At 37.4% G+C, this 56,887-nt stretch overlaps 1 pseudogene; it reads right to left on the reverse strand.

Annotated features, from left to right (window-relative positions):
* Positions 1-28,467: 28,467 nt before the first annotated feature.
* On the reverse strand, positions 28,468-48,766 carry LOC113296400 (annotated as a pseudogene).
* Positions 48,767-56,887: the final 8,121 nt, after the last annotated feature.

The raw sequence follows: 56,887 nt of genomic DNA on the forward strand, positions 1-56,887 counted from the left end.
TTTTTTTTTTTTTTTTTGAAAAAGAAAATAAAATTTGGTTTTTTGAATGGGAGCAAGCCCACTGTGCAAGCCTTTTGTGTTTGCTTTGGCTCCGCTTGGTTGAAAACTTTTGGTGGAACTGAGTCCAAAATCTCGGCCTAGAATTTGGGTACTCGGCCCACTAACGAGTTCAACTAGCGTGGTCGGTTACAAGCTCAGCTGGGTTTAAAAACCCAGAATACAAAATACAAGTCCAAATTAAACAAGCTCACAAAAATTAAATACAAGCCCACAAATTAAACAAACAAGCCCACAAATAAATTATTACAAACCCAACAGTAAATAAGAGAAGCCCAAAAATTGGCTTTAATATTACATGCCCACAATTAAAAAATTGGAAGCCCACAATTCGGGTTCTCTTAAATGGGTTACCTTTTAAGCACAGCCCAGCTGCTCTGATATTGTTGCAAAAACCCAGTTGGGTTTTGGTTCTTTTCCTTGGTGGCGTCCCAGCAGAGGAAAACAGGTTCAGAATAGCAGGTCCAACATCAAATGAAGTGAAGCAGATGCAGATGCAAATGCTATGAAGTGAAATGCAAAAATAGCTAATAAAACAACAAGAAAAACACAGCACCAATCCCCGGCAGCGGCGCCAAAAACTTGGTAGTCCCCGGCAGCGGCGCCAAAAACTTGATAGGCCTCAAAGAGGCGCCAAAAACTTGGCAGGCCTCTAAAAGGGTATTAGAAATTATCCCCGGCAGCGGCGCCAAAAACTTGGCAGGCCTCGAAAAGGGTATAGAAATTAAGCGCAATAAAAACGGGGGCCTACAGTAATACCGCAAGTGCACGTTCGTCAGCTGTAGCTCGTGCAAGTACGGGTCGATCCACAGAGATCGGGTGTGTTTTGGAGTGTTTAGCTATTTTGGGTTCTAGTTGCTATTGGGCTATGAAGCCTTTTGGCTTAGCTTGGGCTTTGAGTACTAATGGGTTTGTTCACAATAAAATGAACTGAGCTTGGGCTCAGTTGGTCTCTGAAGTGTAAATGGGCTTTGGCCTTACAGTGAGTTCAGGCTTTTGGGTTAAGCCCACAATTTATTGAATTGGGCTTTAGCTTTAACCTATCAATACACTAGGCTTTGGCCTTAAACTTAGGCTTGGGCTGAACTGGGCCTCAATGAACTAAACCTTGAGCTTTGGTTTCAGTCAAGGATCTGGGCCTTTGGGCCTTTGAGGAACTGAACTTGACTTGGGCTTTGTACTGGACTGATGGGCTTTTGCTTGGCTGCAGGCTTGGCAGCAACAACAGCAGAGGCTTGACAGCAGGAACTGGGCTTGGCAGGAGGAGAGGAAGCAACAGCAGTGCTGCACAAAAGCAGCAGCAGCAGCTGCAAGGGAAGGAAAGCAGCAGCACTGCAGCTGCACAAGCAGTGCACAGCAGCACAAGGCCAAGAGGAAAAAAAAAAGCAGTTAACAGGAAAAGAAGTAGCAGCAGGGGAAGCAAACAATGCAAAGCAGCAGTGCAATGCAGTGAAAGAAAACAGCAGCAGCAACAGAGTTGCAGCAGCAGCTGCAACTGCTCAAGCAGTGAAGAAAATGCACAACAGGAGAAAATAGCAAACAAAAGCAACACAGGGCAAAAACAATGGAAAAACTAAACAGCAACAAAACAGTGAACAAAACAAAATGGAGCAAAGTGAAAATGACACAAAGGCAATTAGCCTAAGGCAGGGGAAGATGGTTAAGCTAACATGGAGCAAAACTAAGGCACTCTTTTAGAGTGGGAAGAGAACTAGCTTGCTCATTGTCACTAGTGAGCACTAGTTTCTCCCCACTACTCAATTAACACTATGCAGCAAAGTTTTAATCTAACACTCCATTACTTAACATGTATCACAAACTTAACACTAAACTAGACATGGCACTAACAGTGACAAAGCAATGAGGATAACTATCAACAGGAACATCACACATTAACAGTGAACAACACTAACAGGAACTGAAAACAAGAAATTAACATTAACTTTAACAACACTAACAGGAACTGAAAGTCTAACATTAACTTTAACAAAATTGAACTGAACATGGAAATTAGCAGAACTTGAAAGTCCTGGATGCAGGCTAATCCAAACATATTAACAGGAGAATAACAAATTTAACATATGCAGTGAAATTAGAATTGAAACATAACAGGGAATTAAAATTGAAACCCTAAAATTAAACAGTTGAAATTGAAGTTAAAAATTAAACCTAAACTAACCCAATTTTGGGGGAATCTCGGCTAGCCCAAGAACACCCTCAAATTGCTCTACACACTCTCTATTTATAGCATACAATTACCCAAATTTTTCAAACCCTAAAATTAGAAATTAGGTATTTTTCAATTCCGAAATTTCTCACCAAATTCGCTGAATTGGTGGTGACCCATGCCTCTTTTCTTCCCTCTCGGTCCTTCTCTGCCTCCAATTGCGTCAATTTCTAGCTATCAACCTAGTTCCTCGAGTTCACATGCCATCAGTGAGAGGCGTGAAATGGATGAACTAACTTGACAGTTAGGAGAGATGGTGGCGTCTGTGATGTCGGGGAAGTGGGTGGTTTGGCAGTGGAAATGGGGGTGAAGTGAAGGCTGGTACGGTGGAGGCAGGAGATGGTGTTTGGTGGTGGCAGGACATGGTGTCTCTGCAGAGGTGAGGGGGGGAAGAGGAAAGAAAGAGGAGAAGAATGGGTCGAGTTTAGGGTATAGGTATAGGTTGCTAGTGTGTGAGGCGGATCCATCGAGTCTTGATGTTCTGTGACTCTGAGCTGCGAGATGCGAAGATGGTAGGTAGATCGGATGGTGATGCGGAGGCAAGCGAGGAGCGACCGTCAGATTTTTTGATACAACGAAGTTAACGGCTCTAGATGGGGTTAGGTGTTGTAGTGTAAGGCGGAGATATCAAACGTTGATGAACAGCAAGGGAGCGACCGTTGGATTCAACTACCATCTAATCTGAAGGCTTGGAATTTCAGCGCTGTGGTGCTTGGTAGAGACTTCAGATTTTGATGCTCTATGAAGGAGCGACCATCGGATGCTTCTGAGAACTGATCTGATGGCTGAGAACGGAGGCGTTTTTGTGTGTAGAAAATGAGGTTGTGCGCACCATTCTTCGCGGTTTCCTTGCGTGATTTCTCCCGGCTTTTCACTACTTTTCTGCTCTTTTCGCTCCGCGACTCATCCGAACTTTATTTATTACCTAAAAATGCAAAATTAATTAATAAAAATATTTATTCTTGAAAACAATGAAAATACAGAATATGGGATAAAATGTAGAATTAATGCATAAAAGATGAGTTAAATGCCAACAAAAAGGGATAAATATATACAATATTTGGCACTCATCATTAGCTTAGACGGGAATACTCAAAATAATGTCAGTAGTCAAAATAAGATTAAATGCAGCATATAGATAAGCCAAACGTAGAGAACAAACCTGAGGGATATGCTTCCGCACTGATCGCGGCTGGTGGACTACCTGCTCCCTTAGAGCCAATCAACACTCCTAACTATCTACTCCATGAGAAAAGAAAGGGCCTAGTGTAGACAAAATCGCTTTGTGAATACAAGTCAGTTTCAAAAATAGTTTTGAATATTTGTATTAAAGATAAGTTAGAGGCGCTACTGAAGGAGAATAATCTTGAACTGTCTATCCTACCGCCCACTCTCGGTAAAACGTTAAGGTGTAAAACTTTGACTCACCAATTATTTTCTATAAGTTCGAGATCCTTTTATTTAGAATGAAATGATTGAGCAAATGAGGTGCTCCATCTGTCCAAATAGAAATATCATCATCAATTCCAGTTTTGAGGAAGAGGCAAAGGAAAAGGATCAAAAAAAAAAGAAGAAATGAGAGTGTAATACATTGCATCAACCTGGTAGCATTAGCCAATCTGGTACATCAATCCATGTATTTATGCTCATTCCAATAGACCAAGGCACGTTATGACTAATCAAAGCTTGAACCCATCAATATACGACTACACCCCCACTGCACATCCCATTCCATTGGAAAAATATCTAGGAAAAGCTATCCTGAAACTTTCGGCCAAATCCATTTTTGGATCACTTCTTTCGGGGTTAATTCGACCTTCTTTCCAATTCCTCCAATCTTTCTAGAGAGGGATCAAAATTCAATCTTTTGGAACTTAAGGAATTAAAGGAGATGATGGTAATAAGGGGGGATACATACTAGGCGTAACCACTCCATTGGGGGCTGTACCTCCCTGCCTATCGATTGACACATAGTTGTAGAGGCCGATCATGAATGTTACAAGTGTGTGAGAGATCCTGGTCAGGGAAGGATAAGAAGACGCCTCACATATGGGTAGCAAGAGTGAAGGCTAAGACGACGATGGGTCCTTACAGGGAAGGTCCCAATAAGGACATCACACCCCTCACTTTCAAGCGCACCTCTGTATCGACTGAGAATATGTTCTAGTCGGTGGGACCATTGAATAATGCAAGTCATGTTCACGCCCCTAATCCTTGAATATGGATTTTCACCCAGGAATGAGTCACCTCACTTGAGGTTCGATCTGGTCCGCTGATATCTATGAATCTCTTCCAAGGTACCATTTTGTAGTATGTAGGAATTGGTTTTCATGTCTTTTCTTCACCTCAGACCATTTGAGGAGGCATTTATGTAAACACAAAATTGCAAGTTGTGATGTGATTTTGATATTTTTGTAGATATTATGTTCAAACTCTCGGACTTGTGAAGATCAGAATTTCTAATTCTAATAAAATTATATACAAAAATATTAACAAAGTGGGCAAGAGGTAACCAAGACACTAGATTTTACTATTACCGAAAAATCGAATGATAAATATTTCGAAACTCTATTTAATTCTTAAGTCCTCTTTTATCTTTAGTTCACTATCAATCATACAAATTCTCAAACAATATTCGTAAACCTTAAGCATCGATTATCAAAAGATTTAACCAAGCATAACCTATCAAACTGAATGAAAAATAATTAAGAAAATCATTCAAACAATTTAAAACTTTACAAAAGCAGCGATTAAGTGAATTATATAATAAAATAAGAGAAAATGAAATAGTTACCTATTTACTTTGAGTGAATAGCTTCCTCCATTGCATTGGTTACGAGGGAATTAGCTCATCATAGTAAACACGCTCTCAGAATATTTAGTTATGTTCATAAATGGTTTACAAATGATAAAAAATGGAAGAAAATGATTAAAACCGAGTTGTTAACAATTATATTTGTTACAAACTGTACTGTTACAGAGAACGATAAATGTAAACTTTCACTTTCACTGTAGCATAAACGACTGTTGCGTGTGCGTCTTATGTTATTCGTGTTCTTCACTACACCAGCAGAAATAATTTTCCTGGTACTCGATTTTACGCCTCTGTGATGCTCTAAAATCTCCCAATTTCCCCATACTCTCAACAACCATTATATGACCCCAAGGGACTCTATTTATACCCGAAAGATGCATCGAATCTCCTCCATAACTTCACAAATTCTCGGCAGTGAAGGAAAATATTTTCGGATATTTTCATTCTTGTTTTAACTCCTTACGTGTTTTACAACTGCAAACTCTCCTTGTTAAACTCTTACACGCCTCTAGCATTCTCCATCATATTCCAAACTCTCCCAGCACACTCCAGCAATAGCAGACGCGTGAATATCTTCTCCCTTTGCACTTACTCCCCTGTTTTGCTCCATGACACGATTCCGACAATTTTGATCCAAACGAACACCCATACCATCTTTCTATGGTCATATCACGTCTACCCATGAAGTTTCAGCGATTGAGTCTACCTCTAACCCCTCCAAAATCTGATTGAAATTCTGCCTGTGAAGAGAAACGTTTTCCCGCCAAAACCATAAATTCAAATGAACAAGAAGGGTTGCCCTGAATCCAAAATGTGGGTGCCTTTAACAGCTCGACTTCCTTGGGAGTGCCCTTATCCCTTTTAAGGGTGCCTTTAGTATTATTGTGGGTGCCTTTAACACTTTTTGTGGGATGTTTTCGACACTTTTTCGGGGTTCCTCCGGCGCATTTCTAGGGTGCCTTTAGTACTTTATCCCGGGGTGTAAAAAACTACTTTTCGAGCAACATTCTTCACAAGAGATTATTTACTCGAAAGACATAAAACAAGTTTATTAGTGATAAAATGAGTTTCAGCTAATGTAGTTATGGGTGAAAAAGCGTCACACTTACGTCACTTACGTGCTTATCAAGTTGTGGAAAGAGATGGGGAATTCATAACTATCGTCATTGTTTTCCTTTCATTATTTGAAGTTTTTTGTTATCTTGTTTTCGTGAAACTTGGAGTTGCATAGCTCATTATTTTTCTTGTTTCGCCATATTCATGAGCTTTCTTCATCCCTAAGTTTTAGATCTAACTTAAGTTCCTAAGTTTTCTCCAGTTTTGATAATTTTAGTGTTTGGGGATATTGTTCATCTCTTGAAATTTTATAAAATATCACCAAGTTTTAAGAGTTTCGTGATCTATTGTTTGTAATAAAACTAAGCTTTCGGTCCTCATATTTCCTCAGAACTTCTTGGTTGAATGCTTTTTCATAACTATTGAATATTTGTCTTTGAAGATTTTTTTTGATTTATCAACTGCCATCATTGTTTAGCAGATAGAAAATATCTTCATATCGAGTCTGTGTTAACTCAGTGAGTTCCGCGATTTGGAGTTGGCATCATATCTATTGATAACCTTTAAAAAAAAAATCATAATTATATTTCTCAATTGTGTGAGTAACATCAAGAGCTAAACACATGATAACAACATGTATGAGGAAGAGAGTTGCATATATGAGAAGGAGAAGAATGGAAAATGATGAGACATCTGATGCAGGAGCAAGACATAACCAACCACATGATATTCCAATACACAGTACTCAGCAAGATGAGAAGGAAGAAGGAGAACGTTTCAATGGGGAATATGAAGAAGAGAATCAATTGATAGACACCTTTATGTATCTAATATAATGTCACTTGTATGTATTGTTAGTGCTCGGTTTTGTATTTATTTTTGGATTTTCATGTATTTGTAGGTGTCTTTGGAGAAATAAGCTTTTACAGCGAATTAGCTCGAAAGTTGGCATTTGAACCTCCAGAGTAAATTACTAAAGGCACCCAGAAGAAGTACTACAGACATCTCGGGAATACGTTGGAGGCATCCTACAAAAGTTATATTTACACCCTATAAGAATTTCTAAAGGGACCCCAACAGTGGATAAGAGGACCCCTATTTCTTCTTCATTCAAATATGAATTATGGCGGGAAAATAGTGCAAAGAAGGTTGAATTTTTAGGGTTCAATTTTGGAAGTTGTTCTGGGGAGATTCGATCGCAGAATTAAGTTGGGATGAACGTTCTTAGGTAAAGTGTTTTGGTTCGGTTAATATGGGAAGGATAATCACGTTGGGAAAAAAGGGAAGAAGAATACTCAAACTCTGCTGAGATGATTTTTCACGAGTTCTTCTCGGGTCTGGTCATGGATTGGGTTTGCTTAGGGCCTCTTTGACTAAAACAGGGGTTGTATGAGGTTTGGTTTCGAAGAAAAACACAAGTTTAATCGGATCACAATAAAAGAAGGAAGTTATTATCCTTTGGAACTTTCTATGGCTATATTTGGGAAGTATGTGGAGGAAAGAAAGGAATATATGCTTTGTGAGATTGGTTTACATCCTTTGACCAATTCTTCAAAGTTTGAGAAGGAGAAGACGCGTAAAAGAGATGAAAGAGAAGAAAATCCCTGTGACTTCCTATTAAAGAAAAGGAGAGATGTTTTGGTGTTAAGTCAAGATAAATCAGGCCAGTGGTATATATATATATAACCCCCATCTGGCTGCTGAATATGGTTTTGGGTGGTAACAAAAAGTTCATTGAGAGTTTGTGGGACCGGAAAGAGTTGTTGGAGTGATGCAGAGTCGAAAAACGGAAGTACAGATTCGTGTCTGCACTTTTTGAAGAAAGAAGAAAGAACAAGAAACCTAAGGTCTGTCGCAGATGCAGTCATTATTCAAAAACAACAGGAGTTTGTCGTTGTTCAGTACTAGTTGCAAAAGCCTGTGTTCAATGTATCTATCTTTTTCAGTTGTTTCTTTGTAACATCCAGTCTGTAGCGCGCATACAATGGTGCAAATTATCTGTGTTATATGATTTCTTCAATGAAAACACCTTTTGAGCCATGTTTCTATCTTATGAGTGTGATTTGAGCATGATGAGCTAAACCCTATCACTGAGACGACATAGAAAGTCATTCTTTATGATGTGGTAATTCCATTTAATTCCTTTGTGACTTTTTGTATTATTTATTAATTATTTTATGATCTTTCTTAAAATTGTGATTTCGTTTGATGATGCATGCTTGGTCTAAGTACTTTTGATGTGTCATACTTTTGATTTACAATCAATCTTTTAAAAATCTACCTTGGAAAAGAAATAAGAGTCGATATTTGTTACTTTTATGAGATAGTATTGTGTTTAAAATTAATAGTTGAACCACATGAATATGAGAATTGGTGGAATCCTGAATTTCAGTACCTCTGGATATTGTGACAATCCTTTGTATATATTTTCAATATTTTTAGTGTTTTCTATTTTTAAGTTTAAAATCCAATCTACACATGTCTTGAACGAACATTTTTCTACAACTATAAAAAACCCATCATCAACCTACTCGTGATGAATAGGAGGATCCCAGTGATGAAGAAAACATGACCATCGAAGATCAGTTGAGAGTAAGACTAGCACATGAAAGAGAACGAGAGAGACATTTGGTGGAACAACGAATAAGGCTTGCTAGACAGAATGCGATCTTGATGAAAGAAAACAACATACTTCAAGATGAAAAATCTTAGACCGCTTCACGAAAAAATACTGGAGATTCAGAATCGTGAACTAGCAGACGCTCTTTATGCAGAAGAAGATCACGTTCACATCCCAAGGAGATGAGGAACATCAGAGGAAAAGTCTCCCAAGGGAAGAAAGCAAAGATGAGGAATACTCAGGGAGAAATTTTATCATAGAAAACAACGGAGGCAACAATTATAAATGGAGAAAACATCGCAGAGAAACTAATGTATGGCGAGATACTCGCTTTGCTACAAAAAGAAGTTTGCAGGAGTAGCAGGACTTGCATAAGGCAATAAGACAAAATATAAGGGAAAAAAGAAATAGACAAGCAACATACCCCGAGGAAAGAATTTTAAGTCGGGTGATATTGAAAGATCTAGATGAAATGCAGGTGATGATGAACAATCAACAAAGTGGCAAAGGGAGAATGCAATTAGCCGAGGCCACCGAAAAAGCAGGGCGATCACTTTTTAAACTTCAAGTTTTGTATTCTAAAATTACCGCAAACTGCACATTACCAACACAACCTATTTGATGGATCTAAGAGAGCAGTGCTACACATTAAAGATTACACCCTTGCACTCCTACAATGGGAAAATAATGATGCGGTATTAGGCAAGTATTTTCCATCTATCCTGAACGGAAAATCTCTCGCATGATTTGGCGGTTTACCAGAAGGTTCGATTTCATCATTTGATGAATTTAAAAGCATATTCCTTGATACTTACATCAGCAACAATTTATTGAGACCACGGATAGAAACGTTATTTAATCTGAAGCGAAGACCGGTTGAGGTATGGTTGATTGTGTGTGCAGCCAGGGCCTCTACATTCATTGCATAGTTGATTTGTTTTTATTTTTGGTTTGTTATTTTTTGCATTTCATCTGTGAGATATGCAAAAAAATTGCACTAATAATTCCAGAAACAGACACTGGCAGATTTGAACTTTTGACCGATAAGGAGCCCAAGCTAAACAACAATAATTATTGATCATTGATGCTGGTATGTTTGTCGGTACGTGCAGCTACAACCTCCACATTCATAGCTGATTAGCTCTTAGTTTTGGTTTGTTATTTTTGCATTTCGGCTGTAAGATACGCAAAGTATTTTTGCATTCTATCAAACATTTATCATCGATAAGGATCCCCTAAATTCTATCCCAGAAGCAGAGATAGTAACAATGCCATGGTAGCTAGGAAAAACCAACTTCCACGAATTTGAAAGTCAATTATTAGGAGATACGTATGTGGTCTCAAGACTGTGTCTTGAGACCCAAGTAATCAGTTTCTATTTTGAGACCGAAATGGTTAGTTGTGATTCCGAGACTAATGTGGTAAGTCCATGCATGTGGTCCGCTTGTGTAAGTAGCTAACTTGAGACCCACGAAAGCGGTCTCAAGTCGGTGTCTATTAGGTTTAGTGTCTTGAGTCACAAGTTTGTGTTTGTATAAAAGAATTCTTATGATGAATGGAAAAAGGACGAAAGGAATTAACCCAAATCTTAACATGGCATCAAGAGCCAGTTGAGAAACCTAAAAAAAAATAAACCCTAAATCGTGAAGATCTACAAGATGGGTGGTGAAATAGAATCATCAACAAAAGGGAAAAGTATAGAGTATGACATGCAAAAGAAGAATCCAGTATATCATCTAGGATCGAGTGATGGTCCGGGAATTATCATCACACCGATTGTTCTAAAGGGCACCAACTATGATGAATGGGATAGAGCCATAAGAAGATCGAGGAAGTTCGGTTTTGTTGATGAGACTATCACAGAACCTGAAGATTACGACCAGTTGGAAGAATGGATTGCGGTCCAGTCAATGCTTGTTTCCTGGATCAGCAACACGTTAGAGCCATCAATCAGATCGAGTTTGGGAGACTATGATAATGCAAACTTGCTGTGGACACACTTGAATAGAAGATTCTATGTTGTAAGCGGAACAAGGATCTGTCAGCTTCAAGCGTCTTTGAGTGAGTGCAAACAAAAGAATAAAGAAGGTGTAGCTGTTTAGTTTGGGAGACTAAATAAGATATGGGATGAGTTGGTGACATATATGAAGGTACCTCAGTGCAAGTGTGGTAAGTGCGCTTGTAATATCGCAAGCCAGGTCAGTACGTTGAGAGAAGAGGACTTCCTGCATTATTTTTTGATTGGATTAGATTCTGTGTATAGCTCACTGCGTGAGCAGCTGTTGGCGAGAGATCCATTACCATCAATAGATGTAGCCTACCAGACAATGGTGAATTCAGAGCGTCTGAGAATAGGAGATGTAGCTATGTCAACAGAGGTACAAGATAATGTGATGGCATTCAGGGTGCAGTCTGATCAGCGTCAAATCAACAATACATATGATCCTACCAAGTATTGCAAGCACTGTAGTAGATAAGGACACTCAGATGAAGGGTGTTTTCAGCTTATTGGATACCCTGAATGGTGGGGAAACAGATCTAGAGGCGGAAGAGGATATGGTAGAGGAGGCAGAGCAGGTGGTAGAGGGCGTGCTGGCTTTACCAATAGCAGAGGAGGTAGAGGACAAGGAACTGTCAACCAGGTTCGCGCACACAACCTGAATATATCAGAGACAAAACAGTCAGGTGGTGCGTGCTCATCAGATGGCTCAGGTTTGACAGGAGTAACAACAACACAGCTTCAACAGGTGCTTGAGTTTTTAAATACAAGAAAGTCCACGTCTCATCTCCAAGGTAAGAAGAAGAAAACAGTTTGGATTGTAGACACGGGGGATACAAATCATGTCACGTGTAAAAGAGATGACATGATAGATGTGAAAGATATTAGGGCATGTACTGTTGGACTCCCAGATGGGAAATATACTCATTCTGAGAAAATAGGAACCATTATTCTTCCTGGTGGTTTGAGACTAGATAATGTGCTTTATGTGCCTCAGATAACCTGTAACTTGATTTCAGTCACACAACTTATTGATGAGTTGGTATGTAATGTTCATTGTACTAACAACTTATGTCTCATACAAGACCGGTTGACGAGGAAGGTGATTGGAATGGGTGAACGACAAGGTGGACTATATATTTTCTGTGGTGTGCCTCAAGTTGAAGTAATGGCTGTCAGTGGAAATTCATACGAGTTGTGGCATCGACGAATGTGACATCCATCAGAGAAAGTGTTACAAAGGTTGCCAGGTGTGAGTAGGTTTTTAAAGAAGAATAATGATGCTTGTGATATTTGTCCACGAGCAAAACATCATAGGAGTAGTTTTGCTAGTAGTATTAGTAAATCCAGTTGTATTTTTGAGTTGGTTCATATAGATTTATGGGGTCCTTATAGGACTCAGTCATCTTGTGGAGCTCAATATTTTTTGACAATAGTAGATGATTTTTCAAGAGGTGTGTGGATTTATTTGCTTCAAAACAAAATTGAAGTTTAACAGACATTCCTTAACTTTATTGCTCTTGTGAAACGTCAATTTAGTAAAGAAATCAAAAATTTTAGAAGTGATAATGGAAACGAGTTTAATGCATTGCGTGGATATTTTAGGACTAATGGGATAGTTTTTGAGACATCATGTGTTGGTACACCTCAACAGAATGGGAGAGTTGAGAGAAATCATCAACATATAATGAATGTGGCAAGAGCTTTGATATTTCAAGCCAATTTGCCAATACGTTTTTTGGGGGAATGCGCATTGACTGCTGCTTATTTAATTAATCGTACGCCTACACCTATTCTAAACAATAAAACTCCTTATGAAATATTGTTTGGAAAGCAGCCTCCATATAATCAGTTGAAGGTGTTTGGATGCTTGTGCTATGTACATGATCAAAGTAGTAAAGGAGATAAGTTTGCGAGTAGAGGAAGAAGATGTGTATTTCTTGGCTATCCATTTGGTAAGAAGGCGTGGAAAATCTATGATTTAGACGCAAGACAATTTCTGGTGTCAAGAGATGTGAAGTTTTGTGAATATCAGTTTCCGTATAGGACTGATTTGAATGGTACTTTGACTGAGACAGGCCAGTTGGGTTCTGATCCATCGACTGAGAAGAATCATTCGAATTCTGGAGGTTCTATCGAGACTGGTATAGGAGATTCAACTAAGACTGACTCCACTGCAGATACTGAGACCGATATACCTGGTGTTTTGACTGGGACTGATCAATCAAGTCCTGGTGTGTGTTGGAGCGATGATGAAAGCAACGTAGTTGCGAATGTAGGTGAAGTTGCAGAACAAGGAGAAACTCCAGAACAACCTGAAGAGGATGTTGGTCCTAGCAACGATGTAACAGCTGAAGAAGAGATGGGTAAGGGCAAGCGTCATAATGTTCCTTCTAGTAGGCTCAAAGGCTTTGTGACACACACCATTCGAGAAAATAGTCCATCTCATCCTCATTCCACACAACCATCATCCTCAAGTACGCCTTATCCTTTGACATATTATGTTAGTTGTGATAGATTTTCTGCAGTTCATAAGAAATATATACCAGCACTAACAGCTGGGTCTGAGCCTCACAATTTTAAGGAAGCTATGAAGCATCCAGGGTGGCGGAAATCCATGGAAGAAGAAATAAGAGCACTGGAAGAACAAGGTACGTGGGAATTGCAAGAATTGCCACCAGGGAAGAAGGCACTTGGGAGTAAATGAATTTACACATAGAAGTATGATGCGAATGGGGAGTTGGTACGCCTAAAAGCAAGATTGGTGATCTTTGGAAATCATCAAGTTGAAGGGTTGGATTACAAAGAGACATTTGCACCAGTAGCAAAAATGACAACGGTACGTACTTTTCTATCTGTTGCAGCAGTTAAAAATTGGGAAGTACATCAGATGGATGTACATAACGCTTTCCTTCATGGAGACTTGGAGGAAGAGGTGTATATGAAGATACCACCGGGATTTTCCAAAGGTAATCCTAACATGGTGTGTAAAATTAAGAAATCATTATATGGTTTAAAACAGGCTCCTCGTTGTTGGTTTGCAAAACTATCAACAACCTTGAAGAATTATGGGTTCCGGCAGTCATACTCAGACTATTCTCTTTTCACTATGATCAAGGGAAAGATGCAGCTTAATGTTTTGGTGTATGTAGATGATTTAATTGTTGCAGGAAATATTCTAGTTGAGATTAATAAATTTAAAACATACTTGGGACAATGTTTCAAGATGAAAGACTTGGGAAAGTTGAAATATTTCCTGGGTTTGGAGATAGCTCGCAGTAAACAAGGTTTTTATGTATGCCAGCGGAAATATGCATTGGATATTATCATGGAAACGGGTTTATTGGGAGCAAAACCTGCAGAGTTTCCAATGGAGACTAATCATAGACTTGCTTTGGCGATGGGAGAATTGTTCAATGACGTGGAGAAATATAGAAGACTAATTGGTAGGATGATTTATTTGTCAGTAACCAGACCAGATCTTACTTACTCGGTGCATACGTTGTCTCAGTTTATGCAACAACCGAGAATAGAACATTGGGAAGCAGCACTTTGTGTGGTTAGATATTTGGGTAAGGAATTCTATTGCGCTCTGATAGTAGCCTAAGTTTAAAAGGATGGTGTGATTCAGATTGGGCAAGTTGTCCTTTGACTAGACGATCATTGATAGGATGGTTTGTACTTCTTGGGGATTCTCCGGTGTCATGGAAGACAAAGAAGCAACAAACTGTTTCACGTAGCTCAGCTGAAGCAGAATACAGGTCAATGGCTGCAGCTACCTGTGAATTGAAATGGTTGAAACAATTACTTAGAGATTTGGGAGTTCGTCATCCACACGGAATGAGCCTTCTCTGTGATAGTCAGTCAGCATTATATATTGCTCAGAATCCAGTTTTCCATGAACGAACCAAACATATTGAGGTGGACTGTCATCTTGTCAGGGATGCTATAATATAGAAAATTCTATCACCTTCCTACACTCCTACGGAGGTGCAATTGACAGATATCTTCACCAAATCATTAGGGAAAGCTCAATTTCAAGGTCTTTTGTCCAAGATGGGCATTTGTGACCTGGATGCTCCGTCTTGAGGGGGGTATTAGGAGATACGTATGTGGTCTCAAGACTGTGTCTTGAGACCCAAGTAATCAGTTTCTATTCTGAGACCGAAATGGTTAGTTGTGATTCCGAGACCAATGTGGTCAGTCCATGCATGTGGTCCGCTTGTGTAAGTAGCTAACTTGAGACCCACGAAAGCGATCTCAAGTCGGTGTCTATTAGGTTTAGTGTCTTGAGTCACAAGTTTGTTTTTGTATAAAAGAATTCTTATGATGAATGGAAAACGGACGAAAGGAATTAACCCAAATCTTAACATCAATATTCTTTGCATTTAGCTAATTATACGCTGATATGTGCCATTGCAGTAAGTATAGTGAATGGTAGCTTAAATGGCTCTTGTAGCTCCATGGATGCTCATTTGAGAAATCCTTCTTATCCAGGGAAAAATTATGGAAAATTGGAAATCCAGTGCGAGATGAGGTTTTATTAAATCTAGAGGAGACAGTGGCTCACCAGATCATGCAGTGTTGCAAAAAGGGGTTTGTGTGCTACCGTGGCTAGAATGTATTCATAGTGAGGTGGATCAACAGGTCCAACCCACACATGCATATTGTCGCGTGCTTTTTCACATAAACCTTCTCCGTCTTTTCCTTTGGCCTCCTCTCTATCCCTGAATAAACTTGTTCCCCATAAAAAGTTCTCTAGATCTGATAATTGTAACTCAACAGATAACATCGTTCAATTCACTCCAATTATTACATATACCTTCTTCAATTTTATCAGCTCCTTTAGGATTTTTAAATGATACTTGTAACCAACAACTCCTCAGGATCATGATTTTTGTTACGGTTAATTGTCGTTACACGAACCAAGCGAAAGAGTAAATATTTTCTCCTTTGAATGATGAAGAAGACCCAGTTCGACAACAAAATAAAAATTTCCTGGTCACAATTTTTCCTAACTTAGTGGGGAAGATACAATATTATCGATACTAAAAGTTGTAAATGATCATAAAAATCAATGTGTTTTGTTCACCATTAATGGAACTCAAAGTTCTTTATTACAGAGAAGATGATTTGTATTACAAAAGTTAACCATACACTAATATACAGAAAGTTTCCGTTGTATAGTCACGGACACAAAACGTGAATAACATGTTAGGAACATCCTGGCATCAGCTGTACGTCCTTATCCTGCACTGATGCATTCTTCTTAACGTGCACCACAGCATGTTGTAGAATATCCTGATCCTGTATGACAGTAGATATGTCAATATCCCCCCTCAAGCACAAAGGAGGTGCAATCACTTTGAGCTTGCTTCTGATTTCAGCAAATCTTGGCCCATGAAGAGGTTTAGTAAATATATCTGCTAGTTGATCCAAAGTATTAACATAGGAAACATCCAAAGCCTTGGACTGAACAAGCTCCCTGACAAAATGATAGTCTAAATGAACATGTTTCATTTTTGACTGTTGAACTGTAATAGAAGCTAAAGAGATAGAGCTTATATTGTCACAGCTAAGTTTAGGTACACCAGATACTGGAAAATGTAATTCCTGAAAAATAAAACATATCCATACAATCTCAGCTGCAGTGTGAGCAAGAGTTCTATACTCAGCCTATGTGCTAGATCTGGAAACTTTTGTTTTCTTTTTAGAAGACCAAGAAACCACATTGGATCCCAAGAATACACAATATCCACCTGTAGACTTTTTATCATCAACATTACAAGCCCAATCAGCATCTGAAAAGCCTAATAAGAAAGAAGAACCTTTTGTAAATTCCAAGCCAAAATGGAGAGTACCCTTAATGTATCTGAGAATTATTTTAGCTGCAGTGAGATGTGAAACTCTAGGATGTTGCTTGTGCTGACAAACTAGATACATGGCATAAAAAATATCAGGCCTTGTCCATGTAAGATAGTGAAGAGAACCCACTAGAGACCTGTATTCAGATGAATCATCAAGTAATTCACCAACATCTTTTGACAATTTATCTGAGACTGCCAAAGGGGTTTGACAAGCTTTTTCACCTTCCATATGAAATATTTTAAACAGATCCATGGCATATTTGGTCTGAGAAAGAAACAAAGTAGAAGAATCTCTTTTCACTTCAAGTCCCAAGAAGTAATGCAAATCATCAAGATCCTTGATTGGAAACTGAGCTTGAAGTTGAGAAATTATGGATTGAAGAAGTTCAGGTGAAGAGCCAGTAAGAAGGATGTCCTTAACATAAATAAGTGCAACTGTCAATTGAGATCCTTGTTGATGTACAAATTAGGAAGTATCATCTTTTGAATTAACAAAGTTTAGAGCAAAAAGAGTTGTACTTAACTTCTCATACCAAGTTCTTGGAGCTTGTTTCAAACCATAAATTTCCTTGTGTAATAAAAATACATGATTTTTCTTTTCATGATCAATAAAGCCAGAAGGTTGTGACATGTAGAAAATTTCCTTGAGCTCTCCATGTAGGAAAGCATTGCTGACATCCAGCTGATGAATTTTCCAATCATATTGAACTTCTATGGACAAAATAATTATTATTGTTGTAGGTCTAACAACAAGACTGAATGTCTCCTCAAAGTCTAATCCTTGTTGTTGATGATACCCCTTTGCTACAAGTCTAGCCTTGTGTTTATCAATTGTACTATCTGATTTGTATTTAAGTCTGAACACCCATTTGCAACCTATTACATGTTGATCTGGTGGAGGATCTAAAAGTGACCATGTGCCATCCTGCTGTAATGCAGTAAACTCATTTGCTGAAGCCACTCTCCACACTTTCTGTTTATGAGCAATAGCAATTCAAGATGGAACTGTTGCAGTATTAACTAAAAGTGCAAGTTGCAAAGGATGTTTTGTTGTAAAATAAGATTTTGGTGTTTTGATCCCATTTTTGCCTCTAGTATTCATGGAAGGAGCATTCTTTGTGACAGAAGTAGATGTAGTTAAAGGTTTAGGATGAACTGGTAATGGAGCAGGAAAAACAACTAAAGAATCAGGAGAACAAGAATTAGATGGATCCTTAAAAGGAAATGAATGTTCATTGAAAGTCACATGTCTTGAAATGTACACATGCCTTGTAGATGGATCTAGACATCTATATCCTTTATAAGTCAAGTTTTATCCTATAAAAACACAATGTGCACTTATAGGTTCTAGTTTGTTTGATGTATATGGTCTTAACCAAGGAAAGAAAGAACATCCAAAAACTTTTAGAAAGTTGTAATCTGGTTTCTTATGAAAAGCATTTCAAAAGGAGTAGCAAAATGAATTGCTCTTGTTAGAAGTCTATTGATAAGATAATTGTCTTTAAGAAGTGTTTCTACCCAATAGGTAAAAGGAAAACCAGATTGAAAAAGAAGTGTTCTTGTAACATCAAGTAAGTGTTTGTGTTTAGTTTCAGCAACACCATTTTGCTCTGGTGTATGAGAACATGTAAGTTCATGAGTAATTCCTCTTTGATCACATAAAAGTTTAAGAAAATCATTAAGAAATTCTCCACCATTGTCATTTCTAATAATAATGTCAGAGAAAGAAATAAGATTTTATATTCTAAGAATAAATGATGTAAAAGCATGTATGAAATCAACCTTAGAACTTGGTGGTAATACCCAGGAATATTTTGTGTAATCATCTGTTATGTTTGCATAGTATAAAGAGCCTGATACAGAAATTTCAGTACAAAGACCCCAAAGATCCATATGTAACAACTCTAGAGGTTCTGTATTATTAGTGGAAGAAAGTTGAAAGGGTAATTTATGAGTTCTACAAACTTTACAATCCATACAAGTAAAAGGATTGTTTACTACATTTTTGAGTTGTAAATGATTACAAATTTTCTGAAATGACTGAAATGATGGATGGCCAAATCTTCTATGAAGTAGATTTCTGTCAGTTATTGTGGATGATAAAGCAATGTGGTTGAGTTGAAGTTAATTAGGTAGAGACCATTTTTATGTGTTCCTCGTAAGAGAATCCTCCCAGATGTCATGTCCTTCACACAAAAACCATGTGAATCAAGAGTTATTGAGCAATCATTGTCAGATGTGAACTTATGAATAGAGAGAAGATTATGTGAGGAATCTGGAACAATTAAAATGCCACTAGGACTGAAAGAATTCTCATGCACATGTTAACTAGTGCAACCAATTTGATTTATAGGCACACCTTCACCATTAGCAATTTTGATAACTTCAGCACCATCATAATGTGTTTTATTGCAAACCATCTGATGTAGAAGTTATATGTGAATTGGCACCACAGTCTGCAATCCGTTCATCTGAGTGAAAAATATCAGTGTAGCTAGCATTGCATTTAAATTTTTTGGAGGTTGTCTTCCTTTGTAAGTAAAATTAAGCCTTTGAGTGCAAACATCAGCAGTATGACCTTTTGTAATGCAGATCTGACAAACCGGCTCATCAGGTTCTGGTGATGAATAACCTCTACCATATGAAATCCTTATAAACATTGCAAGGTTTGGATATCTGCCATATGATCCTCTACCTTTATAACCTCCTCCTATATGATTGTAGGATCCTCTAAAAGCTCCTCCACCTCTGTGTGAGTTTGCTAAGAATGCTTTAGACTCGACATCACTTTTAACTGCTTTGATTCTTTCACCAATAACTACTTCTTCACTGAGTAAGTTATTGTGCAACTCAACACGTGTGACTGGTGGATTTTTATGCCTCATATCAGTGGAAAATGGTATATAATCATTATTCAAAGCTTTCAGAGTTCAACCACAAGTTCTTTGTCAGATATAACTTCTCCAGTTGCAACCAGTTGTTTTGATATTTTCATATTCCCATTAATCAACATAGGAATTGACTTATTACCTTGAGTAAGAGAAAGTAACTTTGTTCATAGCTGAATCGAATGTCTCGATGAATCTCTAGCAAATTTGTCTTCCATACTTGACCAAAGTTGATGAGAAGAATTGAATTTGGTGAAGTAAGCAATTACAAAATCTGAAATTGTAGAGTTTAGCCACATAATGATAGATGAGTCTTCATCCATCCAATCAGTGTATTCTGGATTTTCAATCCCATTTTCTTGATTTCTTCTTGTTGTGTATTGAACAGGACATAGAAAGGAACCATCTAAGTATCTCATGAGTTTATACTTTTGAATAACTGGTTAACGTAGATTCTTCCAGGTAATGAAGTTATCTTCTTTGAGTTTTAGATTTACAAAGTGATTAAGATGATGAAGAGGAACTCTAGAGAAAGAATTTGTTGTTGGATTCTCCATTTAAGAGAAAGACTAGATTGAAAAACAAGAAATCAGAGATTGATGAAAGTAATACCTCAAAATAAGTAAGTTGTAGACCTGTTTGATGGAATCTTTAAACAACAGCTGAAAAAGAACACAATCTTGAATAAATTCAAGATTCAGAAGTAATCATCTTTCACGTAAATCACACACTAAATCAACTGTATGTAGAAAACAATACAAATTTGAAGTAGATGTAGATCGATTTTCAGGTTGAAGAAACCTTATCCGTCTGATACCATACTAACAGTTGAAAATGATCATAAACATCAATGTGTTTTGTTCACCATTAATGGAACTCAAAGTTCTTTATTACAGAGAAGATGATTTGTATTAAAAAAGTTAACCATACACTAAAAAAGGATTCAACTATATATAAAAAGTTTCTCATGTAAAGTTACGGACACAAAACGTGAATAACATGTTAAGAACATCCTGGCATCAGTTGTACGTCCTTATCCCGCACTGTTGTATTCTTCTTAACGTGCACCACAACATGTTGCAAAATATCCTAATCCTATATGACACTAGATATGTCAATAATCGAGACTTGATTTTGATGCTGCAAGTAGAAAATTGGACCGATAAGTTTTCTCTGTTAAGTTTGAGTTAGGCAGCACTAATTTTTATCTATATTATCCCACATTGAAAGAAAAAGGTTTTAAAACCTGGTTTAATCTATATTAGGACTAACAACATATCGTCAATTAGCAGTGAGTTGAGTCTTAGAGCTGTTCCGATGGAATATGTGTGAGATTAAAGGATATTCATTAATTTTCTCTCCAAAATCTTTTTATGTTAGTAAAATAAAAATAGAAAGATTGTTAATCAATTATTAAATATTAAAATTGATTTGGGTCAGACATTCACCTTGACAGTTATCACATATTAAAATTATTAGCCAATTATTAAATAATATTTAAGAAATAAAATGTTAAAATTTATTTGGGTTGGAGATGGATTTTTTTAGTTCCCAATATTTTAAGAATTTATATCTATAAAAGAAAAGTTTTTCCAAGAAATAGTCAAGACTATGTGAACATATACTCCCTCTGTCCATTTTTATCTGTCCGCTCTGTTTATAAACATACTTTTTCCTTAAACTATCAAATATACCCTTTCTTTTTTATAATTATAAAATCATTTTAATACAAACTTAATTCAAAATCATAAATATCATCACCATATATAAGGAGAAAATCCATTCAATATTTTTTTATATTAATCGCCATTCCTTTTTTAAATAAAAGCATTTATTGGTGGTTATACAATTCCTAATAAAACTATTTATTCTTAGAATTTTTAACGCTAATTTTGGCAATAACTTAATATTAAATAGGCTAGTCAAGGACTAGTCATGACATTTTATAGAATTTCCTTAATATCTTGAAAAAGTCAAAACAGACTCTTAATTTAGGACGGAGGGAGTATGAAATAAGCCCATCAACTGTCGGGAAAGTTCTTATACTATTATCTTTCTTACATCCATGTTAGAGGTTTTGAGCCTATTGCAAACTTGTAATAATCCCTTTCGTGACCATAACCAAAACCATGTATGTTATAAATAGGGCTTAAGCTAATTGCATTAGGTGATTTGGGTAATTTTTTATATTCCCTTGTGGTTGGGTTTCAAAGACGGATAATGTCCATTTCACTACCAGCGCAATGATCAAGCAACCATAAGCAAAAAAAAAAAAATTGGAAAAGATAAAATTCATTCAACTGGAGTCCTGAGTTAGCACTAAAGATACAACAACAGACTTCCGCCTAAAACAAGGAGAGAAAAAAATAGAAAAAGAGAGTACAGACTCGGAGAAATCCCCCTGACACGATGAGACTTGTAATTATTCCCTCCGTCCCACCATTAAGTGACCTATTTGGTTTTTAATTTTGTCCCATCATTAAGCGACCTATATCACTAAACAAGGAGATATTTCTAAAATTACCCTTTTAATTGATTATAAGAAATATGCATAATTTGATAGACATGTTTATATTCGTTACGTAGTGTTTTAAAATGCTTTTCAATGGTATAAAGTTTGCGAACATCCGTGGTGTAGTTTGAGAGATAAATCATTTCAAAATTTCATTAATTATTATCCATAAGGGTATAATTGTAAAAAATGCATAAAAATCTCTTTTTCCTTGCTTGCCTTAAAATTTGTGCAAACTTCAACTAGATCACTTCATAATGGGACGGAGGGAGTATCTTTTAAAAATGCCCCGATAATTCACAAAATCCGCAAACTTAAATTTTTCAAAAGACTCATAAACCATTGCCCAACTATATAAACAAGCCTTCTCTAGAATAATAACCAGTTCATCCGTTTTTCGTTTGTTGCAAAAAACTCTATCATTACTCTCCTCCCAGATTTGCTGCCATACAACAAAGGGTTGGCAAAACTTTAGAAAGTTGGTTCAATACTGAGTTTTGACTGCCAGGACACGAGGAAGTCCATACACGAATCCGGTGGCCCCCACTGTAGCTCCAATAGGTTTAAGAAATGATCCCACACCTTCTTTGCAAATGCACAATGAATGAAAATGTGTGCTATCGATTAATTTGTTTGATGACATAGACAGCAGTTGATGTTTATAATTGACATACCTTTTTGAATCAAACGATCAATCGTTGGTAATCCATTCATAGCCGTTGTCCAAACTAGGAATGTGACTTTTGGTGGGATGGCTGAATTCCAAACATACTTCGACGGCATCTTTCTTTAAATGGCTGCAGCTTGTCCTTGTTGTTGCTGTTGTCCATCGATCATTTTGTAACATGAAGAAACTGAAAAAGGTCCATTAGTCCATGAAATCCATGACCTTGTATCCTCTTCTCTCCCTAAATTACCGGGACCCCCAATTGTTTTAATGAAGGCAGCAACCTCACTTATATTTTCTTCTCTAAATCTCGAATTGAAACCCACAAATCCCATGCCGGAAGTTGTGACCCACTGTTGTTCACCATTTTGTGTATCACTCTGCCTTAACAGTGAATATCACATGAACCCAAGAATTGATGAACATCAAAGTTCAAAGATTTAAATGGTAATCCATTTCAAACCTATCATCTTTAACAGTGGAAGATGATACTAATGAATCATAATCCATTGAGGAAAGTGGACAGGTTTTGCTTAGTCCAAAAATCCCAAACCTTCGAACGAAACCTTCGAGCAAGAGAATGGGTATTTTTTCCTGAATAGTAGTATCGTTTTTAACAAAATCAAAGGAAGTGGTTAGGTAATACCAATTCTTGCAAACACACTTATACGCAAGTAACGATTTCACTGGTAACTTTAATGGAAGATCTGGTCTGGAATGCTCGACATTGTTTATGCTTCTCTATTTCAAACAATAATCTCCTCCACTTTTTCACTTTACGTACTTCTATTTATATACCAATCTTCTATCCATGCTTCTATTTACATGACTTCTTGGAATTCGTAAACATATATATGGCAACAACGTGGCGTCGGTCTCAAACTAATAATCAATGTCTTTCCTTTATTCTTCTACACAAGATGTGCATCGTGAGTACAATACAATAGTGAATTCTGTGAATAACCACGATGGTCGAATGTTTTTTATGAATGGCAGTGCGGGGACGGGAGAAACTTTTTTTTTGTACAACACAATAGCAAGAACTTTTCGTAGAGATGGAAACATAGTTTTAACTGTTGCTTCATCGGGTATTGCTTCATTACTTCTTGATGGAGGTCGCACAGCACATTCGACTTTAAGATACCATTTAATGTCCAAGAAGATAGTAATATTGGGATTAGTAAAGACTTGGAGTACTCCCAACCACTTAAAGAAGTCATATTGGTCATATGGGATGAAGTTTAAGTGCAACATAGATTTTGTATGGAGGCGCTTGACCGTCTACTACGAGATATTCGTAGTAATGACAGCCACTTTGGAGGTGTAACTGTTATTTTTGGTGGAGACTTTCGACAGGCTTTACCGGTGGTATCGAACCCAAGTCGTGAACAAACTGTTGAAGCGTCTATAAGAAGTTCATTTCTTTGGGACTATATTAATTTCTTTGACACTAAACCAAAATATGCGATTGGAACAACAACCAAAAAATTTGGAATTTGCTAACTTCTTACTAGAGGTAATAAACCAACTATATCTTTTTAACGTTTATACAACGTAAAAATATATATACCGTAGGTGTAACAATTTTAATTGTGTTTGATTCATATGGTAGATCGGGACGAATCCTAAAGAAGTTGTTAACCTACCATCGATAATGAACATATGTAAAACAAGCATGAGCTAATATCTTCGGTGTACCCGCTACTGGGGAAGGATGGACCAATGTCACCAGAACACTTAACCGAGAGAATCATTTTATCTCCACGTAATGAAGATGTCCATAAGATTATGTGGAGGCATTAGGAAATTTACAGGGTGAGGCTTATATATATCTTGTTGCTGATAAGATGATTCGGGATGACCACGGAAGAGATTCAAGGTTCACAAACCGAATTTCCCAACAATTTGAATCCACTGGGACCTCCATTTAATCTAAACATTAAAGTTGGATGTCCGGTTATGTTATTGAGAAATCTTGTACGAAAAGAAGGTCTGTGTAATGGTACTAGACTGGTGGTCACAATGTATGGACAATATGTGATTGAAGCTAAAATCATAACAGGGCAAAAGGCTGGTGACATAGTATTCATCCCAAGAATAACTTTTCAACCTTCACCTTCGGAGCTAGACATACAAATGGAAAGACGCCAATTTCCCATACGTGTTGCAGATGCGATGACGATTAACAAATCACACAGGGACAATAAGTGAAGTATGTGGGCATAGATTTACGCACTCCGGTATTTAGCATGGTTAACTATATGTGGCATTGTCTAGGTGTACTGATGCCAAATGAGTCGAATGAGTGTTTTAATCTGGAAACCAAAAATGTAGGTGTATCCTGAAATTTTATTGTAATATCAAATCACTTTCTACTTCTTAAATATTTCATAGTATGATACATGTAATTTTTATTACTGTTTAATTCAAGTATTGTTTAATATTTCACATCATCAACAATATCCCACCAGCCAAATGGAATTTGACATGGAAAAACGTGATCGGATCATTAAGTCCAAAGCGCCGAAAGCGCACGAGAGATTGAGTTCAGGAAGAAGGTCTGGGTGATAGCGTAGTATCATCTATGATCGAAGAAATTCAAAATCGAAAATTTAATTAAAAAAAAAGGTTTTCTTAAAATTTCAATTTTTCGATTTGGATTAATTTCTGATCGTTTTTCTTAAAATTTATTCCACTTTATGATTAAATATGGTTATAATTTATATGGGTACAACGAAATTTCGAAAATTATGATCAATTTTCGAAGATTTTTCAGTCTGAAATTTAACCCAGAAAAAACAGGTCACAGTCGGGTCAAATCGCGGATGAAGAAGAAGGAGTCCATCGATCTGTTTGCAAAAAGTGACAGTGCTGGGCATTGCTAGAAATTTACTAAATATTTTTCCACTGTTTGTAACATTTATAAATATTGCTATTTGGTGACTGTGGTACTTCGGGAGATTTTTCCTGCCAAGAGATCTTTGTTATCAAAAAATAATTAGTAAGAGATATATAAGTCTAAATTTTATTTCAGTCTCAAAATAAAAAGATAGTTAAAATTAATTTGGAACAAATTGCTTCAGAATTTGGTCGGTCGGCCATCCCACTGCTGCAGCAGTAATCTAGTAAAGTGTTTGGTGGATTTTATACTAAGGGAAGTCATTTTGACATGGAAGGACCCATTAGCAATGTATTACGCATTGGTCGAGTCGGACGAGTTACTCGCGAGTAACTCAGGTATCGGCCAGAGGCCGATATGAACACCATATACTCGGCCGAGCTAGAACTTTCCTATTTACTCCCCGAGTAAGTGGTGGATCGGTCCGAATTAAGAGTCAAACGAGTCACCAGAAACTCGGGTGAAAATAGTAAAATTGGTTTGCAGACATGGAAAAACCCTAAAAGAATAAGATAACAGTGGAGGCGCTTCGAATCTACAACTATTTAAGTTTTTTCTTCTTCTCTTTGATGAAAATAAAGGGAATAGATGAAGGGTGGAAGAGGTGATTAAGTAAAGATGAGATTAGATAGATAAGGATAAAGAAAGTTTTTGGTTAGCACTATTTAAGACCGTGGGTGACCAAAACAAAGAGAGACATACTCCTCTGCGGAGATAGAGAGAAATTATTAGAATACGTGCATCCAACTTAAAACCAATTGGCAATAAGTGGAGAGGTCCAAAGAATTATAAATCACGAGATCTTAGATTTCCCAACAATGTGGGACTAATAATCTCAACACGTCCCCTCACTTGTAGTCTCATTAGGTCTAACACGTGCACAATAAATCGGGTGACGCGGAGTAAAGGCACGGTCAACAAATGACTCGTCGCAAATAGTCTGCTTTGACACCATGTAGAATACGAACATCCAACTCAAAACAATTTGACAATGAATGGAAAGGTCTAAAGAATTATAAACCGAAGGATTTTAGATTGCCCAACAATGTGGGACTAATAATCTCAACGGAAACTAAGAAGGGTGACTGATTTCCTACTACTGCTCTCTCTCTCTCACTTGCTTTCTTTTTGTTTTCTATTTTCTTTTCGTTAATATCATAGCAGAAAAAGAAAAGAAGAAGATACGTGGCTATGTCTTACGAGTCCAAAATAGCCGGTGGGACAGTTAATGTTGACACCTATGAAAGAAAGATGCTATCTGATATATATAAAAGACGCATCCGCAGGTAAGTGACTGGGCGAGTTACTCGGACGGCATCGTGCAGGATCGGGAAATACTCGGGAATCGGTACCCAGCCGAGCCGTGGCCGAGTCCCAAGGCGTACTACATTGCCCATTAGAATTATAGCAGGTATATTTATTTGTTGTTTCATCTTAAAACTATTCTCCTGTCGATAGTCTCTTGATGTTTTGGTTATGTGTTTTGTCTTAGGAGATAAAAGACGGATACAGTTTGTGGAGCGCCTGAATAATGTCAATGGCATGATTGACGCTGCAAAGCATGCAGATGCTGTGATATTCCTCGTCGATGCGGGTTATGAGTTTGAGATGGTATGTCTGCCATTACCACTATGTTTATTGCCCTTCAACTTTTGTGATACACAAGTGTTGGACGATCTGATTAGTATGAGTTTGTGGTACACAAGTGTTGATATGCATGTTCAATCTTCAAGGTAACAAACTAATTAGTATGCTTTTGTTGATTTTAGGAAAAATTCGTGTTCCTCGAACTTTTGAAAGTTCATGACATGCCCAAGGTTATGGGGGTTCTTACATATCTTGATAGCTTCAAGAGAGAAGATGTACTCACAAAGACTCGTCAAAGCCTCTTGGACCAGTTTCAGACTCAAATATGCAAAGGAGCACAACTATTCTGCTTATCTGGTCTTCATAAGGGGATGTAAGTTTCTAATATGAAAACTGCAAAGTAGCTTCTTGTATTTCTTTTGCCTATCTTATCAGTTCTTTTCTTTCATAGCCAAACCAATTTGTTACCCAAGGGACTCACCTAAATGGGGTAAACAATGTATTTAAGGAATCCCAATCGAAACGTCTTATTCAGCTTATAACAAGTACTTGGAGCCAATGTAGTACCCCTCAAGTACACAAGCTTTAGCTGCATCTTGCTTCAGGATCCCTTCTCTAAATTATGCTCCTGAAAGTGCATCACAAACGTCACTACCTATCTGATAGGTTTGTATGGCATGGAAATAAAAAATTGATATAGAAAAACATCAAAGGGCCAACCTGTAGGTTTGTTCTTCCACTCCTGTGCCCGAATCCCCTGCAAGATCAAGCAAGATATCAATTTTTTATTAGGTGGATGATAAAGAACAAAGAAACTGAAACAAGGAGCCGTTAGCTACCATACCAACACCAACATATAAGCATCGAATACCTGGTGGAAACGAGCAGGGTCAACACCTGAATTGGCTGAAACCTGGGATTGAGCATAACCAAGTTCCTGCAGTTCCATGCCGCAAAATACTTGGAACAATCAACTAACACATAAATGACGTAACTTGGAATGATTTGGACTTGGTGAAACCCCCTGAAACAGAAAATATCCACACATTATGAATTGATTTATTTTTCTTTTTTAAAATTGAAGGTTATATTAAAGTTTAAACCTCAAAGAGGTCTAGTACCTACAAGCCCATGTAGCTAGGAAACGAACGAGTTTCGAACTCAGGACCTGGTATCATCACCAAACGACTTTACCACTGTACTACAATGACATCTGCATGAAGTGATTAAGAGGCAATATAATGTTGTACAACAACAATCAAATAACATATGACTAGGGCACTAACAGGTGAAGCATCTGTGGTTGAATCTGACTTTGTTGTGACTGAGGGCCTTGCTGGGTGGATAGGACCTGCAGTTATGACTGTGATTGTGCCTGAGATTGAAATTGTTGAACCGGAGGTTTTTGAGGATGAGACAACTTTTGCTGCTGTCGTTGCTCAAACAAGGTCAACTCCTCAGGCTTCTCCCACTAAAATTAATCCACATTCAGAGACACCAGATCAATTCCAGAATTTGGAGGTGTAAACCATATCGGAGACATTTATGTGAAAATCAAAATAATAAGTTTCAACAGAAAAGTAAAGAAAACCTTACCCTGCTTTCACTTGTTACACTGTTATAATAGTACTTGTATCCTTAAGGGACGTGTGTTCTGTCCAATTACAAGGAGGAAGTGCAACCTGCCCAATAATAGGTGCTAAAGCCGGAGTTGTAGCGGCTGTTGCTGAAGACCCAGGCACAGCAGCTGCTGCAGTAGCAAGACTGTTGGAAACTGTCTGCCCTTGAGGAATGTTTCCCGACCATGGAGACTGCAACGAAAAATATACAGTAAAAAAGCTATGCGGCATAGATAAAGCCATGGTCCCTCTTTTAAGGGGGACCCTTCCCAGTCCATGATAAACTTGTCAGGAAACTGTATAACCCAACTTGACAACAAAACCAAATAAGAAACCAAAAAGATGCTTAGAAATCCAATATCTGCAATAACCTGTAATTTAGTTGCCTGGGCATTTGGCTGATTGGCTAGATTTTGACCAGACTGCTGCATCATATGCATCTTTTTCTGTAGCCAAGTGAATGCCTGTTGTGACGACTGAAACCTAGCTTGCAAAGCTTGTGTTTGCTGAGACAGGACCTGAGATAGCTGGGAGGTCGATTTGTGTGGAGGCTGATGCAGTTGTTGCTTCTGCTGAATACCAGTAGGCCCAGAGACACCTTGTTGCAAGAGCTGTGGAGCAACAGAGGCACTTTGCTGGACCTGGGGCTGGGAAACTGGCACTTGACCTATTGAACCAGATGAATGTTGTGACGGATATGCCTGATTAAGGGAGGGTCGAATGGCAAAGTTGGAAATCTGTAACTGGCCTTGTTGTGTTAATGTCTGCGAGTAAGATGATACTGGCGTGTTCTGCGATTGTAGTTGTACTGGAGGCAGCAAGTCGGGAGTAGATTGAAGTGGCTTTGATAAAGGTGAAATTTGTTGTCCAGCAGATGGTATTTGCGGCATAGACTGGTTATAACCCTGAGAACAAGGTCAATATACAGTTTATTGATGTTTTTAAAAGACAATATAAGATATCTATTAGAAAAAAGGACATATCAATAAATAATACCTGTTGAGGGATTGGAGACGGTAAAGGTGCAAGTGGTGGATGAGAACCATTCGAAGGACCGCCAAAGGCTCCCATCGGGCCACTCTAAAAAAGAAAATTAAGGAAAATGAAAACTTAAGAAGAGTAGATGCGCTCCAAAGTAATTGATGGGGATTCTTTTGTTACAAGATATTACAATGCCAAATTATGTACGGAAAACACAGATCGAAAACTTACAGTGGCAGATGGAACCGTCGTAACACCACTTCTAGCACCCAATTGACCATCGAAACCATGCGCATTAGCATCAGAAGTTGGTCCTGCATTCTGAGGACTAATTGGATTCCACGAACTAGGTGGTCCTCGTCCACCCATAGGGTCACCAACATTTGATGCCGGTCTATTAAGGGAAGATAAGAAAATAAGGCAAAGTCAGTATGTATGGAACAAAGAGAATATGGGGTGGGGGGAAGGATTTTATTATTGGATGCTGAACATACCTAAACCCTGATGTTGCTTGTGAACGGGGACCAAAACCAGGACCACCAAATGGAGGAGTTCCCCTGAGGTAAAAAAAAAAAAAAAGGAAACAGGAGACCCATCTAAGTATCAGCAAAGGACTTGAATAAGATTATGTATTCCATAATCAGTTTGCAAGGCTGTGCGTAGAGTAATGGGACTGGATTCCAAAAAAGTTGGGTCATCAAATACCTCGAATCTGCCACCCTAGGCCTCTTAGGATCAGCAAATCGAACTGTTAGTGGCTGCTCACAACCCTGTTCAACAGGAAACAGAGGTTAAGAAAGGAAGTTAAACGAAAGAAAGACAAGAGGACCTCGTGTTCAATTATTCATCAAAAGCTTACTCTCATTAAATAGGTTCCATTAAGCACATTTACAGTGGCTGCTGCCAAGTCTCTATGAGAAAATTTAACAAATCCACATCCTTCAAAAAAATGTAACAAAATTATTAGAAAAAAGAGTATACGCCCATCAAAATTTTGACATGCTTTTGAATGAATTTCATCCTGGAGCATTTGCGCCAATACAAAAGGATGAGAAGAAGCAATTTTCCCATCAGTAATGTACACGAAAAGAAAAACAATTAGAGCATGTATACATTTAAACAGCCACAATGGGATATCATTAACACGTAAAAGTTCAAACAACCACAATGGGATATCATTAACACGTAAAAGACATGCTTATCACATATGTGCAATCAAACCTACACGTATCGTAGTTGGGAATAAGGTACTTAAACCATCCACCTCTGGTATCTTTGCACAAAGGACCAGAGTCTGTGCAGATAAACATATGCAAGCATGATGTCTATGTGTGTGCACACATGGGACACAGAGAGGGGGTGGGGGGGAGAGAGAGAGAGAGATTACCACGACTTCGCTTTAGATCATCCCGCATAATGTAAACATCTTCAACTCGGCCATAAGAAGCAAAAATCTGGCATGTGGAATATGATAAGAGTACTATAACTTCGACAAAAGAATTAGATTTCTATAAATTGGAAAGATGTCAACTAAAAGCTAAATGGAACCCTACAGACATCAATTACAGCATATCATCTGCAGAAAGAAGTGCGTAAAAGCTACACGCACCGTACCCAACCAAGGTAAACAATACTTATTTATTTTGAAGCAACATTTTGAAAAAGAATAGTGTCTGAAGTGGAACAGGATGAAGGTTTTGCAAACCCAGAATAAGTAACACTGTATTTTGTGTATGGTAGAGACTAGTAATACAACTGCTCAATGAGTGGGAACATACCTCCTCGATTTCTTTCTCTGCAGCGTGTCTGTTCATAGACCCAACAAACAACTTGTGCTCAACTGCACCTACGACAGAAACATAATACAAAAAATATAAGAAAATTAAACACAACCTAAGAATGATATATAAACTGAATTAGGAAGATAATTACCAAGGCGCTCCCTTTCTCCATCAGCATATCTAACTTGTATAGGTGTTCCCTGAAACACCGATATAAAAATGAGTAAAAATAGATAACTATTAAGACCCAAAAAAGCAATAAACTCACCCCAGGTAAAGCATCCTCGGAAGTTGCATATTTTATGAAACAGCATCCTGCATAAGTAAAAGAGTTGGCATCCTGACAATATTAGGTTATTGATACTCTTCTATCAATAGTGTGCCAACAGCTAGGTAGTATGACATCACCACATAACTGTTGTGCTCTAAAAAGGTACACACAGACAACTGAAAGTGCTCTAAAAATGTACACACAGATAACTCAAAGTGAAGAAATTGTTGTAAGCTAAAACTAATCCAACTTCGATCAACCACAAAGGAAAAGGTAAAAAACAAAGGATGAACACCATAATCACATATGCTAATAAACCATTCCCACAATTATGAATGTCCACATCCACATATCAACTTGTATAGATCATTCCACATGAAAAATTAGAGCTCAACACCACAATTCTGCTAAAAACCCATTCCAACAATCAAAAGATGTCCACATCCACACATCAACTTGTAATAGACCACATACACACTATAGTTGCGCCATCCCATCAATCATCAATCATCCAGACATTGTATATACCGTTCAAAAAGGAAGGAAGATAGGGTTTCACACCGTAATTTTCTGCAGTAACATACCAGCCATCATAAATGTTCACATCCAGATATCAAATGCAGTTTCTTATTTCACATCCAGATATCAAATGCAGTTACTTACCGTTCTGTGAAGTATCTTCACAAACCAATTACCTAGACGAATACACACTAACTTAACCTACTGTACTAGCTATTCTCCTGCATTAACGCGGAAACATCTCGTATTTCTAGACCGACCAACCTATATCACTTTAAATGAACTTCTATTTGATAGGTTAGTCCGTAAGTAACATAAAATAAATATGATTTCAGATTCTTAACACCACGGAACTCAGAACTAAACGAAGATCAAAGTTTATAGAAAGTCTATATGACAACACATTGTTAAGCGTTCACAATTTTCAGCTGCAAGAATAATATCCATTCTAACACTTATGCTCTCAAACACCTTCCACTGTCAAACTTATCTCCAGTGACCAAGTGCATCGTCAAATCTGTCACTAGTTTGTAGTCACAACATTCAAACCATCACACAGAACAGAAATGCTCCAACCACCACCAACAATATAATACTTTAATAAGATGAAGATTCACATATCACCGAAATTAAAAATACAGGGTATAGTCCATTGATGATTCACATATCACAGAAATTAAAAAGGAATAATAACTGAAGCCTCCTCAACCAAACAATCAACCATAACTTCATTACTAATCGTATAAACTCCTTTGAAAGAATGCATTACCTAAGGAAAGGTAATTATAACTTCACCACATTCATTCTTAATGCATCCAAAAAGATCGCTCACTGTTAAGTATAGATCACACTAACAACACCAACTCGGCTCTCAGAAATCACACCATTTACAAAACATACAGAGACAACTCACACGTACAGTCCAAATACACTATCAAACACGCTTGTTAATCTATTCATGTCCTGCAGAACTAACCATTACGCTCACTTGTCGAGTGAAAACTTTAGAATCAACATAATAAAGAGTGTAACTCATACTAGACGATGTATTCAAGCATATGATTCACGAGTTATTAGTAAGAAAAATCCAAAGGGCTCCATGAGCTAAAATCTATAAAGCTGGGAACATAATATAACTAAGTTATCCATAACAAGACTCTTGAACTAGTATAAGCCCCATCCAAGCCATTCAAGTTTGGGTTAATCCAGTAATCAAGACAACAAGGCCATAGAAACCTTCCAGATTATACAATTTGGTTCTTAAGTTTCATTAACATCCATTCAAATGCAATCGTCAGTGTATTGTTTGGACTTGTACAACAGTTGAACATGGATAAATGATATACAAACATGACAATCAAACTCCATTGTGAAGGACTTGCTGGGTCAATGCCAATGAAATAACACCGCCGCAGTGAGTGGTAAAAGAGCAGGATTTATTTGTCTCTCTTCCAAAATTCCAATTTAACCGTTTTTAGTAGGTTTCCACGGTCTTGCATTCTTCTTGATAGTAAGGACATAAAAGAAAGGTGGGTAACCAAAAGCGTAAATCCTTGAATATCGTTGCAAAACCTAACCGAGGTGAATATGTGCTCAATGTTGCTCCCTTCACCCCCAAAGGACCTGAAAAGAGACAGATGAAAATCACAATTAACTCTTAAATTAATAGCATTTTTGCATACCTTGTTGTTGCCCAGTTCTCTTATCCTTGATCAGAGCAACCTCAATAACATCTCCATGCTCTTCAAACAAAGGGCGGATCTGGGAAAATTATCAAACCGTAAGCACTTGCCTTAACAAAAACAATTTTAGTCTAAAAACGGGTATGGGTGGAAACTGGAGCTTTGGGCATAACAAAAGGAGTGGGATCTTACTTCCTCTTCAGTTGAAGTCCTAGGAACAGATCCAACGAAAAGCTTGGCAAACGCAGCACCATCAGTGTTTTCTGAAGAGGAAAAAACAAAACCATTTCATGACCAACATGTTCTGGACTTCAAACACAAGCAAGAATCACACAGTGCACTCAACAATTCAAGATATAAGTTGCTATTGTTGACAAATTTATATTTTCTAATGAATCCCCGTCAAGTAATCTAAGCTTCATATCAACTAACCAATTTCAAGTAACTAGATTTGTGGAAAACTCAATTAGCATAAAAATCCAAACTTTAACATCCCCCAAACACCAAATTGAAAGAAATAGAGTTAAAACAACTAGGGTTTTAGTTTTGATTTAATTTAAAACTAAAAGAAGAGAAGAACAAAACTTAACGAAGACTTCTTTTTATTAATTGATTGAAATAATAAATTAGTTTTACAAAGCACATATATATATACAAAGTTTGTCTTGGACTACAAGGAAAATAGTTTCCTAACCTAAAACAATTTCTTAAAATACAAAAGTCTTATTTTAAACAATTTCCTAAAGTGAAATCGTGTGTTATGTGTCACACGGTTTATATGCCTTAACACCCTCCCGCAAGCGTAACGGGTGATCTTGAACCGTTAGCTTGAATCTTAGTAGAGAAAATCGATCTTTAGACAGAGGTTTGGTGAAGATATCCGCAATTTGATCTTTAGAAGATACAAATCTGACATCAAGAAGTTTCAAAGCACCTTGATCAAGTACAAAATGATAGTCAATCTCAATATGTTTCGTTCTAGCATGAAATATAGGATTAACAGTAAGATAAGTAGCACCAAGATTATCACACCATAAAACCGGAGGTGATTGTGTAGAAACACTTAGTTCTGAAAGAAGTGATTGAATCCACATAATTTCAGCAGAAGTAATTGCAAGACCCCTATATTCTGCTTCAGTACTAGAACGTGACAAGGTTTTCTGTTTACGAGCACTCCAAGAAATAATGTTATCACCCAAAAATACACAATAACCACTAGTTGAACGTCGATCTTCAAGAGAGCCAGCCCAATTTGAATCAGTATATGCATTGAAAGACAATTCTAGAGAAGGAGACGAACGAAGAAGAATACCAAAAGTAGACTTTTCTTTAAGATAACGAAGTATGCGCTTGACTAAACCCAGTGATATTCCGTAGGATCATGCATAAACTGACAAACTTTATTCACAGCAAAGGCAAGATCTGGACGAGTAAATGTCAGATACTGTAAGGCTCCAACAATGCTACGATATTCAGTGGCATCGGTTAATAAAATACTACGATCAGAAGAAATATCACCAGAAGTGCTTAGTGGAGTAGTGATGGGTTTGACTCCATCCATTTTAGCCGAAATAAGAAGATCATGAGCATAACGTTGTTGAGAAAGAAATAACCCCAAAGAAGTACGTAAAGCCTCGATGCCCAAAAAATACGATAATTGACCAAGATCTTTAATTGCAAATTCTTTCTGTAAACAAGTAAGAATATAAGTAATACCTGTAGTACTGGAACCAGTGACAATAATATCATCCACATAGACCAATAAGAAGATAACACCATGAGCACCTTTAGAAATAAACAAGGATGTATCACACTTGGAAGTTATAAATCCAATTTGTAACAAAAAATGACTAAGTCTGTGGTACCACGCACGAGGAGCCTGTATAAGTCCACATAGAGAACGATGTAACTTGCAACATTCTGCACCGTTTCTTGAAGTTCTCCATGAAGAAAAGCATTAAGATCAAGTTGATGAATGGGTCAATTGGAAGACAAGTATAACGTAAGAATAATTCGTATAGTACACGGTTTGACAACCGGACTAAACGTTTCAGAGTAATCAATCCCTTCTTGTTGATTGTATCCTTTTGCAACCAAACGAGACTTACGACGCGCAATTGTACCATCAGGATTACGTTTGATTTGAAAAACCCATTTACAACCAATAACATTCATGGAAGGATGATATGGAACTAATGACCAAGTACCATTCCGAAGTAAAGCATTGATTTCATCGTCAGAAGAAGTACGCATTTGAGGATCCTTATGAGCCTGAGAGATACAAGTAGGTTCAATATCAGAGTCACAGATAAGAGCATACCTATGATTCGGTTTAAAGATACCATCCTTGCTCTCGTAACCATTGGATGGGAAATAGATGTCACATGATCAAACAATGTTGTTGACTGAGTGGAAGCTGGGAGCTACAAGGACGTTGCTGTTGGTGCGGACGAAACCGGAACTGAGTCTGATATCGTAAAACACAGGTTGGAATTGATGAAGGAGAAAGATGGGCTTGATCATGGGCTGGAGTGGAAACTGAAGGTGACGATGGAATATGGGCTTGAGAGGGATTAGAAACAGACAATGGAAGAAGGGATTGAGCAGGAGCAGTAGGGTGAGCATAAAAACCGGAACCGCGGATTTAACCCGTATCCGTCCGCAAAATTGCGGATTTCACCCAAACCGCAAGACGTATGGGACGAACACGGGTGTGATTCTCAAATCCGCATGTGGTGCGGATGCGGTTGCGGTTGTCATTTGAAAACCGCGGATTACCGCAACCGTAGAAAGAAGCAAAGTTTTCTTAAAGTATGAACCTAGGCCCAAAGAGAAAGAAGTGAAGTTCTTTGATCACTTAGTTAACTAAATGAATTTAGGCCCAAAGAGATAGAAGTAAAGTCCTTAAAACACTAACTGAATTTAGGCCCAACAAATAGAATCAAAACTAAGTTAACTAACTGAATACTGAATGGTAGATGGTGTTTGGCAAGTTGATGTTGTCAGTGATCCGTTCACAGAATCACAGTTCACACACTGTGCAGGCCTAAGAGAGCGTATGGACGCTGTTAGGCATAACAGAACCATTCCCTGGACATATAATATAAACAAGAGAAACAAGTTACAAAACTAGTATGAATTATGAAGTTATAGACTGAACTGAGCTCGTAATGGGCTAGGACCCTCAACTAGTTTCATAGTTCACATCCAAAAGCTAAACTGATAGTTGTCCCGTTGAGGTAACAATGTGGCATGCATCATCATCAGTTGGACGATTGTTTGTGTTCGTTTCAACCATTACATCGAAATGGAACATTTTCTGCTCTAAAGTTAGTGGGCTTGGCCTAACAAATCCGCGGTTAATCCGCAACCGGCCCGTATAATCCGTTGATCCGCAGAGGTTAAATCCGCGGGTGATTGGACCGGTTACGGTTCCATTTTTCAAATCCGCAATTTTGACGGTTTGGTTACGGGTGACCCCTAATCCGCAACCGTCCGTCCGTTGCACACCCCTAAGGAGCAGAAGTGGACGCTGGATAATGGGCTGGAACAGGAACAGTAGCAGATGCTGGAGGATGGGCTTGAGCAGAAACAGTAGCAGACACTGGAGAATAGGCTTGAGCAGGAGTAGACGCGGAAAGATGGGATGGAACAGTAACTGATATTGGAGATTCTGGACACGAAGCTGGAGGGTGCACTGTTGCCGTAGGTAGTACTGGCAATGGTGCTTGTAGCTGCGGATAAACAGATTCCAAAGATGGCATAGTAACGGGTAAGGATGGAATTACCTGTGAAGAAGTCGATGACGGCGAAGGCGAAGAGGAGGCGAACGGATAGGTATTCTCATCAAATTGAACATGTCGACTGATGTACATTCGACCCGTAGGAACATGAAGACACTTATAACCTTTATGAGACAGACTATATCCGAGAAAAACACAAGGATAAGACTGAGCCTCCAATTTATGAGATCGATAAGGACGTAAGTGAGGAAAGCATAGACAACCAAAAACACGAAGAGAAGTGTAATCAGGTGGAACACCAAAAAGAGCTTCATACGGAGAAGAATTATTAACGGAAATCGAAGGAACACGATTCATCAAATAACACGCAGTGTAAAAGGAGTCATACCAATAAGTGGACGGAACAGAAGCCATATTTAGAATAGTAAGACCAGTTTCACGAATATGACGATGACGACGTTCAACTAAACCATTTTAATCAGAAGTATGAGGACAAGAAAAACGATGAAAAATACCAAGATTTTGGAGATGTGGAGTGAGTTTGCGATACTCAGCCGCATTATCAGTTTGAAATTTTTTTATCTTACGACCAAAGAGATTTTCAACATTTTTTTTAAACAACAAAAATATAGAGAAAACATCATACTTTTGAGACATAGGAAACATCCAAGTAAAACGACTATATGCATCAATGAATATAACATAGTATTTATATCCTTCATTTGATAAAATATGAGAGGGTCCCCACACATCGGAGAGAATTAAATCTAATGGATGCAAATAAACAGTATTACTGGTAGGAAAAGGTAACTTATGACTCCTATGCTCGTGACAGAAAGAGCAAAAACTAATAGTTTGATTAGAAACTGGAAGAGAAAATTGAGAAATAACTTTGCGAACTATACGCATCATTGGATGACCCATTCTAGCATACCAGGCATGTAGACTAGCACGTTCACCTATGCAAGCTTGAGGATGATTAGACGAAGAATCAATTTGATAGAGACCACCTTTCCTAATCCCTCGAATAAGAACCTTCCCGGTACACCGATCCTTCACAAGACAAAAATTTGGATGAAATTCAAATAAGACGTTGTTATCAGTAGTGAAACGAGAAATAGATAAGAGATTATGAGATATTTTAGGTGTGAAGAGAACATTACGAAGTTGCAACTTACGGTTGGGAGTGCCCAAAATAGAAGAACCAACATTAGAAATTGGTATAGAAGAACCATTACCCATTCTTATTTGTTTAGGACCAGTATACTCAGTAGGAAATTGAAGACGAGAAAAATCATCGGTGATGTGATCTGTAGCACCACTATCAGGGATCCAAGAAGAGGAAGATAGCGAATTAGTGTGAGCAGCATAAGCACGAGGAGTAGATGTTGGTGGTTGACGACGAGGATGATGGAAAGTGCGATCAAAGCGATTCCAGCAGTCATTGGCTTCGTGGTTCTTACGACCACACAACTGACAAGGAAGACGATTGTCTGAGCGTGAACTTGAAGAGTTATACGAACCAGGAATGGGAGACGGAGCTGGGCTGGAACGAACATACGGAAACTGGGAATGATTTGGGCTGGACGAAGCGGCGTAGTTGGGTCGGGAAGGAAAACTGGACGAGCGTGGAACAGATGGTCTTGCTGGGCTTGGAGAAGATCTTAGAGCAGTTGGGTCGTACAAAGAAGAAGAGAAGGAAGGGTGTGCTGCAGTGTTTGCAACAGGAGTGGAGTGAAGAGTTTACCGTGATTGGTTAACCGGAGTTCGAACTTGAGTAGATAGGTGATGAAATCTTCAAGTTTCATTTCTCCCATAGAAGTTGTAAGAGAAGTAACAATGGCATCATAAGAAGTATCCAAACCAGCAAGGATGCAATTACGTAACTCAGGCTCAGTAACGATAGTATCAGTAGCAGCAAGATTGTCAACGATGTTGCGATCTCGGTCAATGTAATCTCTCATGGAAAGAGATCCTTTGCGTAAAGAACGAATCTCACATTGTAGATGATGAATATGGGCATCAGACTTTGAAGAAAAAAGCGATTCAAGTGACGACCAAACAGCACGAGAACTTGTGAGACGATGAACTTGACGAAGAATAGCGGGAGTTAGCGAGGAGAAAATCCAGCCAAGAAGAATTCATTCTTTTTTTAACCAAGACACATATGCCGGATTAGGTAAATCACTTTCGGGAAGAGTTGGAGAAGGACACGGATTGTCACCAGTAACAAAACTATCGAGTTCATAACCTTGAAGATATGGGAGAAGCTGAGCACGCCAAAGAGAATAATTTGTGTCATCAAGTTTGACAGTAATGATGTGATGAGATTGGGAAAATATAGAGAAGCCATCATTGATTTAGAAGAATGAAGCACGGTTGAAAGAATAGAAGAAGTAGAGGCAGCGGAAGACATAGAATCGACTAGGCTGATACCAAGTTAAAACAACTAGGGTTTTAGTTTTGATTTAATTTAGAACTAAAAGAAGAGAAGAACAAAACTTAACGAAGACTTCTTTTTATTAATTGATTGACATAATAAATTAGTTTTACAAAGCATATATATATATATATATACAAAGTTTGTCTTGGACTACAAGGAAAATAGTTTCCTAACCTAAAACAATTTCTTAAAATACAAGTCTTATTTTAAACAATTTCCTAAAGTGAAACCGTGTGTTATGTGTCACACGGTTTATATGCCTTAACAAATATTTCACCTGGTGGAGACCCTCCTCTGGGAGAAAAGGGAAACCCTCTTTTCTGACAAGAAATTGGCATCCCATGACTCCCACCACCGTTAAAGCTACTTGCAGCACCACCCATTGGTTTAAATCCAGCACCACCACTGGACCCACTTCCACCACCACCACCATCGGAAGGATTAGAAGGTGGCGGACTATGAAAATTGCTGCTCCGAGTATCACCACCACCATAGGAATTGTTAGAAGGAGGCGGACTATGAAAATTGCTGCTCCAAGCACCACCAAAACCACTTACACCATCACCACCACCACCACCTTGGGTATGATTAGAAGGAGGAGGACTGTGAAAATTACTACTCGGACCACCCCGATTAGAAGGAGGTGGACTATGAAAATTGTTACTCCGACCACCACCGTCGTGAGTATGATTGGAAGAAGGATGATGAGGAGGACTATGGAAATTGGTACTTCGACCACCACCACGAGTAGAAGAAAACCCAGGTCAAAAATTAGGAGGCATTCTTCTATCGTAAGCGTCTGATTCACCTCCTCCTCCTCTGTATCTATTCATCTTTAAAACCGTAACCCAAGAATTCCAAAATTGTGATGCTAATCTTAATAATAAACACTTAATTAATATCAAGTACATGCATGCATTCTATTGTAAGGTGTCGATGTTTAATTAAATACCTACAGATAAAAAAATTATCGAATTTTATTTCCGTGAACCAAATGAGTAAAGTTTTTATCCATAGTTAATTTAATACAATACTATGGATTTAGATGTGTAATTGGGTACACGTAAATATCGAGTACTCGTAAATTATCGAGTACTCGTAAATTATCGATTTATATTTTGGTAGTAAACATGAGAATCCAATGAGGGGATGTAGGGGCGTAGATCCGCATAAAATTCTGAAATTATTATAACATCCTTATATTTTTAATAATTCTTAACCTCAAATTTAGTCTTCAAGCCCCTAGAATGTTCTGAAAATAATGAATAAATATCTGCATATTTTCAATATGATCTTTCCATAGTTATAAACTAAACTCGAGTGTATATTCCATTATCTTCGGAGATCCAAAAGCATACCTAACTGTAAGTAGTAGTAGTAGTTTACTGTATTTTCTACTAAACCTTGTGATACTTTATGTTAGTTTATATTTTATTATGAATTTTTCTCTTGATATGTCACCGCCAGATTATTCTTATAAATTCGCATTGTTGGTGTATCCCAAGAGCTAATAAACCCTTTTTTCTCTAGTTTATCGACGTGTATGGATGTCAGCAAAACGAACTTTCTAGAATGCAATCAACATGTGTAATTGGGTATTTGTGAATATCGAGAACTTGTGTAATTATCAAATTAAATTTCGATTTGAATCCAAAAAGTAGATCATTATTTCTAGTTTATTACGGTGTATGTTGTTGACGTGTAATAGAGTATCGGTCGAGTGCCCGAATAATTATCAGATATTTTTTCAAAAAATAAATAGCGCGTTCGGATAAAATCTTCTTCTGACTTCTATTTCACAAAAAGTTCGCCAAACTCATCTCTAGAAGCCCCGCTCGCGAGGCATCCCTCTCGCAGTAGGGAATCTCCCATTCGCTTCGCTCTTGTTTTTTGCTTCCAGAAGTCATTCTAAAATTTTATACACAAACTGACTACTTGTTTTTTGACTTCTAGAAATCAAAAAGTAACTTCTAATTGTCATCCAAACACGCTATAAAAAAGTACACTTTTTATCTTAGTTTATTCTACCATATGATTATCGATGTATAATTGTTGACCCTATTATCATCTCCACATGTTGTTGATTTTTGTCAGGGTCTTGAGCAATATATAAAATCATAACCCTTTTAAATGTTAGTATTAAGTGGGTAAAATCATTCCAAACCGATAACCGATTAAAATTGAACTAGTGTTATTCACTTGGTACATGGATAATTATTATTTTTTTGGTATATTTAGTCAAAAAAAGAAATGACTTGTTTAATTTTGACTTTAGGTTCTTTTCATTTCTCTTTTTCTTTAATTCATCTCCAATCAAAGCAATGGTATAGGTACGTCAATTCTACTTAAGCGAATGAGGGTGATCATTTTATATTCGAATCCGTCAAAATTTACTAAATATTTGAATCCGATTATCATCTGATGGATATTAAACATACGCTCTTGTACTAACGGGTATCTCATAATTATCCAAAACCAAATCAATTTTTTGTTTCTAAAAACATCTAACTTGATCGTGTGTGCTTAATCATTTCTTCTTCTTGTAATTTGATGAATTTGTCGTTCTTTTTTTCCGAACAAAATCAACAACACATGTCAAAAAAGTTAGTCAATTTACCTTATTAAAGTAGTTCGATAAACATATATACTTATGTTATTGGTCATCACATAATTACCATGGAGAATATTAATCAATTTCTCAGTATTCGTATTCGATAAGATAACTGCATTGGAATTCGGATAAACTCTTAAATTTTCGTTAAGGACTTGGATGAATGACGAATATTTGGTTATCTATGACATGCTCACATATAAACCTAGTAAAAAAGTATCTAATGAAAAATTTGAATGTTTAGGTTGCAACAGTTAGGTACCGGACCTAAACCAATTTTGTTTCCAGTTGCAAATAAAATCGTGCACAATCGAAGTTGACACGCTAAAACTATGGTTTAATTTTTGTGAAAAGTTAAAAGTAAACTTTGCTACCACTGATCCTTGGAAAAGACCAGCTAGTCAAACAATTTGTAGCTTAAAAATCTTTGCTAATCATCTTAAACCATTGCTTAATGGTTTACACATCTATATCAGGTGGCCTAAAGCAAATAGCAAACAATAATAGGCTAGTTCATGAAATTACCCATTCCATAAAAAGGAGAAAAGAATGGGTTTCTAATTGCTCAGTGTTCTTATTCACTGGTGTGTCGGTGCAACTTTCATTTGGCTCAATGTCTTAATGTGTAATGTATTTGTTCTTACAAAATGGATTAGATACAAGGATCCCCTATTTTTTTACCTATTTACAATTTGTATGGATATTAAAGATCTTTCACCGCCTAACTAAATCCATATCTCCGTAACTAAATTTATCCCTTCAATTACTCTTATCTTCTTTGGAGATAATAATTTTATATATATGAAAGTTGATGTAAAAGAATCGAGAAATATTATGAAAATTTTAAGCGACTTTAGTAGTGCTTTGTTAAATAATAAACTCGTAGTTTAGGACATTTCACACTTCTAATTTCAAACATCAGGGTTAAGAACATGTACGTATATATGATCTATAAATAAGGGTGACACACAACATCGTAGAAAATTAGTGAATTTTGGCAAAAAAGTTGATTCAAATATAACTTATAAAATTACAATTACATATATATTTCACATAAAATTATAACAAATTAAGGTGTAAACGACTTTCTAGATCTTACCCTTTCTTGCACGTTTATTTTATTTTATTTTGATAAACTTTCCTGAAACCAAGACCTAAACAGAGAACTAGAAATCAGTTTTGGTGTAGTAACACTCATTACATCAAAATTAAACAAAGCAGATAAAAAGTCTATATTCCTAGACTCAATAAAACCTACATTGCTTTGATACCTAAGGTAAGTAATCCTAATTGTATAAAGGAATACATGCCCATTAGCTTGTGTAATTTTATAACGAAGATTATTACTAATATTATCACTAACAGATTCAGACCTTTGATTGGTAAGATTGTGTCTCAGAACCAACATGCTTTTATTCCCGGTAGGTCTCTCTTTGATTATTCCATCATTTGCAGTGAGATCATACATTCTTTCAAACCTAAGAAAGGTTAGAAGGGTTGGATAGACTTAAGACTGGAATTTGACAATGCTTATGATAGTATTAGACGAGATTTTACCGAATATATTTTTAATATGCAATGGTTTTGACCATATCTTTATTGGATGGATCATGAAGTGCATATCTTATATATGTTTCCTTTCAAGTGCTTATTAACGGGTCTCCTAGCTCTAGTTTTAGACCTTGTAATGGTCTAAGACAGGGGATCCTTTATCCCTTTTTTGTTTATACTTTGTTTAAAAACCCTAACTAAACTTATTAATGTTGGCATTGAAGATAAGTGTATTTTGGGTTTTACTATTGCTAGAGGAGCTCCTATGGTCACTCACTCTCTGTTTGCTGATGACAGTATCATTTTGCTGAAGGCCAACTAAAAGAATGCATGTAACCTTAAGACTTTGCTTGACAAGTTCTGATCTTGGATTGGTTAAAGAATTAATGCCAATAAGTATATTCCCTCCTTGGTTCTGGTCAAAGACTCTCGGTGGCTCATTTCTTGGAGATTTATTAAATTAATCCTTGTCCCCTTTACTTTTATTATTATTTTAATATATCGAGTGGTATTTTTCAATTGGTGGTTACTTTTACTGCTCCTAAATCCATACAAGTAGGATTTTATCCTTATCACATGATTTTACCCCTAATCGATCCCCAACGTCCTCTATGAGAAGAAGCTTGTCAACCACCAAACTATTGGACATAAGTTCATAATTATTTTTTATCGTACTCCAGTCATATATCTCAGTATCGGTACAGGTAATAAACACATCAAAATTAACAATTATGCACCATCAAAAACTGGAACAACTGAGGTGGACAATTTACATCAATTCTTTACCATGGCAACCGCTTCGATCCAGCCTATATATCCGAGGGTGACCTCAAGCAAGGGAGAACCTCTTGTCACATCGTCACACTTCAACGTACCGCACGAACGACAAAGGGGTGGACGACAAACTTCCTTAGCCTGTGGGGAGGTTAGTGCTCTTCTACTCTCCAATTACCTTATACAAACACAGCTTTTCCCCACCCATATGCACAAACACATAAATTGTATCACCGGGAACTTTTTTTTGGGACATGATTCCTCCGTTAAAAATATACATCCTTTAGGTTGGGACAAATCAACAAAACCAAAATATGCAGGGGGCAAAAACAACAATCATAAAAAAACCTTGCTCATGAAAAGAATACGGAATCTGAATGATCAGTCAGACTCCATCTGAACCAGCCTCTGCAAAGAGAAATACTTTGAGCATTAACATATTTTCCAAAGAATCACACTCATTTCTTCCTCCTTCATCCCATAACGGAAGCAAATGGATTCCTTCATACCTTCTTTCCAAATCTTATACATCGGTAATGGTTTGGCAACCCGTAATACCACAATTTGAAAATCTTGATCCTACTCGATGTCACCCTATCTAGACAGAAGATGGTATCATTTTATTTTCTCATTACCGGAGGTATGATAAGCAAAATAATATTCCTTTTTTTTATAAGAAGAGAAGATTTATTGAAGGATAAAAAATGTACAACAAATCTACCAGAAGTAGAAGAAGGCCAAAAAATCAAAACTAAAGGTTACAAAAAGATTGAGTCCCATGTAGAGAGCACAAAATGTGAAAAGTTCAAATGGACACGGTGACCTTCTGCTGCTGCCCAAGATAACACAGAAGATTTAACTTCTTGAATCAGGTCATCATCCATTTTATAAAGATAATTCTCTTCATAACGTCTGCAATTCCTTTCCCTCCAAATGGTGTTGATAATACCCGTAGGGATTAAGCCCCAAATATAATTCCCTGAACTTGAAAAGTTATTATGATGCCACATATTTGCCAAACTTATTATGATGCCACATATTTGCCAAACTTTTGTGGGACCACTGTTTTCTTTTGGGTAAGACATTAGAAGTAAATCTATGTCACTCCTTATCTAGATATTTATATTAATACCTAAATTACCCTCCTGATTAATTTTGAGAAAGGATTAGTTAGTGTTAATAATAGTTAGTGTAATGATTAGTGAAATGATTAAGTTAAAGATAATTAGTGAGATTAAAAAATCAAATGTTTTTTTTTTAAAAAAGATGTAGAATCATTGAGAGAGTAAAGTTAGAGAAGATGAAGAAGAAAAACATGGAAAAAAAATGAGTTCACTAAGCTTGAGTATTCAAGTGATGATAGCTCATTTGAATTTTCATCTCCTTCCCCTCCTAGAGTATTCGTTAATCTTCACAATGATCAGGATATGAGTTATTTCTTAGATAGTAATTGTATTCTTCCTCAAACTCAATCTCAAGATGAAGACGATGGATTTTACCAACCTAAACCGGAGGAAGAGTATTTGGCTACCCAGGTGTGCTTCAAACATAGATAATGTTGGTTGAATTGATCCAAAATTTCAAAAAAAATGTAAAAAGTTTAAGTGGATTTGGCCTAGGTCAAAGGAGTTCGGTTACCTTATGTGAATAACCGGTAACCTAACACATCTGAAAGTGTAGTTCGATTACATTTTCTAAAGACACAGGTAATTAACCGAACTCGCTCTTAATGGAGGTTTTTAGTTTTTCGGTTAACAAACGTGTTACCGAACTTTGTTTATAGGATTTACAGAGTTATGTTCGGTTTGCTGCAGTGTTGCCGAACTTTAGGGTCTAGAAGTTCGGTTGGTTCGCAACCAAATATCTAATCGAACTTTACGTATAATTAAGATTTTACCAAGTGTATGAAGTTCGGATGGTTCGCGAACTATAACCTATAAAAATTTCTTACCGAACTTTACGTAAAATTAATATTTTACCGGGTGTACGAAGTTTGGTTGGTTCGCAAACTTTAACCCAACCAAGTTCCCAGCGGAACTTCACGTACAAAAATATTTTTAAGCAAACTGCTAACTTCGGTTGGTTTGCAAAACTGCTTAACTGAACTTTGTGTTCGATTTTTTCAATTTCTTGTAGATTGAACGCTAACCTATACCAATGGATGATCAACGTTCTCCGTTCGATATGTTGTTCGAAGATACATCCCATCACTATGTCAATGAGTTGGTATTTGACTTACCTATTGATGCGAAGAATTGGGTTAGAGAACATGCCAAGAAAGCCATGCACGTATTAGTTTTGAATGGAAAGGAAAGCAAAACTCGTTTTGAAATTATTTTTGAGAGAAGTGGAGATCCGGATGTTAGTCACAAGGGGAAGGGTAATGTGTATAAAGGAAACACGACGAGGAAGAACACAACGTGCTCAAAGAAAATTAAATGTATGTTCAAGCTAGTTTTAAGAAGTGCAAAGAAATAAAAGGATGGGTTCTACCTATGGATGCTTCTTATGTTGTTTCAAATTGGGAAACTAATTTCTCGTATTTTCTCGTTAGTTGTTTGTTTGTTTTAGTCTATTTTTGGTAGATTTTTGTACATTCCTCCTTCTCTAATAAAACTTCTTTACTTATTAAAAAAAAATCTAGTTAAGAAAGCCGTTTAGCATATTTAGTTTTGGTATTCGAATGTTGCGATCATAACTAGTTTCTTTTATTTATGGTTGTGTAATAGTTTGGTTGTGTGCATATTTTCGGTGCTAAAAAGGACATTGGTATGATTACTCATGACGAAGGACCGGACCCAAGCAATGCATGAATGTTTTACCCATTCACGTAATTAAATAAATTAAATCAGTGAGTGTTTTATTCATTCTCTTATTTCTCTTTAAGTACACATGACAAAGAAGAGATGTAGGAAGTAGTGTTGCTACATGTGTTGGTGGTAATAGAGAAAGTATTACATGTGTGAAGTATGATGATAAAAGTACATGCACAATGCCACCTCAAGTGGTCAACCACTCATATTACTACAACACTCCCCCTTGATCTCCCTTAATTTCCATTACCTCTTCGGGTGTTGGGCATCTAAGGTATTGTTGATATGTTGCTGCTACTCCTTTGAGTTTGTGTACCCATGTTCGACCGATGATGGTGTTGTAGGGAGAAGGAGTGTCTACCATACTGAATAGGGTATTCATCGGGCCTGCCTTTACTTCTAACACAATGTGTCCTAGAGGCTTCGTAGGTGCGCCGTTGAATCCATAAATGGTATAGTAAGATAACATCGGTTGATCATCATTAAATTTCATTCGTTTGAACGTATCATAAAACAGAACGTTGACTGAACTCCCTCCATCAATGAAAATCTTCTTGACATTTCATCCTGCTAGTGGTAACGTGAGAACTAAAGGATCGTTGTGGTCCTCCATGTCTTCTTCGACATCATCAGCATCGAATATCATCGGTGCGTTCATCCATTCTTCGTGCTCTTTAACTTCGACTCCGTTGATTGCTTGCTTGCTTCGTTTTTACCTGTCATCGATTTCTGCCTTCTGAACATATTTCTTGAGGTCACCAGCGTCAATCAACTTTTGGATCATTATTTTGAGGTTCTTGCACTTTTCAGTATGATGCTCGTTGAAGCAGTGGTACTTACAATAGTCTCTTGACTTTTCAGACGGGGGTGGATGCTTTCCTTTGGACCAAGGCCACTCTAGGCTTCTCGATCCTTAATCTCCCTTAGGATGTGAGTGTAGTTGCTGTTTAGCTTCGTGAAAACTTGGTCTTCAAATTTTCAGTCATCATGCCGCCGGTCATCCCTTCGTCCTCTCTTATCTTCGTTGGAACGTTCCACCGAGTTTCCTCTCTTGGATCGGCTGGCTTGATCCACCGAATTAGTACGATGAGATTTTTGTGTCTGGGCCTTGGGATTTTCCCGCTGGATTACTCGAAGATCTCCTTCAGTCGCAGGGACACTTCCATGAATCTCGACAAACAAATGACTCATCCTATCCAATCCCAACTTGTATCAATTGATAGTGACTACCAGATCCATGTTCCCTATCGTTTGACAGATTTTGTGCCAATTATCGATATATTCCCTGATGGTTTCTTTGTATGGGACCGCTAACGAGAAGAGCTTGTCCATTTTTGCGTTGACGACCTTGTTGTACATGTAAGTCCTTAAGAATTTCTCAGTGAGGTGGCTGTCGGAGTCTATGGAATTGGGTGGTAGGTTTTCGAACCACGATAGAGTCGATCCTTTCAAATTTGAAGGGAAGTATGTGCATAGGACCACGTCATCCTGATCCATCGGGCTAAAGTATGATTGTAGTACCGACGATGGGCCGCGGGGTCACTGGATCCACTGTAACACTCGAAGGGTGGGATGGGACACTTCTGGGGAATAAGGATTCTATCATCACTTCTTCCATCCTTCCTCCTCCTCGCCTCGTCTTCAGTTGCTGAATTTCAGCTATCATTTCAGCACGAATGTTCTCCATGGAGAGTTGATGGTCCTCTCTGATCGTACATTGTCCTGGTCTTCGGTTCTCACTGTCGAAATAGTCCGAGTCCTCGGGAACATAATATGGATCGGCTAATCTCTTTCCTTTAGACGCTTTTCTATTTAATGGTTCGGGATTGTCGACGTTAGCCTCTACCATCCTTCAGTCCTGATTAAGCAGCGGTGCCTTGGAACTAGCTTCGTCGTGCGAGTTCCCTACTTCGTTACTCTTGCAGATCCTATCTTTGAGCTGCTGGTTTTCTTGTGCGAGTAGGGACACAACCTCTACGTATACCTTTTGGATTCTCTTCAACTCTACAAGCTCTACTATTATTTGAATGGACTGGTTCGATCCTTGGTTCGGAGTTCCCACACGTGGTTGTCCACCAACGGCTACAGTGTGACCTTCGTCAACAATGTGTATTGAAGGGACCGGTTGATCGATGTGCGGGGCTTGAAGCTCTATTGGTTGATGTGTTGGTTGGTTCATTGTTAGTAGAGGTTGATTGGTTAGCAGCGGTTTATTCTGCTCATTGGTGAGTGGCATCCCATAGAGGGGTTGTTGTGTCATTGACTATGTTACCCCTTCTCGTTGTTCGTTTGCACGAGTGATCTCTGCTACTATGGAGGCACCTGCTTTGGTTGCTGCGGCTTTCAGAGCTGCTGTTGCTACCATGATGGCATCCAAGGGCGTCGTGCTTTCCGATCCATCTTGCTTCTTGTTGGCTGTTTTAAGCATTTCGTCCTTCTGCTTGCTATGTTTGTTAGAAACCACACGACATGAATATTTACTGAGGATGATAAAAACTTAACTGAAATGGTTTCAAAGATCTAAAAGGCTTGGATCCGGAAAATGTTTGTGGGTAAATATATAGATCGAAGAGGTTCTTTCAAGGAGAACACAAATCTAGAAGGTTCTTGCAGAAGTAAACCCAGATCCCCATTTGGTAAATGTGTTGTAGTATAGATATATTACTTGAGATAACTCGTGGCTGCGAGCTTTTTTAACATACAGAGCTTGCTGGAGTTAACAACACAAGAAGTGGGGGACATCATTAAAGATATGGCACCAGAGGAGATAGATCGAACATTCAACAATATTGAAAACCAATTTACCCCTAAAGAAGAAGAATATGCTCGCAGCGTATATCAATGGGCTTTTGGGTGATTTATTTTAGCAAAAATATATATTTAGAATCTTCTGTTCGTTGTTTTTGTCTGTATCCCGCTATGATTAGTGGTTAGTAAAACAATTTTTAGAACTGGTTTTGTGTTACACGTTGTCTACATAATTTCTACTAAACGATGCTGTTTTATTTTTTGTATGACACTGAGCTGAGAACGTGGTTAATAAAACATATTCTAGATATGCTTTTGTATAAGGTTTTGTGTTGCATATCTAGTTAAGGAAGCTTATTCCAGCTGCTGTTATATGGGTTTTTGCGGAGAGAAAGGAACTGTTGGATTTTTGAGGATAATTATACCTTCAAAACTGACTTTGATCTGGCAATAGATGTGAAGACTCTAATCTTATCTTTGGCAGCTGCAAGTGGAAATAGAGTTCATTTAAATGCTTCTTATGTTGTTTCAAATTGGGAAACTAATTTCTCTTAATTTCTCGTTAGTTGTTTGTTTGTTTTTAGTCTATCCTTGGTAGACTTTTGTATATTCCTCATTCTCTAATACAACTTTTTTTCTTATTAAAAAAAAAATCTAGTTAAGAAAGTTGTTTAACATATTTAGTTTCGGTATTCGAATGTTGCCATCATTACTAGTTTCTTTTATTTATGGTTGTGTAAATAGTTTGGTTGTGTGCATATTTTCTGTGTTAAAAAGGACATTGGTATGATTACTCATGACGAAGGACCGGACCCAAGCAATGCATGAATGTTTTACCCATTCAGGTAATTAAATAAATTAAACAAAAGTAAGATGATCAATGAGAAGCCAATTATTAAGATTCTAAATGAAACTTGAAAAATAATAATAATTACAATAATATTGTCTGGTTACTCTTTAAAAACTCTTCTTACATAAAAAATGTACACTACATCCTGATTGAAACGAGGTGCTTCCATGGTCACGGGAACTAGCTAGCTAGCAATCAATAATTCTCTTCCGCTGCATTGCCAGCCATTTTGCGTTAATAGATTGAAACGAGGCTTTCCTTGTAGAAGTAAACGTTGAACCCATCATCAAATTTGAAGTCCTTGTTTTTTCTTTTTGCTTTTGTATTGATCAGGCAGCTAGTAGGATCCTCAATTTCACCCGTGGTAAAGTTGTATACTTTTATAACATCAGACGAAGTAATCATAAATCCAAACTCGCCATTCCTTGTTAACGCAAACGGACCGAAGGGATAGACTAATGATAAGGGTCCGAATCTATAAAGTTGAGTCCAACACTCCTCCTTCGTATTATAATCATTCAGAACCCATACCTCAAAAAACAGTCCATCACGAGTACACTGAGACTTAGTGCAGGCCAGTTTATAACGTACTGAATATAACTGGGGACACAAACGTACGTAGTCAGCCCCAGCTGGAGCCAGAAATTTTCTAAATATCTCTTTGTTAAAGTCGAACGAAAGAATCACTTTTTCGCTTTTATAAGAAGATGAAGATGTTCGGTTAAAGTACTCCAGGCCTATCATGAAATAGTTGCCATTCAGATAAACTCCTTTATCGTGATTTAGACAATGGATGGGGAAATGATTGCCACCATCTATCCATCTCCAAAAATCACTACGTAGGCTGTACATTTGAACTTTACGAACACAATCTAAAGGGTATAACCGACTCCACCCGTCTTGTCTGAATGACGAGACTAGCAGCACTTTGTAATCCTTGTTTACGATATCCAATCCGAAGCCAACGGAATTACTGTGTGGACTTAAATTTCCGTAACTTAACGGTTTTGGGAGAATTCTGCATTGTCTGGTAGCAGGGTTCCAGAGACCAATATCCTTGGTTTTCTTATATCATATGCAGATTATCCCATGACAGGAAGCTACCATCTCTCTACGTGGAGTATCATCAGAATAGGCCTTATTAAAACATGCCCATTACCTAGATCTTCGAACACCTCCAAGCTCTCATCACCAGAAAGCACGAAAAACTGATCGGATGTGTCGAATTGACAGATCAAGGTGCCTAACTTGGATTTATAATCTGTCATATTGGCGTGGCGATAGATGAAGTCGGAGCTTTCGATGAGTGCATACCATGTTTTACATGCAGACTTGAATCGCAACAGTGATTTTACTGGGAGAATCATGAAAATCTCAAATAATACATCTTCACGCAGAGCACTACCCATAAGTATAATGATTGAAAGGTTGAAAGAATGAATAAAAACAAGTATATGACAGAGGATATGTATTTATAGGCAAGACAACATAAATATTTATAGGAGGAGTGCTCTGTCATATAAATAGGATATGTATTTATATGACAGAGCACTCCTCTTAGTCCTAAGCGATTACTGAAACCGGCTATATACAAATTTCTAATCCTAATTGGTGACGGTTTTCTAATAGAAAACTTAAAGTTAACCTAACCCTAGCCAGGCATAAAAGAAGGTACCACTCATGATCGGATGGGTATATATTTTTTTTAGATAACTAGTGAATTATATTAATAAAAATTGACCAAAATCAACAAAATTACTAAGCAAAGTTTCAGTATGCCTGGTGTCGTCACTGAACTCTTCAATCAACAACCTATCTTTCCTAATCTTCTTAGATACAGAATTAGCTAACTGATTAATATCTCTGCTAACATAACTGAATTTAACAAAAGTAAAAGACTCTAAAAGTACTTTGATGTCTCTTAAAATTTTCCTATTCTCCCATCTGACAAGAGATAGATTATTCTTGATGGAGTTCACAACTACTTCAGCATTAGCAAGTAGATGAATCCCATCCAATTCCATATCTTTGTCCCATTGTAATCCCTCCCGCATTCCCATGCATTCTCCAGTCCCTGCATTGATTATTCCAGTTGCATAGGTTCCTTTGAAGCATGTGCATTCACCTGCAGTATTGTATAAAACCATACCAGAGCCACACCCATTAGTATTAATATCAAATGATGCATCTACATAAATAGGTATCGTTGGTTACATCACTTTCAGTGATTTCATGAACTACATGGGTCACTGCAACGTCGAACTGGTCCCCAATTTCGTCTTCAGATTCTTTCTTTTCTCAAGTACCTCTTTTATACACCATCGTAAGTCACCAAGTCTGTTTACATATCCTTTATCAAGTACCTCTATCAACTTAGAAGACCATTTTATGTTATAAGGACCCATTTTGCTAGCTACACATAAGCTGCTGCTAGTGAAAAAGTTTTGACGGAAGTCATATGATCTAAATATCGATGATAGAAAATCTTGATTTTCTTAGCGAAATCTGATATTACATTATTTGCTCAACAGGTTTCATTCTATTCATCACACTCGATTCCGTACAAATTACTCATTATTCATGCCAATCTATGATCACATATATGGAACCGTAGACACGTCTAGCGATGAATTGTACAGAACCTCACTAAGAAGGAGTGATGAAAAAACAGATGTTGTTCGTCTTACACATCCAACAACACTCCACTCATCTATCATATACAGCCAGGACTCGCCTTCTTAGCTTCAACGCCATATAATCCTAGTACTACTACTTGTTAAGAGACATATCTAGAATAGAGTATATTGCATATCTCGATATATCTTTCTGCCGTTACTCTAGAGTATATGATATATCTCTAAATATATATTAGTTTCCCTGTATGTAACATATTGTGTATAATTTTCATTTCCTTTTTTGGCTATTGTCATATTTATAAGTAAGAGCTGTGCTCCATTGTAATAAACACAATCAATATATAAAGAACTCTTGATTCCAAGACTGCTCTTTTCATGGCATCAAAGCCAAACAAGATCCAATGTTCGGCTGCAAACAACTAATAGTGAATTCCCTTATCAAAGTTTGAAACCCTATACACATCTTTCATGTGTATCATTTGTATCCTTAATCTCTTTTATACCTGCGATATCCTTTCATTCATCATGTCTCGAGAAGACTCTCAACCTATGACAACCAAGTTTCATGTCACCATCTATAATCATGGAATTTTTTTATTAGAAGCTTTCTCAAGGGAAAAGGCTTATGGAAATATGTAGATGGTACAGAGAAATGTCCTGTTGCAACTGATCCATAGAAATCAGAGAAATCTCCTCTAACAACCAGTGATAGTTACGATGATTGGGAGATCAACAATCACAAGACTCTTACATGGATAGGAAAAACTATGATCACATCGATGAGTATGCAGCTTACCAGCTTTGAAGTTTGTAAATAATCATGAGATTTTTTCTCCAAAGGGATGCTCAAATCAAATTTCCTCAGCGTTACAAACTCGAATAAGATATTCGATCCTTGAAACAACAAATCAATCATTATCTGATTTCCATGCTGAGATTTTTGTTATATGCAATCAGCTGGCACTTATGCAACCAAAATGGACTACTGATGCACAACTGTGAGAAATGTACCGAAAAGAATCACTGTTATTTCAACTTATCATGGCCTTAAAGGATGAGTTTGAATCTGTGAGAGCGTCTATTCTCCATCGTACACCCAATCCCACTATAGAAGTTGCATTATCTAAGCTTATCACCAAAGAAACACATAAAAGAATCAAGCCTGACATCTCGACCGTGTTTGTTTTACCTTCACGATCAAACCATAACTTCCAGAAAAATCAAACATCCTCAACAAATCTTGATACGTCTCAAATCCAATGCCACAACTCCAAGCATCTTAGACACATCGCCTGAAATTGTACTCAATCATCTACTGCAACAACATCATCATCAACGTCACAAGCTTTGTCTCCATATAAATGCAACTACTGTAACAAGTTTGGACATACAGCGAACAACTTCACATCACCAATATCCAGGAATATGCGTGAAAGGAGGAGAAACTCTAACACAACGTTGGCACGATTCACTGCAGCACCTGTCTCATCTGAGATTGAGAAGAAACATGAACAATCTCTAGATGATATTAAAGAGATGATCAAATAAGCCTTGTCTATTGGTAAAAATCCTAATGTAGCTTTTTCACATGCAATTCCCCCAGGTATTTACTCAACCAAATGGTTTCTAGATTCAGGTGCTTCCAATCATATGACATTTAATTCACAGTATTTTGAGAAGTTACGTCCAATAATAACTCCTAAGATACATACTGCTGTTGGTTCAAAATTAGTGGAAACTCACATTGGATTGGTTAAATCCAAAGAAACTATGTTTCCAAGATGTACTTCTAGTCCCAAAGATTACCATGAATCTTATTTTTATTGGACAGTTATGTGATCAAGGACTTACTATTCACTTCTTTCCTTCTAGTTGTGTTATACAGGATCCCAAGACGAAGAAGCTAGTTGGGATTGGCCGTAGAGTGGGTCGATTATACCCCTTTGAGTCTCTCATTATCTCCACAGTCTAAAAGTCATGTTGCTGCTGCTTCAACATCTGCATTATCATCCTCCGTCTCCCCAATCATTTCTTGGCATTCTAGGTTGGTCATATTTCATTCTCTCTTCTTACATATATGATTAATAAAGGTTTCTTAGGGTCAGTTCAACTAGATAAAGAGCCTTGTTGCATTACTTGTAAGATGGCTCTACAACCGGCACTTCCTTTTAATAAAAGTACAACCTTTTTCAACTGCACCTTTCAATTTAATTCATTCAGATGTTTGCGGAAAGTCACATGTTGTTTCAAAAGGAAGCACTACATATTATGTGTCTTTGTGTTTATACTCACAAATAAAATGGGTTTGTTGTAGTATGTCTTTGTGTTTATACTCACGAATGATAAACATAGTTATTTCCTTTTGTAATCTTCCTTTAAAGTCTTGATTTAAGTGTAGAGGAGATATACTCACAAATGATAAACATAGTTATTTCCTTCCTTCCTTTCTTTTGTAATATGTATTTTATGTTTAAACATGTATTGAACATATCTATATGAATTTGTATAAGGGTTTATGTGAATGGACAATAGTCGCTAGAATTCGCTTGATTAACTTAAATATAATATGAAAGGGACCTCCACTCATTGCCAATTGGTTTTGAGTTAGATGCCCGCAAACTTTAACATGGTATCAGAGATAAGCTCCAGATCCAGACCTGCGTATGTCGGT

The sequence above is a fragment of the Papaver somniferum genome, chromosome 7, assembly GCF_003573695.1.
Source record: "Papaver somniferum cultivar HN1 chromosome 7, ASM357369v1, whole genome shotgun sequence".
NCBI classification, from domain to species: domain Eukaryota; kingdom Viridiplantae; phylum Streptophyta; class Magnoliopsida; order Ranunculales; family Papaveraceae; genus Papaver; species Papaver somniferum.